The sequence below is a fragment of the Hemitrygon akajei genome, chromosome 18 (genome assembly GCF_048418815.1).
Source record: "Hemitrygon akajei chromosome 18, sHemAka1.3, whole genome shotgun sequence".
Taxonomy (NCBI): domain Eukaryota; kingdom Metazoa; phylum Chordata; class Chondrichthyes; order Myliobatiformes; family Dasyatidae; genus Hemitrygon; species Hemitrygon akajei.
In genome coordinates this window covers 56,155,305-56,227,393 of record NC_133141.1, presented here as the reverse complement: position 1 = coordinate 56,227,393, position 72,089 = coordinate 56,155,305, and the positions used below count along the sequence as shown (strand labels likewise).

The following is a 72,089-nucleotide window of genomic DNA, read 5'->3' as shown; positions in this document are numbered from 1 at the left end:
GTTGTTGCTGCATCACCATTCCACAAGTTGGCATATCTCACTCCTGTACATCCTCTCGTCATCACCTGAGATTCTACCAACAATGGTTGTATCATCAGCAAATTTATAGATGGTATTTGAGCTATGCCTAGCCACACAGTCATGTGTACATAGAGTGTAGAGCAGTGGGCTAAGCACACACCCCTAAGACGCACCAGTGTTGATCGTCAGCAAGGAGGATATGTTATCGCCAATCCACACAGACTGTGGTCTTCTGGTTAGGAAGTCGAGGATCCAATTGCAGAGGGAGGTACAGAGGCCCAGGTTCTGCAACTTCTCAATCAGGATTGTGGGAGTGATGGTATTAAATGCTGAGCTATAGTCAATGAACAGCATCCTGATGTAGGTGATTGTGTTGTCTAGGTGGTCTAAAGCCATATGGAGAGCCATTGAGATTGCGTCTGGTGTTGTCCTATTGTGGTGAAAGGCAAATTACAATGGGTCCAGGTCCTTGCTGAGGCAGGAGTTCAGTCTAGTCATAACCAACTTCTCATAGCATTTTATCACTGTTGATGTGAGTGCTACCGAGCGATAGTTTACATGATTGAACTAAATAACTTAGCCAGCTTCTCTGATTCGAAACAGACCAATATACATAACTCTATTGTCTTACACTGCACTTCTTGAGCAGTCAGCTCAGGCACCGTGGGCCATCATCCTGTGTTCTATAGACAGTGCTGTTTGTTTGCAAAGCTGTTCTTTTAACTTCAGACTGATTATTGCTTTCCATTTGCATTAAGAACTGAAGACTGGCTCCCATTTATGAGAATAAGGTACAGTGCCTCTAAAAAGTATTCAATCCCCCTCCCCTTGGAAGTTTTCATGTTTTATTGTTTTACAACATTGAATCACAGTGGATTTAATGTTTTTTTTACACTGATCAATAGAAAAAGACTCTTTCGTGTCAAAGTGAAAACAGATATCTACAAAGTGATCTAAATTAATTACAAATATAAAACACACAATAATTGATCGCATAAGTATTCACCCCCTTCAAGTCATGTATTTAGTAGATGCACCTTTGGCAGCAATTACAGTCTTGAGTCTGTGTGGACAGGTCTCTATCAGCTTTGCACATCTGGACACTGCAATTTTTCCCCATTCTGCTTTACAAAACTGCTCAAGCTCTGTCAGATTGCATGGGGATCGTGAGTGAACAGCCCTTTTCAAGTCCAGCCACAAATTCTCCCCACTCTAAGGGAAATTAACCCTATTCCAAGTGATACTCAGTAACTTGTAAATTTTCTTATATCCATCTCCTGATTTGTGCTTTTCAGTAACTTTTTTGTAAAGTTGCTTGAGTGTTCTTTTGGCTTCATAAGTGTAGATTTTACCAGGATACTGACTCATCAGCAGTTGGACCTTTCAGATACTGCAATCAATGAAACACCTTGACTGCACACGGTGATCTCCATTTAACTAATTATGTGACTTTTAATATCAGTTGGCTGCACCAGTGATGATTTGGTGCATCATATTAAAGGGGATGACTATCATTTCTCTGTGATTTACCTTCTGTCTTCTACAAAGTGTAATATTGGCGTTCTTTTATTTTTACAATATTTTTATTCAGAAGTAAAAAAAACAAGATTTACAGAGTGCAACACATAGATACATCTCAACATAACTTGTGTACATTCATATATTGTGATAAAATTGATCAAAATGTTATAGCATAACACATAAAGGTATACTACTCTGTAATCAAAAATTTAAAGATAGGTCATACATCATAAAAGAAATGTTTTATATAAAAAAGTCAACCCCCTACCAACTACCAAAGAAAAAAGCTGATGGATGATAATAGATAAATTAGAAAAGAAAACATATTCACTTAAGAAGAGAAGATAAAAATATACATAAAAGTCTGTGCACTGTTAAACTTTATAAATTGGAAAAGTAATTTAGGAAAGGTCCCCAGATATCATAAAAAGATTGTTTCAAATTTAAGACTGAGCAACGGATCTTTTCTAAATTTAAATAAGACATAATATCACGTAGCCATTGAAGATGTGTAGGAGGGGTAAACTCCTTCCATTTAAGCAAGGTTGCTCTCCTTGCTAAAAGAGAGGTAAAAACTAAAACCTGTAGGTTAGAAGTATTTAAAGTTATATCTTCATCTGCAATAATACCAAACAAGGCAGTAAGGGGATTTGGGTCAAATTGGACCCTAAAAAGTTGTGAGAAGGTATGGAATACTTCCCGCCAAAACTTTTCAATTTTAGGGCAAAACCAAACCATATGAATTAAAGAGGCATCAGCAGAGTTGCAATTATTACAAAGTGGAGAAACATTCGGATAAAAACCGGACAGCTTCTGTTTAGAAATGTAAGCTCTATGAACCACTTTAAATTGTAGAAGAGAATGATGAGCACAGAAAGATGATTTATTAACCCGTTTAAGAATTTTATTCCATCTATCATCAGAAATCTGACAATTTAGGTCATCCTCCCAAGCTTTTTTTATTTTATCTAAAAAGTCTTGTCTAGATTCAATCAACAAGTTATAGATACCGGTAATAGAACCATTAACAAAAGGTTTTAAATTTAAAAGATCATCCAGTAAATTTTTATCAGGACCTATAGGAAAAGTAGTTAATTGGAAACGTAAGAAATCTCTAATTTGAAGGTATCTGTAAAAATGTGTTTTTGGGAGTGCAAATTTAGTTGACAATTGGTCAAATGAAGCAAGAGATCCTGAGATAAACAGGTCCCAAAAACACTTAATACCGAGTTCATCCCAATCCTTAAAGACTTTGTCAGTCATGGAAGGGATAAAAAAAAAATTAAGGAGAATGGGAGATGATAATGAAAAATTCGTTAAACCAAAAAAATTTTTAAATTGAGACCAAATCCTTAAAGTTTGCTTAACAATTATGTTATCTGTTATTTTATTTGCTGAAAAAGAAGAATATGATCCAAGAAGAGAGACAATAGAGGAATTCTTTACAGAATTAACTTCTAAGGAGACCCATGATGAGCAATATTTACGATAAATATAATAAGACCAGAAAGTAATATTCCTTATATTGGCAGCCCAATAGTAAAACCTAAAATTGGGTAGGGCTAATCCACCCATCTCGTTATTTCTTTGTAGGTAAACTTTACTTAAATGAGCTTGCTTATTATTCCAAATATAAGATGTTAAAATTGAATCTAAAGAATCAAAGTAGGTCTTAGGAATAAAAATAGGTAAGGCCTGAAAAAGATGTAAAAATTTAGGGAGAATCTTCATTTTAATCGAATTAATTCGGCCAATTAGGGATAAAGAAAGAGGAGACCATTTAGAAGGTGTCTTTTTCACATAATTCAATAAGGGGTTTAATATTGGTGTTCTAAATGGGAAATTATTGCTTTTATGCTACCGCTTTAACTACAACATGAGTCATAGAGAGAGATGTAGCACAGAAAGAGGCCTTTCAGCCCATCAAGCCAGTACTCATCATCAACACTTATTTACATGAATTCTACATTTACTCTCATCACATTCTTATCAACTCTTCCTAGATTCCACCACTTAGTTACACACTGGGGGCAATTAACCCAGCAACCTGCACCTCTATGAGAAACCCGGAACATATTGTGGAAAAGCACATGGTTACAGGGAGAATATCAAACACCACACAGACAGCACCCAAGTTAAGTATTGAACCACCATTAGGTGCTTGACTATTCTCTGGATTGCAACATTATTTATAGAAGCTACCAGAGTTCGCTGGATGTGCTATGGGAATAAAGAAATATGCTTGTTGAAGATCCTGAGACTTTGTATGTTCAACATTTCACACTATATTCAAACAGGGAATCCATGTACAAAATTCCAGAGAACCTAGATTCTAGATATTCAGCACATTTTTCTTGCAGACAGTATTGAATATCTAGAATTCTCTAAACAAAGCATTGTGGATGCTGGACCATTTTTTTTAAAGAGAGGAGACAAGCCTTAGGCAAATCATCCATGATCATATTGAATGGTGAGACAGGTTTGAAGGGCTAAGTGGCCAATTCCTGTTTCCATTTTCTCATTTTTTTTGTTTTGTCACTACATACATAAACATTGAGGTTCAATTTGTCTTCTCCCATTTCCCTGCAGTTGCTTATAGATGGTAATATCTCTAACTTTTTCCAATCTTGATGTAAGCTTCTCTTTGCTGTTCTCTCACCAGATCTGCTGTCCACTCCACAATTTCTGTTTATATTCTAATATTACTATTGGGATGTAGTAAACAGTGAATTTGCATACATACATACATCATCAGGTGATTTATTTTCTTGGTATTGACAAGGGGATAAAGATTGACCAAGACATGAGCATGTTCCTTTGTAGTGTAATCCTTTACATCCAACTGAGAACAGATGAGGTCATGATTTAACAACTCTTTCAAAGGACAGTGCTTTTGACAGTATGGTATTATCCTGGAGTATCAATCCTAGTTTGTGTCTTTGGAACTTTAAACTCATGACTTTCTGACCCACAATGTAACAGTGTGACTAACTAAACATCAGCTGAGGCAGCTCTATATAAAAATATATATTACCTAGTGGTGGTATTAATTGCAGGTGGACAGGTGGATGTGGTGAGCCATGGTTTGTTACAGAGACAGTGAACACATACCAGCACAATACCTGGCCTATTCAACATATAACATCTTGTACTTTATGTGTTTGTTTTAATGAGCAGCAGATTGTTGCATTAAGACATTAATGGCTTTCATTATCAAAATCATTTTGTTTGAGTTATTATTTGATTTATATGGAAAATCTCAGTTCAAATGAATTCTACAAACCTCTACAAAATGCAAATTCTACAATATCATGTGCACCTTGTAAGGCAACCAATAATTACAATAATACATTTTACATCGTCATTAATGAAGTAAAATATTCCAAAATTCTTTACAAGATTATTATTAAATCAAATGTTCACACCTGTACATTAAAAGGGCATAATAAGACTGGTGACTGAAAGCTGAATGAAGGGTGTAGACTTAATAGCACCTTAGACAGACAGAGAGGGGTTTTCAGAACTTCAGGTTGATAGCTTTCGGCACTAACCTGCATGGTGGGTGATGAGAGTAAGATACATGAGACCAGAATTGAAGTAGTGGAATGTTCTTGGAGGTTTATACGTGTAGAGAAAGTTACAAAAAGAATGTAGGGAAAGTCAGAGAGAGCTTTAAAAACCAGGCTGAAAACAAAAAATTCAAGGTACCGATGAGTAAGAAGTGGTATGGAGAATGAGCAAAGAAGTAACAAGCTAAAGGGACAATATATGTGATATGTGGATAACATACTATGTAAGTTAGTATGTGATGCAGAATTTTGTATATATACACACAAGGTGGAAAGGTAGGAAACTAACCAGTAGGTTATTGGAGCAGTCCGTAAGACCATAAAATATAGAAGCTGAATTAGGCCATTCAACCCATCAAATCTGCTCTGTATTCCATTATGGCTGATCCAGAATCCCACTCCACCCCACATACCTGCCTTCTCGCCATATACTTTGATGCCCTGGCCGATCAGGAAACAATCAATCTCCACCACCTTAAATATACCCACAGTCTTGGACTCCACCACAATCTGTGGCAGAGCATTCCACAGATTAACTACTCTCTGGCTAAAAAAATTCCTCCTTGCCTCTATTCTAAATGGTTGCCCCTTAATTTTGAGGCTGTGCCTTCCAGTTCTGGATAGGCCCACCATAGGAAACATCCTCTCCACATCCAGCTTATCTAGTCCTTTCAACATTCAGTAGGTTTCAATGAAATACCCCCCCTGCATTCTTCTAAATTCCAGTGAGTACAGGCCCACAGCTGACAAATGCTCCTCATATTTTAATCCCTTGACAGAAACCATGCTGAATTTGACTTATTTTATCATTAGTCTCCAAGTACCCTGAAACCTCATTGTTAATAATAGACTTCAACTCTTTCCCAACCACCGAGGTCAGGCTAACTAGCCTATAATTTCCTTTATTTTGCCTTCCTCCTTTCTTAAAGACTGGAGTGACATTTGCAATCTTCCAGTCCTCTGGGATCATGCCAGAATCAAGTGAATTTTGACAGATCATGACTAATGCATCCATTATCTCCTCAGCAACCTCTCTCAGGACTCTGGGATGTAGTCCATCTGGTCCAGCTGACTTATCCTCCTTAAGGTCTTTCAGTTTGCCTAGCACTTTTTCCTTTGTAATAACAATAGCACTCACTCCTGCTCCCTGACACTCACAGACTTCTGGCATACTGCTATTGTCTTCCATAGTGAAGACTGATGCAAAGTACCCATTCAGTTCATCTGCTATTTCTTTGTCGTTACCCCCCCCCCCCCCACCACCACATTACTACCTCACCAGTGTTATTTTCCAGTGGTTCAATGTCAACTCTCACCTCCCTTTTGCTCTTTATATAACTGACAAAACTTTTAGTAGCCTGATTTATAATATTGCCCTTATATTTCATCTTTTCCCTTCTTATAGCTTTCTAGTTGCCTTTTTTTTTGGATTTTAAAAGCTTTCCAACTATCCAACTTCCCACTCACTTTTGCTACCTTATATGCCCCTCCCTTGGCTTTTATGCAGTCCTTAACTTCCCCTGTCATTGGAGAACTACTTCTGTGGGGCATATCTATCCAGCGCCTTGTGAATTATTCCCAGAAACTTCAGCCACCTTTGCCGTCATCCCAGCCAGAACATTTTGAATAATACCATGAATGAGACTGTTGACAAGAGATAAGCTGTGGCAGAGCCCGAGTTAGTTAGTGAAATAGATCAAATGGAAAAAAGAAATGGAGTGAATGCAATGAAAAATGGAATGAAATGAAACAAGTTAAAAGGAGATATTTAAGACAAGCTCTTCACACAGAGAGTGGTAGGTGCCTGAAATGGGTTGCTTGGGGTAGGTGGTAGAAGCAGATATGATACTGGCAATTATGAGGCTTTTAGAAAGACATGTGAATATGCATGGAATAGAGAAGTATGAACAGAAGAGATTTAATTTAATTTAGCATAATGTTTACACAGATATCATGGGCCAGAGAACCTGTTCTTATATTGCATTAATCTATTTTAAAAAGGAATTTCAGACTTTTATTCCATTAGCATCCTCCGTTTTTTGATGCTCCTCATTCCTTTCCTCCTGAAGGTACAACATTGTGTTTCCCCTGTTGCCATTTCCTATCCAATACTCTATCCCAGGCTACCACCACTCTTCCTAGGTAAACTAGAGCTGCTCAGTTACCTCAACCCTTGAGACTGAGAATCATTTTATCTCTCCATTCTGTACCCCCATCTCTCTTCCACATTGGGTACGTCTGAATTAATTTCCCCACTGCCAGGATCCATGAGGTTAATTTGTAATAATTTGGGCCTGGTGCCTACTTGGTGTCTGTGGGAGATACATTTTAAGTCAAACTATGGAATATACTGGGTTAAGTCAGTGCTTCTTTATCTTGGAAATGATACTCAACCACAGACAGCTTTAAAGAATTTCTTCTCTCTTGGTGATTATAAAAGCTCTAAGTGAAATAGGTTCAGCTGAATTCCTAGTGGGTATAGGCCCACAGTTCAAAGCTGTCCGCAATGTGGAATTTATTTGGCAGCGTCAGACAGGCTACATACAGGTTATAGCAGATGTGCAAAGTGGAAATGTTACCCAAGTTAAGTGGAGATGTTGTTCTGCAGTCGAGGGTGATGTGCAGTATTGGAAGTACGATACAGTGTATCAGATTTATATTCCATTTGACCTCAAAAACAGCCTATTCTAATACAGTAAAACCTGCTCCCATCACCATATCCCATTTTCATTTAAAAAAAGTATAGTCCTCTTAATTTAAATGCGAAGTAGTCTGCCTCTTCCCTGCTAACATGCTCTTTTGTGTGGAGAACTGTGAAAGTCACTGTTTCTTCTCGTTCTATCCTTTACTCTTGTATAATTACAGATGTCTTTTTCAGGAGTCAGAATCTGCTACTGTCTGGTCCATGTATAGTTCTAAACCTGCCAGTATGGTTGACTCGAAATTGGCTCAGAACCCTATTTGTATTACAACTCCTACATTGAAACTGAGAAAGAATTAGACCACGTGAGACCACCAAATTTTGTCATGCAAGGATGCTTCCACCCACCTCAGTTACCACTGCAAATTCCTCCTCAGAACCTTCTGAGGACTGGTGTTTAAATTGAAAATACTTTCCTACAGACTATCAGGTTACACTTGTATTAGTGCACATAGAATCATGCCTCATGGAAAACATGCTAGATTCCTCCATCACAGTACCTGGGTATGCGCTGACCTAGCAACAGGACAGACTGCACAGAACAGGCAACAGTGGTAGAAAGGCAAGAGGGAGCATCCAAATTTCCAAAATTGTTTGGTGAGAAGTGCAGAAGAGGATGACAGGAGCAGAAACATGTGTATGTAAGAATGAGGTGTCATCTCGTGAATTTGCACGATGCTAAGCAGCATGCAATACATAGCGCTAAGTGATTTCAGATACAAAGGATTGGATTAAGCTCTGTTGTCCTACCACATCTAGGGCTGAATGATGCTGTAATATTAAACAGCTAACAGGAGGATAGGACGCTGTTAGAACATGACAGTGTGGCCCAGCATGCAAAGGCCAAAGGCAAGGCTGCAACATTCACAAACATCTTCACCCAGAAGGGCCATGAGAACAATCCATCTAGGCATCTGCTGGATATTTCTACCTCCAGTCTTCAGTCATTTTGATTCACTCCATGTGATATCAAGAAATGGCTGACAGTACTGGATACAACAAAGGCTATAGGACCAAACAAGATCCCAGATGTAGTACTGAAAACCTGCCCCTAGAAAGAACTGTGCCAGCTGGCAAGCTGTTCCAGTTCAGTTCCAACAATGAATCTACTCCACAATGTGGAAAACTGACCAGCTATAGTATGTCTTGTTAACAAAAAGCAGGACAAACCTAACATAGACAGTTACCATCCAATCAGTCCACTCTCAATTATCTGTAAATAGATAGAAGGCACTATTGATAGTGATATCAAATGGAAATAAACAATGAACTGCTTACTAATACTCAGTATGGGTTTTAACAGGATTACTAGACTTCAGACTACATCATTGTGTCATCACCTATTAACTAACGTCTGAAAACTCACACTCATTCCTCAATTACTCTTTATTTTATTTGTGCACAAGGAGAACTAGCATGGCCCCTGTTACCCACACTGTTCTTAAATCTGAACAGAGAAATGCCATTTTTACATAGAATTGACTAGCAGTTAATGGATATTAACTATTTGATAAACAGTGTACATTTGAATTCATTACTTGCAAGATCAATCACTATTCATAATGCAGGTGTTAAAAGTTAGTAGCAACTACATGCTAACAACTGATAATACTTTGAAGTTAATAAAGCAATTGTCCCTTAGTTGGTGCGTGTGTTTTGCCTTCTTCCTTACATTCTTTTCTTGTCCACAGTAAGCCCAAATTACTTTGGAATCTGCAGTGCAAAGGAAAGCTATGCTCTTCAAAGACCTTTCTTACCTGGGCCTCTGCACTTCTTCTGCAATCTATTCTTGCCTGGGCATCATGTTAACCCTTGCCTTACTGCAACTTCCACAATGGTCTTCAACAGTGGTAGTAGCTGCTTTCTTGACCATCATAATATAACTATTTCTCCTCAGAATCTCTTGCGATGTTCCAACTTCCTTCCATATCTTGATAGGAAAATTTGCAACCCTAAATCCAATATCTTTTGGGGGCAGAAATTCATTCTCCACAATAATTCTGCTTCTGACTTAAAATGAAATGGAGTTCAGGATATCAGTAAAGCATAGATTACTATTTCACACATCTACAGACAGGCAGAGAATTTATTTCTACTGCTAAAATAGAATTATAGAACTATAGAAAGTTTAGAGCACAGATGGGGTCTATTTGGCCCATCATCTCCATGCAGGGAGGCTCTCTTTAAGAACAACTCACTAGTTCCACCTCCAAGTCTTTTCTCCACAAGTCTGGTAATATTTTTTGTCAGCATATATAAGACCATAAGACATAGGAGCAGAATTAGGCCATTCAGCCTATCGAGTCTGATCCGCCATTCACTCATAGCTGAGTTACTTTTCCTCTCAGTCCCATTTCCCTGTCCCATAACCTTTGATACCCTTACTATTCAAGAACCTATCAACCTCTGCTTTAAGTTTACCCAATGACATGGCTGTCTGTGGCAGTGAAGTCCACAGATTCACCACCTTCTGGCTAAAGAAATTCCTCCTCATCTCTGTTCATAGGAACATCCTATTGTCTATTGTCTAATTTGGAGAAAACTTTGTCCACATTTCCTCACATCCTGACAATAACACAATGAGACTGTATCAAAAGGAAAAAGTGGAAAATGATTTTAAAATTTAAGCATGAAATTATTTTAAAGAGTTTGTACTTTTGTTGGATAGTCAAGCTTAATGTTTTTGACCTCTTATTCCCTCTGAATCTAAACCTGTGCAATCCTTTTTAGAAATCAGGCTTATTGGCTAACTAAATTAGGTTAATTCTTTTTGATTAGGATTTCCACCAGTAACCTATACTAAATGTTTTTTCAGCCAATCCCCTGTGAGGATTTTATGATGTAAAATCACTTCTACTGTATTGAGTGGTATGGCACCAGTGTGAAACCAAATGGTATTTTCAGTCCTAAAGATAATCTTGAGATTCAAATAATGACTCTTGACAAGTTGCTATTTAAGAAAAATACCACAGGCTACAACTGAAAATTAAGGTCGAGCCTTTCATCTGGCAGCACAATTATGTATACAAGAAATTCTGCAGATGCTGGAAATTCAAAGCAACACACACAAAATGCTGGAGGAACTCAGCAGGTCAGGCAGGATCTATAGAAAAGAATTAACAGTCAACATCTTGGGCTGAGAACCTCCTTCAGGACTGGAAAGGAAGGGGGAAGACGCCAGAATAAAAAGTTGAGAAGGAAGATATTTAGAAGGTGATAGGTAAAGCCAGGTTAGTGGGAAAGGTAAAGGGCTGGAGAAGAAGGAATCTGATAGGAGAGGAGAGTGGCCCATAGGGTAAAGGGAAGGAGGAGGTGAGAAGAGGTAAGAGGCCAGACTGGGGAATAGAAGAAAAGGAAGGGGGAAGGAAAAATGTTTTACCAGATGGAGAAATTGATGTTCATGCCATCAGGTTGGAGGCTACCCAGGCAGAATATGAGGTATTGCTCCTCCACCCTGAGAGTGGCAGAAGAGAAGGCCATGGGCATGTCAGAACGGGAACAGCAATAGAAATTGAAACGTTTGGCCACCAGGAAATTCTGTTTTTGCCAAAGGTACCTGACAAAACGGTTTTACACTATATCTATCAAGCAGAAAGCAAAGTAGCTCATTTAATCAGAATTCTCTGCTAAAATACAGGAAATAATTGATCAAATTTGGTTTTACAAGAACCATTTCAATTTGAAGGATCGACTTGTAGAGCTAATTATTTATTCTCAAACGATTTTGTTATTTTTAGGAGTTAAATCAGTGTTCATACAGTTTGTATTGTACTCCAAGAACTACAGAATTGTTGCATCCTATAATCCATATTTCTTCATGATGTAGAAGGAGGCTATTTAGCCCATCTTTCATGCATGTTCACAGAGCAATCCATACCTCTATTAATTTTCCCATATACTGTAAGACATAGGAGTAGAATTAAGTCATTCGGCCCGTCAAGTCTGCTCTGCCATTCAATCATGGCTGATTTATTTACCCTCTCAATCCCATTCTCCTCCCTTCTCCCCATAACTTTTGATGCCTTTGCTAATCAAGAACCTATCAACCTCCATGTTAAATATACATAATGGCTCAGCCTCCACAGATTCACCACCCTCTTACTAAAAAAATTCCTCCTCATCTCTGTTCATTCTATTCTGAAGCAGTTTCCTCTGGTCCTAGACTCTCCCACTATTGAAAACATCCTCCTCGCATCTACTCTTCTAGACCTCTCAATATTTGATAGGTTTCAATGAGATTCCCCCTCACTTTTCTAAACTCTAGCAAGTACAGGCCCAGAGCTGTCAAACGCTCAATAGACAATAGACAATAGGTGCAGAAGTAGACCATTCGGCCCTTCGAGCCTGCACCGCCATTTTGAGATCATGGCTGATCATCTACTATCAATACCCAGTTCCTGCCTTATCCCCATATCCCTTGATTCCCCTTCCATAAGATACCTATCTAGCTCCTTCTTGAAAGCATCCAGAGAATTGGCCTCCACTACCTTCCGAGGCAGTGCATTCCAGACCCCCACAACTCTCTGGAAGAAGAAGTTTTTCCTTAACTCTGTCCTAAATGACCTACCCCTTATTCTCAAACCATACCCTCTGGTACTGGACTCTCCCAGCATCTGGAACATATTTCCTGCCTCTATCTTGTCCAATCCCTTAATAATCTTATATGTTTCAATCAGATCCCCTCTCAATCTCCTTAATTCCAACGTGTACAAGCCCAGTCTCTCTAACCTCTCTGTGTAAGACAGTCCAGACATCCCAGGAATTAACCTCGTGAATCTACGCTGCACTTCCTCTACAGCCAGGATGTCCTTCCTTAACCCTGGAGACCAAAACTGTACACAATACTCCAGGTGTGGTCTCACCAGGGCTCTGTACAAATGCAAGAGGATTTCCTTGCTCTTGTACTCAATTCCCTTTGTAATAAAGGCCAACATACCATTAGCCTTCTTCACTGCCTGCTGCACTTGCTCATTCACCTTCAGTGACTGATGAACAAGGACTCCGAGGTCTCTTTGTATTTCTCCCTTACCCAATTCTACACCGTTCAGATAATAATCTGCCTTGCTGTTCTTACTCCCAAAGTGGATAACCTCACACTTATTCACATTAAACGCCATCTGCCAAGTATCTGCCCACTCACCCAGCCTATCCAAGTCACCCTGAATTCTCCTAACATCCTCATCACATGTCACACTGCCACCCAGCTTAGTATCATCAGCAAATTTGCTGATGTTATTTTCTATGCCTTCATCCAAATCGTTAACGTAAATGGTAAACAGCTGTGGTCCCAATACCGAGCCCTGTGGCACCCCACTAGTCACCACCTGCCAATCCGAGAAACACCCATTCACCGCTACCCTTTGCTTTCTATCTGCCAACCAGTTTTCTATCCATGTCAATGCCTTCCCCCCGATGCCCTGAGCTTTGATTTTACCCACCAATCTTCTATGTGGGACCTTATCAAATGCCTTCTGAAAATCGAGGTACACTACATCCACTGGATCTCCCCCATCTAACTTCCTGGTTACATCCTCGAAAAACTCCAACAGATTAGTCAAGCGTGATTTACCCTTGGTAAATCGATGCTGGTTCGGCCCAATCCTATCACTGCTATCTAGATATGCCACTATTTCATCCTTAATAATGGACTCTAGCATTTTCCCCACCACCGATGTCAGGCTGACAGGTCGATAGTTCTCTGTTTTCTCCCTCCCTCCTTTCTTAAAAAGTGGGATAACATTAGCCATTCTCCAATCCTCAGGGACTGATCCTGAATCTAAGGAACATTGGAAAATGATTACCAATGCATCCGCAATTTCCAGGAAACTCCTCATACATTAATCCATTCATTCCCAGGATCATTTTTCATGAACCTCTTTTGGACCCTCTCCAATACCAGTACATCTTTTCTTTGATATGGGGCCCAATGCTGCTCATAATACTCAAAATACACTCTGTCGAATGTTTTATAAAGCCACATCATTGGTTTTATATTCTAATCCTCTGGAAATCAATGCTAACATTTCATTTGCCTTCCTTACTACTGACTCAACCTGCAAGTTAAACTTTAGGGAATCCTGCACTAGGACTCCCAATTTCCTTTGCACTTCTGATTTCTGAATCGGCTCCCCATTTAGAAAATAGTCTACATCTTTATTCCTTTTACCGAAGTGCATGACTTCCCTACACTCTATTCCATTTGCCACTTCTCTGCCCATTCTTCTAATCTGTCCGTCCTCCTACAGACTCCTTGCTTCCTCAACACTACCTGCCCCTCCACCTATCTTTGTATTATCTGCAAATTTGACCATAAAGCCATCAATTCCATCATCCAAATCATTGACAGATAACGTGAAAAGAAGCGGTCCCAATACAGACCCCTATGGAAATCACTAGCCACCAGCAGCCAACCAGAAAAGGCTCCCTTTATTCCCGTTCTTTGGCTCCTGCCAGTCAGCAGGAATTTTCACTAGCATGAATTTTCTGTTCATGCTAGTATTTTTCCTGTAATACCCTGGACTCTTGTTAAGCAGCTCCATGTGCAGCACTTTGTCAAAGGCCTTCTAAAAATCGAAGTACACAACATCCATTGACTCTCCTTTGCCTATCCTGTCTGTTATTTCCTCAAAGAATTCCAACAGATTTGTCAGGCAAGATTTCCCCTTAAGGAAAGTATGTTGACTTCTGCCTATTTTATTGTATACCTCTAAGTACTCACAAATAATGGACTCTAACATCTTTCCAACCACTGAAGTCAGGCTAACTGGTCTATTATTTCTTGTCTTTTGCCTTCCTCCCTTCTTAAAGAGTGGAGTGACATTTGCAATTTTCCAGTTCTCTGGAACCATTCTAGAACTGAGTGATTCCTGAAGGATCACAGCTAATGCCTCCACAATCACTTCAGCTATCTCTTTCAGAACTCTGAGATGTAGTCCATCTGGTCCAGGTGATTTATCTACCTTCAGATCTTTCAGGTTCCCAAGTAATAGTAACTACACTCACTTCTCCCAGATGACACTCTCATATTTCTCTCATACTGCTGGTGTCTTTCATAGTGAAGCAAAATTTATTCAGTTCGTCTACTATTTCTTTGTTCCCCATTACTACTTCTTCAGCATCATTTTCCAGCAGTCAAATATCTACTCTCACCTCTCTTTTATTCTTTATAGAGGATATATCTAAATAAAAATAACAGTTCTACTGTTGACCTACAATTGAGAAGCAATTTACTGTAGCCAATTACCCCAGCAACTTACATGTCCTTAAGATGTGGGGGAAAAACAGAGGATCTTGAGGAGATTCAAACAACACACACAAAATGCTGGTGGAACACAGCAGGCCAGGCAGCATCTATAAGCAGAAGCACTGTCGATGTTTCGGGCTGAGACCCTAGATGCTGCCTGGCCTGCTGTGTTCCACCAGCATTTTGTGTGTGTTGTTTGAATTTCCAGCATCTGCAGATTTCCTCGTGTTTGACCTTGAGGAGATAATATGATTGCAGGAAGAACATGCAAACTCCACACAAACAGCATTAAAGGTCAGAATTGAACCTGGAACTGCAAAGAAGTGACTCTAGCAGCTGAGCCATTGTGCCATCCTATTTTTGTTACTCATACAAAGTTAACCAGAGCATCTTAATCTTGCTGCTGGTTTTGAATTTTCTGTCATTTATATCTGTAACTTGAACATCTTGGAAGTGCTTATACAGAAATTATTTATGATTTACTGTTGGCTAGGCTTACAATCGATACATGAAAAATTTATTGTTGATTTAAGAATCTGCAAAGGAAGTTAGGAGAATGGACTATTGTAGTTTCAATATTTATGAAAGATTATAAAAACTATCACATTTTATATGTTTTATATGCAATTGAAACGAGAATAATTTTTGCTGCTTAAAATGATTCAAATAATATCTTGGTAATACTTTAAAATCTTAGAAAAGATATTATTTATCAAATCAATCAGTATTTTAAAGGCATGTACAAACAATAAGCAGGGCCAGGTTAGTAAATAAAAGATAAAGGTAGGGTAAAATTTTGAAGGAAATCTTAATTAGAATTTTGATGAAAGATTGTACTTAAATTGCTGTTTTGTTTTTAAATCTGGGGTCAAACTTACCTGCCATGCATAATCAGTAATTTTTTGGTTTTCTTTCATTATTGTAAAGCTGTCTTAATACATTAACAGGTGCTTGCCTTGAAAGCAAAGACTCAGTTCCATGCCAGGCTTGGAGAGTTACAGGTGAGCTAGAAAGTTAGCCTCAACACCTTGGTTTAGAAAGCAGGAGCTGATCAAGATCCAGCAGTTATTGGAAACAGGAAGTACCTGAGCTATGATTCTTCAAGTAGCCTCACTGAAAGTGGTTGGAGTTCATGGGACAACATCCTATCCAGGACACGAGGAAATCTGCAGATGCTGGAAATTCAAGCAACACACACAAAATGCTGGTGGAACGCAGGAGGCCAGGCAGCATCTATAGGAAGAAGTACAGTCGACATTTCGGGCCGAGACCCTTCGTCAGGACTAACTGAAAGAAAAGATAGTAAGAGATTTGAAAGTAGGAGGGGGAGGGGAAAATCCAAAATGCTAGGAGAAGACAGGAGGGGGATGGATGAAGTTAAGAGCTGGAAAGGTGATTGGCAAAAGGGATACACAGCTGGAGAAGGGAAAGGATCATGGGACGGGAGGCCGAGGGAGAAAGAAATGGGGAGGGGAGCACCAGAGGGAGATGGAGAACAGGCAAAGAGTGATGGGCAGAGAGAGAAAAAAAAGGGGGGGAAATAAATAAATCAGGGACGGGGTAAGAAGGGGAGGAGGGGCATTAACGGAAGTTAGAGAGGTCAATGTTCATGCCATCAGGTTTCATGCCAGAGAAAGCAGGATCTCCCAGTGTCCACACATTTTAATTCCATGTCCCATTCCCATTCTGATATGTCTATCCATGGCCTCCTCCACTGTCAAAATGAATCCAAACTCAGGTTGGAGGAACAACACCTTATATTCCGTCTGGGTAGCCTCCAACCTGATGGCATGAACATTGACTTCTCTAACTTCTGTTAATGCCCCTCCTCCCCTTCTTACCCCATCCCTTATTTACTTATTTATTCCCCCCTCCTTTTTTTTCTCTCTGCCCATCACTCTTTGCCTGTTCTCCATCTCCCTCTGGTGCTCCCCTCCCCCTTTCTTTCTCCCTAGGCCTCCTGTCCCATGATCCTCACCCTTCTCCAGCATTGTATCCCTTTTGCCAATCAACTTCCCAGCTCTTAGCTTCATCCCTCCCCCTCCTGTCTTTTCCTATCATTTTGGATCTCCCCCTCCCCCTTCCACTTTCAAATCTCTTACTATCTTTTCTTTCAGTTAGTCTTGACGAAGGGTCTTGGCCTGAAGCATTGACTGTACTTCTCCCTATAGATGCTGCCTGGCCTGCTGTGTTCCACCAGCATTTTGTGTGTGACCCTATCCTGGAATTAACATTGTCTCAATAAGAAGGGAGAGGAGGAAATTAGTTCAAAAATGTTTTATTTCACTTCAATTGCCAGTTATGTAACTATATTTGCATTTTGCTCTTCATGGATAATTTTTGGCTTGTTTTCCTCTCCACTTCTCTGTCCCCTTTTCCCTGTCACAATTTTTACTTCTAACAACACTCAAGTATTTTCTCCCAAATTGTGCATTAGTCTCCAGCCAAAAATGGAAATTGGAGCCAATTCCTGGGCATTTGCAGTCTTGAGATACCTGCTTGAAGGGGGAAGGCCGCAAATTATGTTGGCAGCTTTGTAACAGTACTCCAGCAGTCTCATTAAGTTTGGCTAAAGAACTCACTAAGTGGGGAGTCAATACAAGAATCAGTACTTTGTCAATTTACTGAAAACATATTTGCTTATCACTACTCATAGCATAAGCAAAACTGCAGAAGAAAAGAACTTGAATTAATCAACACAAAATAAAGTTTATTTCATTAGAAAGTACACATTTTGCCATTTTGAAACATTTTATTTAAAACAAAGTTCTGTTTATGAATTAATTTTCTCTAGAAGATATGTCTTTTTCTCCTGATCTGATGTGGCATATTGGCAAAGGAGAAAATGAATGAACTTCATGCATAACTTGCATGAAATCAACCTTAAAAAGGAAACAGAGGAAGCTGGCAGTCCGAAGGGAGATAATAGTCCCATCTGTTGAGTTTAGAAGCCAACCTGCAAACAGATGGAACACAAAATACATCTGTCTGAATATGCTTTAATGTGCAAAGTTTGATCTTCTGAGAATTTCAGTGTTGGACTTAAAAGAGCTCATTATAGTAATTAAAATATTCTGTGGCTCTAAGAAGTAAAGGTTTCAGGAGTGAGAAATGTAGAATGCATGAAAAGGAACAAACAACTTAAAATAGTCTTCAAACTGGATAACAGGCTTCAAGCAACTTTAGGTTACGTTTTAGCTTAATATTTTGAAGCATGTTAATCCTCTGTATACAGTATAGACTTTATTTTATGGTGAGCAGTAAATTGCTTTTATTACTCCTTTAAGCTGAGATGGAATATAAAACAGAAGATATACATAATATTCTAATAATGTTGCAATATACTCTGTTTAAATAAAACTTTCCTCTCTGGTGAACATACCAGAACAGGAAATTTAAGAAATGAAAATGGAAATGATGACAACAGCCAATCTAACAGCATTCATAAAAAGGGGCAAAAAAGCTTGTTTTGCGTGGCACCTTTGTCAGAATAAAAATAACATTTATTATGATCATTTGTAAGCTCAAAATTGTGCATTAAGTGATTTCTTACAAAATAATATTTGCACACTAAGAACATTATGCATCATCATTATCAGAAATACTTTGAACAGATTAATCTAAGATGTTATCCAGTGATGCTACTTTAAGATTGTCACAATAAATCTTCACATTGTGAAGGGAGATTTAATGAAGTTTGAGTGTGCAGTAAGTAGACCTTATTTAGTTAACTAGATGATTAATTAAATGGCAGAACGGTTTAATGAAGACATTTTCTTAGAGCATATGAGCACAAGTGTCAGTAAATAATGAGGTCACATTGCTGTGCGCAAGTGTGAATTGAGTTTACATTATGCACCCAACCTGTACTCCACTGCATTTCTAGAAAGTGTTGGATTCAAGACTATTGTCCTGCAAATCATGGATTATACCAGTGAAAGACTTACTATCACAAAAGCCTGCATTCCAGTTAACTGATTAACAATGGTAGCAATTATATATGTTGTTAATTTAATCAAAGGGTTCAATGAAATTGTTTTTATTGTTCACTGCTTACTCAGTGAAGTATGTTTTCTTTTCAATGTGCATTCTTTCTTTTCAAATTTTCTGCTGGTCCACAGATTGCAGACTCTGAACTCAGTTTTTAGACAATTTCTGAAGTGGATTTGTAGACAGAGTTTCTACCACCAGTGGAACTTTACTTCTTAAGCCCATCACCACTACTGGCGCAATGCCACCAATAGCTGTTCACCAGAGTCCTCTGTCCTGCGCCAGTCTTTCAAGGGTCTCTGGTGTAGCTCATCTTCTTGGTATCCTTCCTTACCCAGGGATGAAGTATTTGGATCTTCTGTCGGTGTTTCTGTAGTCTGGGTTTTTATGGGATGGGGTTGTTAGCCCCATGCCCAACCTCCTCCTTTCGCAGCCAAGTTTGGAATCATCCATGGCAGAGATACCAGTGGAACTACTGGACTGCTTTACCCTGGATTTCCAGCATCTGCAGAATCTCTTGTCTTTGTGACTTGCTGCTCCACTCCTCGAGGTATCTTAAATCTTTTCCTTGATAGGCATCCAGTGAGACCCACCCTCACTGCCCCTCCTCTGCAGTTCACCTATCACCTGCCAGTTTATACTCCTTCTTCCACCCTGCCCCTCCCCCCAATTTCATATTCTAAGACCACAAGACATAGGAGCAGTATTAGGCCATTTGGCCCATTGAGTCTGCTCCACCGTTCAATCATGGTTGGTTTATTATCCCTCTCAACCCCATTCTCCTGCATTCTCCCCATGACCTTATCAACCTCCACTTTAAATATATCCAATGACTTGGCCTCCACAGTCATCTATGGCAATGAAATCCACAGCCTCACTCCCTTCTGGCTAAAGAAATTCCTCTTCATCTCTGTTCTAACAGGACATCCTTACTGTATATTCTGAAGCTGTGCTTTCTGGGCCTATACTCTGCCACTATAGGGAACATCCTCTTTACATCCATTCTATCTAGGCCTTTCAATACTCAGTGGGTTTCAATGAGATCTCCCCTCATTCTTCTAAAATCCAGTGTGTACAGGCCCAGAGCCATTGAATGCTCCTCAATCCCTTCCTTTCCAGCCCTGATGACAAGTCTTGGCCTGAAATGTTGTCTGTTTATTGCTTTCCACAGATGCAGCCTGGCCTGCTGAGTTCCTTCAGCATTTTGTGTGTGTTGCTCTGGATTTCCAGCATCTGCAGAATCTCTTTTGTTTATGTTTTGCCTTTATTTATTAGCCAGGTTTGCAGTGTTGCGGTTGGCTTTTAATCCCTGTGACTTGGCATGACTCCAAGCATTCCTTCTGCCTTAGTGCCAGTTCTTCATTTGTATTTTGATTTCTCATATAAATATGTTTTGGTCTCCCTTAGTTTATCCATGCACAAAAGATGCATTTAGGCAGTAGGAACCTATACAATTGTACTCTCCACAAACAGCTGTTTTCACATCATAGGGATGGATGTTAGGTTTTACTTCACTGAAAAAGTGCTCCGTTTTGTGAAGTGTAGAAGATTGGTGATGATTTTTGAATCCTGTGTAGCAGACTGAGAATGTGTAATTCTATCACCTGAAGGATGTGGCTTGGTTTAGGTCTATAATCAAAGCAGTTTCTGAGTTATTCAGCCTCAGAAATTTGGAGGTTGGGATGTGTGGTTTTTATACCCAGTACTGTCGTAGTTAGTGCGACTCCATTGCAGCTTGGGGCGTTGGAGTTCAGAGTTCAATTTCGATGTAATCTCTAAGGAGTCTGTACATCCTCCGCGTGGAATGCATGGGTTTTCTCTGGGTGTTTCCTCCCACAGTCCACAGACATACCAGTTAGGTTCATTGCTCATTGTAAATTGTCCCATGATTAGATTCAGGTTAAATTGAGGTTGTCAGGCTCTGCTGGGGCATCGCGGCTTGAAGGGCCTGCTCCACGTTGTATTTCAAAATAAATAATGTCTGAGGGTAACATGGATAAGATCCATTTTTTATTCATTCAAACGATGTGCACTTAACAGGCTGAGCAAACGCTTAATTTCCCATCCCTAATTCCCCTTGAGAAGTGATGGTGAACTGCCTTCTTCAGCCACTGCTGTCCTTGAGGCGTGGGTATATCCACATTGCTATTAGTGAGTGTATTCCCGGATTTTGACCCAGTGACACTGAACGACTGGTGTGTGATGAGAGTCCTTGATGAGGATGACTTGGACCCAAATGCTGGAGTACCTGAGGCTGAGATCATGTCTTGGTCTCAAACGGGACTGAGAAGTTGAGCACCAAAAAAACGCTAGATGAAATAACTCTAGTTAATGCTGGTCAATAACTCTACTGGTTGTTTTTTATAGACCACCCAACAGTAACAGGGACATCGAGGAGCAGATAGGTAGACAGATTCAGGAAAGGTGTAATAACAACAGGTTGTTGTGGTGGGAGATTTTATTTCCCAAATGTTGATTGGCATCTCCCTAGAGCGAGGGGTTTAGATGGGGTAGAGTTTGTCATATGTGTTCAGGAAGGATTCTTGACACAATATGTAGATAAGCCTACAAGAGGAGAGGCTGTACTTGATCTGGTATTGGGAAATGAACCTGGTCAGGTGTCAGGTCTCTCAGTGGGAGAGCATTTTGGAGATAGTGATCACAATTCTATCTCCTTTACATAGAAACATAGAAAACCTACAGCACAATACAGGCCCTTCAGCCCACAAAGTTGTGCCGATCATGTCCCTACCTTAGAAATTACTAGGCTTACCTATAGCTCTCTATTTTACTAAGCTCCATGTAACTCTAAAAGTCTCTTAAAAGACCCTATCGTATCCGCCTCCACCACCATTGCTGGCAGCCCATTCCACGCACTCACCACTCTCTGAGTGAAAAACTTATCCCTGACATCTCCTCTGTACCTACTCCCCAGCACCTTAAACCTGTGTCATCTTGTGGCAACTATTTCAGCCCTGGGAAAAAACCTCTGACTATCCACATGATCAATGCCTCTCATCATCTTGTACAACTCTATCAGGTCACCTCTCATCCTCCTTCGCTCCAAGGAGAAAAGACTGAGTTCACTCAACCTATTCTCATAAGGCATGCTCCCCAATCCAGGCACATTCTTGTAAATCTCCTCTGCACCCTTTCTATTGTTTCCGCATCCTTCCTGTAGTGAGGCAACCAGAACTGAGCACAGTACTCCAAGTGGGGTCTGACTAGGGTCCTATATAGCTGCAACATTACCTCTCGGCTCCTAAATTCATTTCCACGATTGATGAAGGCCAATACACCATACGCCTTCTTAAGCACAGAGTCAACCTGTGCAGCTGCTTTGAGTGTCCTATGGACTTGGACCCCAAGATCCTTCTGATCCTCCACACCGCCAAGAGTCTTACCATTAATACTATATTCTGCCATCATATTTGACCTACCAAAATGAACCACTTCACACTTATCTGGGTTGAACTCTATCTGCCACTTCTCAGCCCAGTTTTGCATCCTATCAATGTCCCGCTGTAACCTCTGTCAGCCCTCCACACTATCCACAACACCTCCAACCTTTGTGTCATCAGCAAACTTACTAACCCATCCCTCCACTTCGTCATCCAGGTCATTTACAAAAATCACAAAGAGTAGGGGTCCCAAAACAGATCCCTGAGGCACTCCACTGGTCACCGGCCTCCATGCAGATTATGACCCATCTACAACCACTCTTTACCTTCTGTGGGCAAGCCAGTTCTGGATTCGCAGAGCAATGTCCCCTTGGATCCCATGCCTCTTTACTTTCTCAATAAGCCTTGTACGGGGTATCTTATCAAATCCCTTGCTGAAATCCATATACACTACATCTACTGCTCTAAATATCTACATGCTCAAGCTTTTCAGTCCGCTGCAAGTCATCACTACAATCAGTAAGATCCTTTTCCGTAGTGAATACTGAAGTAAAGTATCAATTAAGTACCTCTGCTATTTTCTCCGGTTCCATACTATAGCATTGGAGAGGAATAGGAACCGACAAGTTAGGGAAGCGTTTAATTGGAGTAAGGGGATATATGAGGCTATCAGGCAGGAACTTGGAAGCATAAATTGGAAACAGATGTTCTCAGGGAAATGTACGGAAGAAATGTGGCAAAAGTCCAGGGGATATTTGTGTGGGGTTCTGAGTAGCTACGTTCCAATGAGACAGGGAAAGGATGGTAGGATACAAGATCGGTAGTGTACAAAGGCTGTTGTAAATCTAGTCAAGAAGAAAAGAAGAGCTTATAAAAGGTTCAAAAAAACTAGGTAATGATAGGAATCTAGAAGATTATAAGGCTAGCAGGAAGGAGTTTAAGAATGAAATTAGGAGAGCCAGAAGGGGCCATGAGAAGGCCTTGGAGGACAGGATTAAGGAAAACCCTAAGACATTCTACAAGTATGTAAAGAGCAAGAGGATAAAACGTGAGAAAATAGGACCAATCAAGTGTGACAGTGGAAAAGTGTGTATGGAACTGGAGGAAATAGCAGAGGTACTTAATGAATACTTTGCTTCAGTATTCACTACGGAAAAGGATCTTGGCAATTGTAGAGATGACTTGAAGTGGACTGAAAAGCTTGAGCATGTAGATATTAAGGAAGAGGATGTGCTGGAGCTTTTGGAAAGCTCTGTTAACCTATGAGCTCTGAACCTATGCTCAGGTGTTCCTTAAATACTCAATTCTTGGCATACAAAACATAATTATCAATTAACAGGAATGTCCTAAACCCTTAAAGAGGCTGTGCCAGCTATCGGTACTCAGGATAGATTGAGTGTTTAAATCTCAGAAGCTGGCCTGGTTGGGAGTGTCTCGTAACATGGTGATATATTTCCAAAATGGGATAGTGCATAGCTTGGAGGGCAACTTCTAGGTGTCCCCATGCTTTTGCTCTAGCTGGTAGAGGTTGTAGATTTGCAAGATGCTGTGTAAGGACCCCTGGTGAGTTACTACAGTTCATCCTGTAGCTCTGACTATTCTGTGTCGGTGGTGGAGTGAGTCGATGAACAAGTAGACAACATCTTATCAATAATATTTTTGCTCTAATTCAGTTTCAAACCTCGCCAACTACAAATATAACTAAATTATCACCAATAACATAGTAAATATTGTAATACAAAGATATCTGAAGCAAATCCTAGTGACAAATTCAATCATAACTTTCAAATGAAGAAGTTAGTGAAGTGAGAATGTATTGGTGCTCCAGTGGTAAAAGGGCAACACTGATATTCAAATACATTAAATTTGCTTTACATTCACTCATCAACTGAAATGTCATTGGCTTCAAGGGGTTCAATTTATAACTGTTATCTATACTGCCAGAAATCAAAATTTAATTCAGATTCTCATCTGCGGTCTCTTGTGTCTCTAAAATGTAATCATGTTTCTCATAGAAGACTAGAGGGTTGTGAATTACACTGAAGGAAATAATTTCGTACTCATTTGAAATCCTGCTAAAGTAGCTGAAAGAAATACCTGCTTTAAATGTAGTTCTTCTGCATGATTATTGATATGTGTGGAAAAAACAGATGGGTTCATGTTTAATCCAAGCATCCCAAATGAGAAGTCCCTTTAACACCCTACAGCTTTTTTAATTAGGCTTGAATGGTTATTATTGTATACGATCCTGATTGTTCTGAGCTCACAACACATCACTTCTTTGACATCTCCCCCAAAGCATCTGTGCATCGGTTTCCTCTTGACAGCTTCCATTTAAGTTCTCATCACAACCACTAATGGAAAATGTCTCCTTTAATAAATTGAGGGAGGTGGGGGGGAAGTCATTAGGTATTTATTGAATAAAAGCTGTTGTCTTTACAGGGGACTTCAGGTAGCTTATTGATGCAGAGCTGGAGGCTGCTAACCTATTGTTGTCAGTCATCTATTAGATTAACTTGCCAGGATCAATTCATCCTCACCTAAAATCAAACACAAGACAATGAGAATAAGATGAAACCAGAAGTAAAGGTAGCTTTGCCTTTATAGATATGGCAATCTTCTTTCTTTATGTACTAATGGAAGAAGGATATATTCTTCTTTGCCTGTCAAATTCTTCATTTACCTTAATAATACAGTTTCAGTTATAATAATCTATATATAGTCTTTTGATTTCATAATTCAGGTAATAAATTATAAAGGAACATTATAGTAGAATCAGTAATTTTATACACTGAAACTGCAACAGATAGTTCAATGAAATTCATGACTCTGAATCAGTGAAGTAAAAGATTATTGCAGTTCAACAGACAGGCTGTAAATCAGACTGCTGTTTAACTAGATTATAATTTTACATTTACCTTGTCAGTTAAAGGATTCTTTCAAATGTAGGTTACCCAGTCCTAATTCTGGAGTTGTGCCACACCTTGAAGTGTACAAACTAAACCCAACAGTTTTGTCATTTTATTGTAAAGTGATACACAATATATTAAAAAATTGCAGTAACTGCTCCCCAGATATGCTCAACAAGTAGATGAACACTCCTGATTGAAGAAAAATAATTAAAGATTAACTCTGAGGACACTGTCATGATGGCATTTTTTTAGCTGGCTTTCTTATTTTTGTGAGGTCAAGTTGATAGCTTGATGCTCAACCTAGCACGGATGGAAAGCATGCAAAGGAGTCAGCTGGATTTGAACTTGAGAGCTTTCACTCCAAAGTCCAGCACTGATGCCACTACACCACCAGTCAGCCACTCCTATTTGCTATCTCAAGAATCTTCTTAGAAACCATGTCTGACAACAGTGGTTGACAACAGGATCAGATTTAGTTGTAATACCCACTCTTCTACACCCGCTGAAAGGAGAAAATATCTGGGTAGCTATTAACAAAATGGTATGTTTTACTATATAAAAAAATCTGTAAACATATTCAGCTCATGCATGGAGATGCTCATGCATCCAGTACATTTCATTTATACATGATACACTCCATTAAAAATACACTACAAATGCACTGCCTCTTCTACATTGCATACTAAGGAATTTTAGACTGGGTGTCTTACAAAATGGCCTTCTTCCATACACACTATATAGTTCACACCATGCTAGATTGTTATCAACCTTAGACTGAGTTATTCGATTATCAGTGGTTCCTTCTGCTAAGGGAATACCAAGTCTTGAAAAGACTAAAGGGTTAAACTGGTGATCTTCCTGCAGCAACTGATGTCTATCTTTCTAGCTCTCCTAGAAGATCCTAGTTATTAGGCTTCAACAAGGACAGTTACAAATGAGTCTCTCATCCCTTTTTACTTCAAAACATTGCATGGGTCCTGGTATTGTTGTTGTTGTATCATCTGGGACAAGAGGCAATTGTGCCATATGAAGGAAGGATGACAGAGGGAGGGTCAGTTTCACAACCACAAAGGCCATGTACTGGTACCACTTGAATGGTTAGCTGTGTGGTGAGATTAATGGCTAGTTAATGCATTCCCCTCTCTCCCCTCTATACATATTATGGTTGACCAGTGCCTGGCAATCTTGTAGTCAAAAGGATTCCCCCTCAGGACCTGAGAACGATAAGAATATGTGACACATTTTGTTTGAAGATCCTTTATCTGCTCAATCAATGTAGTCAGGCCCAGGCTTCTCAATGTGGAGAAGCAAGCCCTCACTTACACATCACCTGAAACAGATCCATGAAGAGTTAGCCATCAGAATTAGCACAGAATTGGGGTCATTTCTCTTCCTGGACCAAGGACATAGATTCTGCAAATGGATTCTTGTTTGAATTTCCAAAGTGGAAGATTGTGACATTAGTGTTATTGGGAAAAATGAACAGATTTGAGCTACGTTTATCAAAATCATAGCTAACTCACATCTTATTACAAGGTCAGACAATAACATATTCCCATCATCCTTCTCAGTCCTGAAGAAGGGTCTTGGCCTGAAACGTCAACTGTACAGATGAGATGTCAAGGGTACGTTTTTTACGCAGAGAGTGGTGAGTGCGTGGAATGGGCTGCCAGCGGCAGCGGTGGAGGCGGAAACAATAGGGTGTTTTAAGAGACTGCTGGATGGATACATGGAGCTTAGAAAAACAGAGGGCTACGGGTAAGGTAAGGACATGTTCAGCATAGCATTGTGGGCTGAAGGACCTGTATTGTGCTGTAGGTTTTCTATGTTTATTCATTTCCATAGATGCTGACTATCCTGCTGAGTTCCTTCAGCATTTTGCGTGTGTTGCTTCCCATCAGCCTGCTGGCTGGAGCAATAGTTGATGACTTTATCCATACATAGAGAAACCTTAACCTGAATGCCTTTGTTCCTGAATCACCACACTCTTTGATACCTGTGTCTTTACCGATGGACGGGCCAAAGGGCTCAATATAGGAATCAAATATAATTGAAAAGAAAGGACAGCACTTCCTGACTCCAGATCTAATTGGAAAAATCTCTGACTTTCTACTCATTGATTAATTAGCTTGTTCTGAAGACATCTGTGCACAGCAGTCAGATGCAATTTATAATCTGGTGACAGATTACTAGACTTGCATGCAAAGAAGGGCATTTGTGTGACATACTACAGTAGTATCAACTTTCCATAAATTAGGATAGCACATAAGAGAAGAATGTAAACTGGGTATCCTTTAAAATATTTTACTGGTGACTCTCATTGAAAAGGACAGGAACAATATATGGCAAATAAATTACTCCACACAAATCTTAGACATCAGCTGGCTGCCAGTTGAAGTGTCACTACAGATCCCGTGATTACCTATACCACTTATTCGTAGGACTGCAGTGTGTCAGACATGAAGAAAGTCTAGGGAGAGGAAAATAGTTTGAAAGAAACAATTATTTCAAATATACCATGAAATACCAGTCAATTTCATGACTTAAGCACTGACAATAAACCTGATTCTGATTCAAAGGGTTCCATAAGGAAGACACTGTATTCAGGGCTCATGTTTAACATGAAACATTTAAATCCACATGGAATTAGGCATAGCTGGTTATTTACCATTATAACTCCTTACCCTAGAGTACTGTTGGTGTCCTTTCAGACCAAACAGGAGAGGTTCACAAAGTTGACTCACCACTACCCTCTCATGGGCAATGGAGATGAACAATAAATGCTGGCCTGCCCATATCCCATAAACTAATAAATAAGTATTTGACTCAGGCTCTTTACTATATTAGATTTGTATTGACAGCTGGTTTGGCACAAAGCCTGGTCTTGTGCTGGTATTTATTTGTTCATAGTTGCACACCGGTTGCGGGAGAAGGATTCACGATTTACAGGGTATACCATACTGCAGACTCGGGTAAGGCAAAGGGAGGAGGTGTATGTTTTATGGTTAATTCTCATTGGTGCTCCAACGTGGTGGTTCTGTCAAATCCATACTCCCTGACTTGGAACACCTAATGGCCAAATGGTATCCATTCTACTTCCCTCAGGAGTTCTCATGTGTAATCCTGACTGCAGTGTACTTATCACCATTGGCCATCTATAATCAAGCACTCATGACACTGCATGATGCCGTCTCCAAACAAGAAACAGCCCATTCTGACACATTTCAAATTATAATGAGAGACTTGTTTGAAGAAAACCCTGCCCAATTATCATCAGCATTTAACCTGTAGCACCGGAAGTCCCAACATAATGGATCACTGCTACACTATTTATAAGGAATGCCTACCACTCTTAGCCAGACTGCACTTTGCTGTCCTCCTCCTACCTGCAGAGCCTAAAAAGCAAGGATTTAGAGAATAGGACAATAAAGAGGTGGTCGCAGGAGACAGAAGAGTGATTACGGGATTGCTTTGAGTCAGTGGACTGGGCCGTGTTCAAGCACTCATCTAGATTGAATATACCATGGTTGTAATGGACTTCATTAAAACAGCTGTAGATAAGTGTGTCCCCACTAAATCATTCAAGAGTCTTTCCCAATCAGAATCCCTGGATGAAATCTGCTGAGGGCCAGATCAGAGACATTCAAGTCTGGAGAACAAGAAAGCTACAAGAGATGCAGGTATGATCTCCGGAAAGCCATCCCATGGGCAAAGTGGCAATTCTGGACCAAACTTGCATTAACAAAGGATGCTTGACAGTTGTGGTAGAACTTGAATAATATCAACTCTTAAAAAGTTAAAGCAAGCGACATGGGAGACAGCAGGGCTTCACTTCCAGGTGAGCTCAATACCTTATATTCTCACTTTGTCTGTCCAGACATGGAGGAACCATCGCGAACACCCACATCCCCTAATGATCCTATGATCCCAGTCCCTGAAGCTGATGTGTGGGCTGCTTTCAGGAGGGTGAATCCATGGAAAGCATCTGGACTGAACAGGGTACCTGGCCATGTACTAAAGGTCTGTGCTGACCAACTGGCTGGAGCGTTCACTGAAATCTTTAACCTCTCACTTTGACAGTGTGTGGTACCCACCTGCTTCAAGCAGGCTTCAATTATTCTGGCGTCCAAGAAGAGCGTGGTGATCTGTCTCAATGATTATCACCCAGTTGCACTTACATCATAGTAATTAAGGGTTTTGAGAGATCGGTGATGAAACATATCAGTTTCTGCCTGAAAGGTGACTTGGATCTGCTCCAATTTGCCTTCCAGAGCAACAGGTCCATAGCAGATGCCATCTCATTGACTCTTCACTCAATCCTGGAACATCTGTACAGCAAAGATGCATACAACAGGATTCCCTTTGACTACAGCTCAGCATTCAATACCATCATCCCATCAAAACTAATCAATAAGCTCCAAGATCTTGGGTTCAATACCTCCTTATGCAATTAGATCCTGGATTTCCTCACTTGCAGACCCCAGTCAGTTAGAATTGCCAACAATATCTCCTCCATGATCTCCATTAGCACAAGTGCACCACAAGGCTGTATGCTTAGCCCCCACTCTACTCACTTTACACTTATAACTATATGGCTAAATACAGCTCCAATGTCATATTTAAGTTTGCTAATGACACCACTGTTGTTGGCCGAATCAAAGGTGGTAATGAATCAGCATACCACAGAGATTGAAAATTTAGCTGAATGGTCTCATAACAACAACTTCTTACTCAATGCCAGCGAGACCAAGGAACTGATTGTAGACTTCAGGAGAGGGAAACCAGAGGTCCATGAGCCAGTCCTCATCAGAGGATCAGAGGTGGAGAGGGTCAGTAACTTTAAATTCCTGGGTATTACTCTTTCAGAGGACCTGTCGTGCACGTAAGAGCAATTGCAAAAAAAGCACAGCAGCACCTCTACTTCCTTAGGAGTCTGCGGAGATTTGGCATGACATCTACAACTCTGACAAACTTCTATACAGTAGATGTATAATGGAAATTAGATTGACTGGCTGCATCACAGCTTGGTATAGAAACACCAATGCCTTTGAATGGAAAATCCTACAAAAGGTAGTGGATTCAGTCCAGTACATTACGGGTACACCCTCCCAATCATTAGTAACATTGACATGAAACGCTGTCATAGAAAAGCAGCATCAATCATCAGAGATCCTCACCACCCAGCTCATGCTCTCTTCTTGCTGCTGCCATCAGGTAAAAGGTACAGGAATCTCACGACTCACACCACCAGGTTCAAGAACCCTTACTACCCCTCAAAAATCAGGCTATTGAATAAAAAGTGATGACTACACTCACTTGTCCCTTCATTTAACTGTTCCTATAACCAATGATCTCACTTTAATTAGTTCTTTACCTCATTATCTCATGTTCTCATTATTTATTGCAATTTATTTATATTTGCATTTGCACAGTTTGTTGTCTTCTGCACTTTGGCTGATCTTTCATCGATCCTGTTATAGTTACTATTCTATACTATAGATTTGCTGAGTATTCCCATAAGAAAATTAATGTCAGGGTTGTATATGGTGACATATATGTACTTTGATAATAAAATTTACTTTGAACTTTGAATTCCACCATGCCGAATTGTGTTTATCTATAGTGGAGATTCCTGTTCCAACAGTGGATGCCAATCAAAATTTACTGGTTATACAACCTCTGTAATGATTAATAAAGGGCCATTTCATGCTAGATTTAGTTAACTTCACAGGATTTATCAATATATGCATGTTTTCAACTAGAATTTCATTCATTACTAGAGCAGACTGAATCGAGGCACCTTGCATATCCTGTGTTCATATTGGGTAAAGTACAGGAGTACAGTCTATGATTTTCTATTAATTTATTTTAATAGTCTGCAGATCACGGGTAAGTGCATTCTTAATTTGACTCATTGGGCTCCCATTGAGTTTTACTCCCAGATGAGACCATAGAATTAGCCCTTAAAATCAACAGGAGCAAGAACATCAGATTTATTTAGAATTCCGATTAGGATAATGTTCTCAAACTTATCCTTCAATCAAAACAATTAAAATAGATTACTTCATCATTATCACATTGCTATTTGTGTAAGATTACTGTTTCCAAATTACAGACACACTCTTGGGCCTGTGACGTAAGCTTGGCAAATGGATAGAACTGGGAAATATGCATACTTCAAATGTTAACAGCTAAAATTTAAAAAGCTCTTTCAAAACTAAAGATATAATCTTGCATCTTTTCAAAAGCTGTATGTAAAATATCATCCAAGTATCACATGAATCAAAATAAGAGTTGGCAAAATCGAGATTAGAAAGCAGAAATCGATGGACCGAGTTAATACAAAAATCTATGCCAGCTGGTGAAACAAAGGTACTTCTCCAATAGTTTGAGACCCCAGGGCATGCAACCTGAGTGAACAGGTTCAACATGCAAGGCAGGTGATGTAAGCCATTGCCAGTTATTTGAAAAATACTTGCAAGCCCTGAGACCTAAAACAGTAAAATCTAGCCAAGCAATAGATCTTCATGTTCTTCAATGTACTGCCATTAGTTGTTGCATGAAGCATTTTGAAGATATGATTGTGACCAATCACAAACAAGAGAAAATTTACAGATGCTGGAAATCTGAGCAACACACACAAACTGCTGGAGGAACTCAGCAGGCCAGGCAGCATTTTGTGTGTGTTGATTGTGACAAGTTCTTTGATTGCAAACTCTAGGAAGTGTCCAGTGTAAAACTATCTACCATAGCACCCATCAGATAGATAACTGTAGATATATAACAGTAGATCATGGTCTGCTAACCTTTTACTCATTTACTGTCACCTCTTGCCAATCCTTCGCATTGGATATTTGATCTCCAGTCAAAAAGATGGTCACAATCACATCTTCAAAAGGCTTTAACTTATTACACCACATTGATGAATACAATGCACTGTCACTTATTGATGTTCAGGATGGGCAGCTAGATAGCTACACGGATGTCATCAGGGCCTTCTAAAGCACAAATATCATGGTCAGACCATGTCTTGCCATTGTTATTATTTGGCTGTAAAAATATCAGAAGTGTAGCATATCTAGTCTGTAAAGTAAGCACTTATTTGCTCTATGTATCCAGAGATTGCTAAATGGTAAATAAACACTATGCAGCATTGGAGGCAATTATGTTAGTAAGGTGACTCTGATTGTCAGGATAATGTTCAGATCTGTAACTAACTCCTAAGTCCCTGCAACTCCTGCAGTTGAGACTTGGAACATAAGGGCTAATGTTGGAAGAGCATCACTGTTGCTGATCTTCTTATACATTGAACAACCACACAACAATTACATAACCAGATATTGTATTTTCTTTAAAACAATCCTATTCCTATCTTTAACTTTTCTCACCATTATGGTATACTTCAACACTTTTATTCTGTTTGAATGCATCAAAGGAATATATGTCAACAGATTTTTTTAAATGGTAGGATAGGTTAATGAGATGATTATAATAGCATTAGGGCACTTTCCTTTTCTTAGCCAAGAAATGAATGTAAGAGTAGGTGGTTAATGCTAGTATATAACAATAGTTCTTCAGTGGTTTAAGCCCCTTCTACATTGCAGGATAGATGTGATAGCAGTAGAAACTGCGCAGAAGAAATTTACAAGTATAAAGCCTTAAGATTTCTACTGCTATGCCATATTTTTAAAGACAAGTTATATGCAACTGAAGGTGAAGACTTTAATAACAAGTTGTTTTCATTTTCTGCGAAGTGAGAGAAAGGAGTTGTCTTATGTGAAAGGTCTAATGAGTCCTTCAGTGGGTGATTTAAATTCTGAGCTTGTTTTGGCTATTACATCACTGGTTGATAAATGCCAAGTGTACCTACAGAGAGCCAAAGTTATCATAGGCTGAGAATGTTCTCTGGAGTTAAGCCCACACCTGATGGGGACGAAGAATATGAGCCTTGGACTGAGCAGACATCTCAGTTACTGGATGAATTGCAGTGCTCAGATAAAATGAAAAAACAGAGACTGTTTTAAAGGGTCCGGCGGCTGATGTAGTGAAGATTCCTAAAGGCAGAAAACCCATTAGCCACGTCAGCTAGTTACAGTACTTGCAAGCTCTGGAAGATGCTTTGGCACTGCTGGAAAGTACAGCCCATCTTATGGTGAAATTTAGGCACACATTCCTGGAGGAAGGAGAGAGCTGTCTGATTACCTTTTCAGATTGGAGAAACTACTGCACTTTTTGTATCACAAAGAGAGCATTCAACTGTCTGAGAGAAATTGCTGGAGGGTGGAGCAAGTTGTGAGGGTGCACTGTAACATGATATGACTGTTCTACATATTCGAATGACCCACAAGATGCACCTTTTACCCAGTTACTCAGAGTAGAAAGGGGGAAAACATGATTGAGAAGTGGAACATTTCCAGAAGCTGAGTAGTGTCTTCAATGATTGCCTCTGTTGCTAAAATGGCTCCTGATGCCACGGAAACAGAGCTTTTGAGGAATGAGGTGGAAAACCTTTGAGCTGAGCTGACTCGATGGATGTCTACTAATGTTTCAGCTAAACGTGACATGACTATTGGTACATGCTAAACAGAGGATTGCTGCTGAAAAGGATCTTTTGACTAAAGAGGTGACAGGTATTTTCTGTTACAACTGCAGAGAAGATGGATAGTTCAATCGAGACTGTGAAGGACAGGAAAATCTTCGGAAAGTAAACAGTAAATCAAACAGAGAAAAAAAGAAGCAAACCTACGGAGTGACTCAGTAAAGGAATGGCCTGGTATCTCAGAGAGAACACGTTCCAATCAGTATATCAAGGGAAATACTGCAGTACAAAACACTATTCCTGAAGGTTCAGTGGGACCAAGCTTTGATATATCCATACAGATTAAAGATACTTCTGCTAGAGCCATACTTAACACAGGTCAAGTTACTTTACTTTATAAATCCTTTTACAATCAGTATTTGACACATTTACCACTGACTCCACTCAGTGCCCTTAAGATTTGGGGCCTTAACACTAATGAGTACCTGTACGATGGTTGCTTCTCATTGAAACTGGAATTTTCAGAAACAGATGTTGGAATGGCTGAGACTATTGACACACTGGTGTTGGTCTGCCTGGATCCGGTTGAAAAAGCTGAAGCTGTGGCAACCCAATTACTAGCACACTCGAACCGGCTGACAATTAGCCAGAGTGCAGGGACAAAGGAAGAAAGCCTGAGGGGGTTTCAGTAGGGCCTCTCAAGTTATCTGGTGGGTCAATTATGGAAAACTCTGAACATCCTCTACATAGCACCATCCAGAGACAGAGAAGCAGTTTCAGCGACAGGTTACTATCGATGCAATGCTCCTCAGACAGGAAGAAGAGGTCAATACTCCCCAATGCCATTAGGCTTTACAATTCAACCGCCAGGACTTAAGAACTTTTTAAAAGCTATTATTAATGCTTTTTGAGATAGTGATTTAGATGCATATCATATTTTTTACTGAGTTAAGTATTGTATGTAATTAGTTTTGCTACAACAAGTGTATGGGACATTGGAAAAAAAGTTGAATTTCCCCATGGGGATGAATAAAGTATCTATCTATCTATCTATCTATCTATCTAAAGCAAGACTGTGGAGTTGAAATAAACTTAGTCTTTGGCTGCAGTTTACCAACTCCGTGTCGTTATTTTAGCGCTGCGTGTAGCACACCGCTACAATTGGTGACCCCGACGGTCCAAACGTTTTTGGACCGGAGATGGCAGACACTGCATTTGTTAATGCGGTTTCCTTGAAGCTGCCAAGCTTCTGGTCGCTACAACCTCACCTATGGTTTCAGCAAGCAGAAGCCCAATTCCACGTTCGGCAGATAACCTCAGAGGACACCCGTTACTACTACGTGGTGAGCTCCCTCGACCAGGACACAGCGGCCCAGGTCGCAGAGTTCGTACAGTCTCCCCCGGCGGACGGCAAGTACACTGCATTCAAAGCCCTGCTCGTAGGGACTTTCGGGCTCTCCCGCCACGAGCAAGCTGCCCGTTTACTGCACCTGGATGGCTTGGGAGACAGGCCCCCATCAGCTTTAATGAATGAGATGTTGTCTTTGGCCGACAGACACACACCCTGCCTCATGTTTGAGCAGGCATTCCTGGAGCAGCTGCCCGAGGACATACGCCTGCTGCTGTCCGACGCGGATTTCAGCGACCCCCGGAAGGTGGCAGCCCAGGCGGACTTGCTGTGGAACGCCAAGAAGGTGAGTGGGGCGTCCATCGCACAGATCACCCGGCCACGCTCCCAGCAGCAAACCAGTCCAGGCCCGGCCGCAGAGCCCGCTAAACCCAGAGGCCGGGGTGTGGAGCCCAACGAGCAATGGTGTTTCTACCACCAGCGGTGGGGCGCAGAAGCCCGCCGCTGTCGCCCACCCTGCCAGTTCCTTGGAAACGCCAGGGCCAGCTGTCGCTGATGGCTATGGTGGCTGGCCATCGGGATAGCCTCCAGTATGTCTGGGACAAGCAGTCGGGACGCCGGTTTTTGGTCGACACCGGTGCCGAGATCAGCGTCTTACCTCCGACGAGTTACGACACCCGCAGCAGGGCGCCGGGTCCCCCCCCTGCGGGCTGCAAACGGCAGCACTATAAGGACTTATGGCACCCGTCTGGTGCAGCTACGGTTCGACTCCAGCCAGTTCACGTGGGACTTCACACTGGCCGCCGTAGCCCAACCGCTTCTGGGTGCGGATTTTTTGTGAGCTCACAGCCTACTGGTCGACCTGCCCTGGAAGAGACTGGTTCACGCCGAGACCTTTCAGACGTTCTCCCTGGGTGCAGCCCAGTTGCCAGCCCCTCACCTCGGCTCCATCACGCTGTCCGACAACGACTTCACCAGGGTCCTGGCGGATTTCCCATCGGTTCTGGCACCGCAGTTTACGGCAGCCATGCCCCGACACGGCGTACAGCACCACATCCTGACCCTTGGGACCACCCCTCCATGCCCGCGCTCGGCGGCTTTCCCTGGACAAGCTCCGACTGGCGAAGGAGGAGTTCAAGAGGATGGAGGAATTGGGGATCATTCGGCGGTCCGACAGCCCATGGGCCTCCCCCCTGCACATGGTGCCCAAAGCGACAGGGGGCTGGAGACGGTGCGGCGACTACCGCAGGCTGAACGAGGCTACAACACCGGACCGCTACCCTGTGCCGCACATTCAGGACTTTGCAGCAAACCTGCACGGTGCGCGGATCTTCTCCAAGGTAGACCTCATCCGCGGATACCATCAAATCCCGATGCATCCGGACGACGTCCCCAAAACGGCTCTCATCACCCCTTTTGGCCTTTTTGAGTTCCTCCGCATGCCGTTCGGCCTGAAGAATGCCGCACAGACGTTCCAGCGGTTGATGGACGCGGTGGGACGTGACCTGGACTTCGCATTCATCTATTTGGACGACATCCTCATAGCCAGCAGCAGTCGTCAGGAGCATCTGTCCCACCTCCGACAACTCTATGCCCGGCTGAGTGACTACGGTCTAACGATCAACCTGGCCAAATGCCAGTTCGGGCTCGACACCATTGACTTCCTGGGCCACAGGATTACCACAGACGGGGCAACCCCTCTGCCCGCTAAGGTAGATGCAGTCCGCCATTTCCCCCGACCCACCACGATCAAAGGCCTCCAGGAATTCGTAGGTATGGTCAATTTCTACCACCGCTTCCTCCCTTCAGCTGCCCGGATCATGCGCCCCCTGTTCGCTTTGCTGTCCGGTCCGGGCAAGGACATTACCTGGGACGAGGTGTCCAACGCCACGATGCTAGTGCACCCCAGAATGGACGTCCCTACCGCCCTCACAGTGGACGCATCAATTACGGCAGTTGGTGGGGTACTGGAGCAGCTCATCGCGGGCCGCTGGCAACCCCTGGCATTTTTCAGCAAACACCTGCAGCCACCCGAGCTCAAATACAGTGCTTTCGACCGGGAGCTGTTGGCGCTATACCTGGCAATCCGGCATTTCAGGTACTTCTTAGAAGGTAGGCCCTTCACCGCGTTCACGGACCACAAACCGCTTACCTTTACATTCACAAAGGTGTCCGATCCCTGGTCGTCCCGCCAGCAGTGCCATCTGTCCTACATCTCTGAATACACGACTGACGTCCGGCACGTCTCGGGTAAGGAAAATGTCGTGGCGGATGCGCTCTCTCGCCCTAACATTCACGCCCTTTCCCAAGGGGTAGACTTTGCGGCGTTGGCAGAGGTGCAGCAGGCAGATGAGGAGATCCCTAGTTACAGAACCACAGTCTCCGGTTTGCAGCTCCAGGACCTCCCCGTAGGCCCAGGTGAGAGGACCCTACTCTGTGATGTCACCACCGGCCAGCCCCGCCCCGTCGTCCCGGCAACCTGGCGGCAGCGCGTTTTCAACTCCATTCATAACTTAGCGCACCACTCCATCCGGACAACCGTCCGGATGGTCTCCAGCAGGTTCGTTTGGCACGGACTCCGCAAGCAGGTCAGTGAATGGGCCAGAACGTGCATGCACTGCCAGACGGCCAAGGTGCAGCGACACACCAAGGCCCCGCCGCAGCAGTTCCACCCCACCCGCCGGCGTTTCAACCACATTCATGTGGATATCGTGGGCCCCCTGCCAGTGTCGCGTGGGGCGCGGCACCTCCTGACTATCGTGGACCGGTTCACAAGATGGCCAGAGGCGGTCCCACTCACCGACGCCACCTCTGAATCTTGCGCCCGGGCACTGATCGCCACCTGGGTGTCCCGCTTTGGTGTACCGGCCCACATTACCTCCGACAGAGGCGCCCAGTTCACCTCCAGCCTGTGGTCAGCGATGGCCAGCCTGTTGGGGACACAGTTGCACCACACCACTGCCTACCACCCACAGTCGAATGGACTGGTGGAGCGTTTCCACCGTCACCTGAAGTCGGCTCTCATGGCCCATCTCAAAGGGCCTAACTGGGCGGACGAGCTTCCCTGGGTCCTACTCGGCATCCGCACGGCACCCAAGGACGATTTGCATGCTTCGTCGGCCGAGTTAGTGTACAGCGCACCCCTGGCCGTCCCAGGAGAGTTCATACCAGCCCCAAGGGGGCGAGAGGACGAACCCGCAGCAGTCCTGGGCGGACTACGCGAGAGGCTCGGTGCCCTGGCCCCCGTACCCACTTTGCAGCATGGGCAGCACCCGACCTGCGTACCCAAAGACCTGCAGAACTGTAAGTTTGTGTTTGTACGACGGGGCGGGCATCGGCCACCGCTACAACGGCCCTACGAGGGGCCATTTACGGTGCTCAGGAACAACGGGTCCACATTCGTGCTGGATGTTGGGGGGAGAGAGGAGGTTTTCACAGTGGACCGACTCAAACCAGCCCATGTGGACTTGGCGCAACCGGTCGAGTTCCCGGCACTGCGGCGCAGAGGCCGACCTCCCAAACAGGGTCCGGCCCAGACTGTGGACATTGGGGGGTGTATCGCCGGTTCTGGGGGGGGGGGGGGTTATGTGGCAACCCAATTACTAGCACACTTGAACCGGCTGACAATTAGCCAGAGTGCAGAGACAAAGGAAGAAAGCCTGAGGGGGTTTCAGTAGGGCCTCTCAAGTTATCTGGTGGGAGAGACAGGCTTTAAAGCAAGACTGTGGAGTTGAAATAAACCTAGTCTTTGGCTGCAGTTTACCGACTCCGTGTCGTTATTTTAGCGCTGCGTGTAGCACACCGCTACAAAGCTTCCATTCTTGTGGGAACAAATACTCCCATTGTGGGAGCATGCAAGGAGAGAAATGGAGAGAATTTTTTGAAAACCTTGTCTATTTGCCCAGTGTTCAGAGCTGCTTTAGAAAAGTGCAAGTTCCTCCAAAGCAGGATGATGAGTGTAAATGAGGAACTGCGTGGCACACCCAGTCTAAACCTGACATGTTAAGTTCTGGAGGAGTAGCTAAAGTGATGGAGGACACCCCTTTACAAGAAAGATCTCACCAGCAGAGGTTGAAGATGTTCAGCAGCACCTGATTAAACTGAAGGAAGCTGAGTCAGTCAGAGGGTAGGGGGAACTGAGTCGCTGGAAGGTATGAGTGATAGACGGGGGGGGGGGGGGGGGGGAGCATCCTCTAGTAGACAGGAAAGATCACAAGAAGTGCCTGAGGCTGAAGAAGCTAAAGATGAGATGAAAAGGTCTCAGCCAGTTTGGAAACCCCCAAATAGGCTGGCACATGATGCACCAGGCAAACAGAGTGTTGTGTCCATCCCCATGGTGAGCTATGTTACTTCCATTTACAAATGGATTGGGGGGTTCTGAAATCACAAAATTCGTCTGAGTACTGTGTTATTAATAATGGTTTAATAAGCTTCAAAGTCATGAGGGCATGACTATTTTTGGTGGGGATGAATGTAATCCCCTGGGTAAGATTTCTACTGTTATGCTGTGAAGTATTTTTATTTTAGCAGTTTTCTATAAAAGCAGTGTGTCCTGTTAGTATGAGTGTTTTGGCTTCGGCTAAAGAAAAGGAACCACGTTATCCAACTTAGGAATGTGGTGTCAGCCAATCAGGGTTGTCTTGGTACATGTCGAACTTTCTGCCCAATGGAACATTTGAGAAGGCTGGGAAGGATGAGATTTCTGACGGACAGTAGTCTGGTTTGGGGTCTTTTGGCATGAGCTGCAGAGCGTGGCACAAGGGAAGATGCAAAATGCTACTCGAAGGAGAGTCCCCATTGTAAGATGTGCTTTGTGCAAATAAATGGTTCAAAGGAGGAGGTGGCAATACACCTGAGAGAGCCAGTTCATTCGAAATGGTCTTCGAGGGAGGTTCGAACTGTGGCTGGTGTCTTTCACACAGAATGTGGGTTCAGCGTGAGTAATCAAAGCGAAACATCCCGACTACTTCAGAAATCAGCTCCAACATTTATGTGCACATTTAGTTTAATTGTAATTGGACCTTTTAATTTTCTTTTCTTTTTCTGTTTAACTGTTTGTTAAAGTTGAAATATTGGTAATTCTCTTTGTAATTTTATGCCGGTATGCGATCTGTTAATTTTCTGGTAAACAATAATTTTGCATGGAGCAGTATTTACACAGCATTCACTACAATCACTGTTCCTTAATTGAAACATCCCACCTTTCCTGTTTGGTTGAACCCCCAAATCATACCGACCCGAGTTGTATACTGCTTATGAAAGGTGGCTTTCTCATTGTTGAGTCGTGTTGCTGTTGGCAGAGTTAGCTAACACGCCAAGTTGGTGTATATATCCTGTCTATATCCTTTACAGATTCTTTGTGTCCACACAACCTTGCCAGCCTATTTATTATTTTATCATTAGTAAATGTCACTACAGAAGACAAGGGTCTCTTCATCAAGTAAGTCATCAGTATACATTATGAATAGCTGAGATCCCTGCACAATTTTCATTGCAGAATGAAAACATGTGAGGGCATAGATTACAGTATTTAATGGAATGATTAGCGGGAAGATGAGAAAAAGATTCACCACCCAGATGGTGTGGTGACAGGAAAGAATGGAAAAGGCAGGTGCAATCATCACATTTAAAAATTACTTGGACGTGCACTTGAAGAACTGCAACCTTCAGAGTAATCGATGGTATTGAGATTCTTTTACGCGATTGGAACTGCACTCATCCAAGCATGTGAATACTATTTCTGATTTTTGCCTTGTGAAAGGCTTTTGGGATGTCAGGTGCTGAGTCATTGTCCACAGGATACTCAGTTTCTGATCTGTTCTTGAATCCACAATATTTATGAGATTGTTCCAGCTGAATTTGTGATCAACAGTGACTCCTTGGATGTCAATGGTGGGTCCTCTATGATAGTAATGCCATTGAATGTCAAAGACAGCTGGTTGGACTAGTTTTTGTTGGTGATGACCTTTGCTTGTGATATGAATGAAATTTGCCTCTTAGCAATCCATGGCAGACCAGTCTTCAGCATAGTTCCATTTACCTGTACCTGGACCATAGCCCTCCATACATCCCTCATCCACGTACCTATCTGGACTTCTCTTAAATGTTACAACTGAACCTGCATTGACCACTTCAGCTGGCAGGTGATTGGTTAAGCCCAGACACTTGCCTGACAAACTCCTGCAGTCATGTCCTGTGGTTTGGATGACCGACATTCAACTACTGCAAGTATTTCCCCTTTATGTGTGGTATTACTCAACCCATTAGCGTGATTTTCTCTTCATGTCTGTTGACTACAGTTTACCAATGGTTATGTGGGAACACCAAATATGGATACAAAATTCTGGGTATGGTCTATGCAGGAGGGGGAGGGGGAAATGCGAAATGATAGAAGACCGGAGGGGGTGGGAGCTTCTCCTATCATTTTGCATTTCCCCCTCCTACTTTCAAATCTCTTACAATCTTTCCTTTCAGTTAGTCCTGACGAAGAGTCTCGGCCCGAAACGACGACAGCGCTTCTCCCTATAGATACTGCCTGGCCTGCTGCGTCCCACCAGCATTTTGTGTGTTGCTTGAATTGCCAGCATCTGCAGATTTCCTCGTGTTCCCTTGTTGGTTTCCCAATATACCAATCTGGAAAACCATCCACAATAAAGGTAGTGAACTCATTCTACTGTAATATTATTCAATACCTTTTCTATGCCTCACCATTTGAAAAAAAAATGCCCAGGCGGGAAAGTATATAACCTCACATTTTTCCACAGCTGCACATACTTGCAGATATCCCTTGGAATCTGTCCGTATTTCCCTTATTACAGCCCATTTGATTGGTATCCTACTGCAAGTCATTTCACCATCAGTTAATAGCAACTGTTCTGTATCCCATCTGCATTGACTAGTTTCTTCATCTCTCAAGCCTCGTTTGTACTACCAAGGAGGTCATTAGCATCAAATCCGTGGAAGCACCCAGATCCTGAAAAATACATTTAAGAAAACTAAATATTCTCCCCAGCAAAGGCAGGGGAGGCTCACATGCAACATAAACACTGCATAGTGTGTTTTTATGTACTTTTTGTGCTTATTTATGCAAATTCACTTGTATGTTAGAAGATATTACTCCAGTCACTCGCATCAACCTTATAAGTACTTTATTAATCCTGAGTGGGAAATTATTCTGTTACAGCAGCATTTAAAAACACCCTTAGCAATAATAATGAATAATAAATATAATAATACAAACTAATATGTGGTACTTTACAGGAAGTAGCTGTGCACCTGTAAATATTAAATAATATGCAATAGAACATATCAGTGCTAAACATGATGCCAACTTAATCATGAAATGGGGGATTCATGCTTGCTTATCTAACTGCCTCTTGAATGTCACTATTATGTCTGTTTGGCCCAGCAACACGTTACAGGCATCTGCAAACCTCTGTGCAAAAAAAAACCTATCCTGCACATCTCCTTTAAACTTTTCCCTTCACCTTAAAGCTATGTATAGAAAATGTTCTCAAGCAAGGAACAATAAAAATCAAAGTACTTTCAGGAATTTTATTTCCAAATTAATGTTTCAAACATAACACTTAATTATGCACCACAGATTTCATATATAAATTTAAACACAAAGTACACTGCAGATGCTGTGGTCAAATCAACACAGACAACACACTGGAGGAACTCAGCAGGTCAGGCAGCATCCGTGGAAACGTTGACTGCTCGTTTCCACGGATGCTGCCTGACCTGCTGAGTTCTTCCAGCACGTTGTCCGTGTTTGTATATATATTTACTGCTCTAGTAAGATAAGACACAAAACATTTGATGCAAAATTGCAATAAATGAAGAAAACCTTTTCACTGTTCCCTTTCCTGTCAGATTTTAATACTGTAGAACACGCAGATTACATTAAGCAGATTGACATTGAAATAATTTTGAATTAAAAATATCAAAACTGAATTATTTTAAAATCCACTACACAAGAAATGATAGGGTCACTGAATGATACAGTTTTAAGTAGCTATAGGGGAAATTCTAGTTGACTGAATGTTTTCATAATTACACAAAACCAAAAATATATTTTTGGCCTATGGCAATGGTGGATTTAGTGCACATTCTAGGAAAGGTTACAACTTCAGGGCACTAGTAACCTACCAGTACCTCATTGAATGACCAACATTGTGCATATGCATACATTGATTGCCCAAAACATTTTCAACAATGAATGCATCACAGCTGAGCCCAATTTTCCACTTCATAATAATTGGATATTCATGTTCCAACAGAAGCAAAAAACAGCTGATTACTTTGCATCTCTCTAATCAAGGCGCAGTGAGACCACTTTCAACAGCTGCCCTATCTAATAAGAGTCAACTTGGAGGTCACTTTTCAAAAGAGTATTGTTCCAGGCATATTCACATCTGCTAATTATGATTGGTTCATTCTTTAGCCAATTCCATTGCTACATAGTAAAATGTACATTGTGATTCTCAAACTGCTGGAGTGGAGCATTAGATTAAATACAGACTTAGGTTTAGCGATCAGCGCAGTAACAGGCCCTTCCAGCCTAACAAGGCTGCATCACCCAATTACACCCATGTGACCAATGAAATTATTAACCTCAATGTGTTTAGAATGTGGGAGGAAACTCACATGGTCACAGGGAGAAAATACAAAGTCCTTACAGAAAATGGCAGAATTGAACCCGGCCTCTGGCACTGTAATAGCATTATGCTACTGTGCTGCGTCCACATCTTTACATACAAGTCAATGAAAGCTAACATTGCAAGTGAAGCGGATAATTAGGAAGGCTAACAGTCTTTCATTCTCACCGCAATTACTCAGGGCCTTGGTGAGACCACATCTTAAGGATCATATTGATGATGTTCTAACCTAAAAAAAGACATCCTTGCTACAGAGGAGATGCAGGGAGGACTGGTTCCTAGGATGACAAGTTTGTCACATGTTAAGAGATCAAGTGGATGAGTCCTCTATTTCCTATTAGAGCTACCAAGGATGAACTTCTGAAATGTACAAAATTCTCAGAGGACTCAACTGGATAAATACAGGGAGAACATTTTTCCAGAGTGTTTAGAGCTAGGGGCATTGAATTAAAGCAAATGGTGCAAAACCGTTTAGGACTATAATGAGAAATTACTATCATCAAATTTGCTTAGTAGCAGCAATACAAGACAAAGTTACTATAAGTAACATTAATAACAAACAGTGCAAAAGTATAGTGAGGTGTTCATGGAATCTGATGGCAAAACAGTTCCTAAATGTTCAGTACAGGTCCTCAGGCTCCTATACTTCCTCCATGCCAGTAGTAATGTGAACAGAGCACGTCCCAAATGGCAGGATGACTTGTGCCATGATGGAACAGACTGAGCCAACAATTCTCTGCACCTTCTTTCGAATCTGTGCTTTATAACCTCAAAGCCAAGCAGTGTCGCAACCATGGTAACCTGCCAAATCCCCTCAAACGCCTAATGAAGTACAGCCACTGGCATACTTTATTCATGATTGGACAGTAGATTAGCAATTGGTGGTGGTTTGGGGGAAAAAAAGCAATTCATGCATATGCAATACTCCAGCTACCAAACAGCATTGCTTGAGCCTCACTGATCTCTTTGCACTCCAATGGGTCCCAATTCTTTACATATGACAGTGAAGAACAAATACTGAGACCCAGTGTAGTAACCCAGCCAGAGGAAGGTAAAGTGGAGGGAGATTTTATTGGCCTGTGATACAATGCATAAAGGTTTTTAATCTTGAATTGATTATTGTCTTAAAGGCTTGAGATTTAAAAAAAATATATTGTTATCAAGGGACATGGCAAGAGTAGATCAGAGTAGACAAGTCAGCCTAGCTCTTAGAAACAGAACTTTCTCAAGGATTGCAGCCTCTACTTGGTCCCATCTAGTCTGGATGTTTGGCAGTTTAGGTTCTTCCAGCCTCATATCCTTATAGCTGGAATTCATAAGTGTGGGGGTTTTTACAAAAAATTGCAAGTCATAAAAAAAACAATTTGATACTATGAGTAACATGTTTCTTATTGTACTAAATAAAGCATTGAGTGTTATATCTGCAACCACCTCATGATAGTTATATAAGCTACTACAACCAACATGTTAACATTAATAGATGTTATACCACAAATTAGAGTCATTTTCCATATTGCATCCATTAATTACATTCTATCAATGTTTCTTGATTTGGCCGTGAGAATATTTCAAGAGAAAAAAAATGGTTCTCTTCAGGTAACGTGTCATATTAAATTGCACTCAGTCCAAAGACAAATTATAAATAATGTCAGAAACTAACATTTGAGTTGTGAATTTTTAAAAACTATTCACATCCTAATTATATAAGCGATAATTCAATAGCAAATACTATTCTAAATTCCAAGTATAAACTTGATTGTGGAGTTTTCAATAATGAATGTAGGTATTCCAAATCTCAAGGATATCATTTGAATTCCAGATAGCTTAACAGCCAGATGTTACGTATGTGAATGTTGTCAGGATATTAGATACTGCAATAAGATTAGACAGTAATGATCATCACACTAAACATTATTGTGACAGGCTGCATAATCATCAGCATGCTTCATCAGAATTTGATGAGCTACTGATTTCACAATTATAGCTGGGACCTGTGGATCCTAGTGATGACTGGTGTCCTTGTGTAAAGAGAATAAAGGACATTCTCTACTGAGGTCTGTTATCTCAAAGTTTATTTGTCAGGCTTGAGGCCAAAACACATGAAATGCAAATGCATTTTGATTTTTAACATGCTGTATCATTCACACTTCCAAAGGAAAAATATACATGGACAAAATACAGCTACGTCATTAAAAAAAATCAATGCAAATGCATCGCTAGCTACACCTACACTACAGTGGTTAAAAAGAACACTAAAAGGATGACATTAATGAGTTCCTTTAATCATTTTGCTTCTAGGAATTCAAAAACTGTTGAATATTACTTCAGAAGGTACTTGAAGAACCACAAATTACTGTTGTAAATCCTGACAACTCAATAAAACACTTCAAAACAAAAACAATGATCCAGAGCTTCTTATAATAAAGCTAGAATTCTACCTGAGATCAAGTAGAGTGACCTTGAATCCAGATTCAATGCAGACTTGCATGCAGTTCCCAGTTTGATTTCAATACATTGGATTAGAGCTGCTGCCCACAAAGGAGACCAAAGTGGACTCAGCCCCAATGTGATGGGGTACCAGTGGAGAGAAAGCATATAAAACCATCGAGCAGCAATTTTGTTTCCATTCTAGAAGCTATATCGCCAAATGTGATGCAAGCATTTATCCAACATAAACTCATTATGTCACAGAGACCTGAGAAAAGGCATTTAATAAATTCCTATAAATTGTCCATGTGACTACAGAAGCTTGCAAGTCAACTGTAATCAAAATATATATGAACACAAAATTAAGCTGCTTTTTACTTGGATCTAAACTTAATATTTAACACCTTTTAAAATTAACAAATGTGCGTTACTCCATCCAATTTCTCACAAGGCCAGACCAAAGAAAAAAGAAATGCACATCATGTGAGCGGCACCAGTATAATCCAATGTATAAACTGTTCCTATCATTTCCTTATTTACCTATCTAACCTACCGGGTACTCATAAATATTCATTGTAGCGAGAAGACCACTACTTTACTCCAGTGGTGCATTTTACATTTTCCAAAGTCACAATTATAATGTTCATCCTGCTCCCAACTTAGACATCTTGTATTTTATCATCTATATTCCTTTTAAATGGAATTCATGACCACCAAGAATACTTTGTTTCTCTTTATTCAGTCCTATCCATCCATAGTTTTGAATGACCATCAAATCAGTAGTCAATATCCTGTAACAAGTTAATTATATCTCATTATTTATATACCTCCTGTGATACAATGACACCCCATCTACACAGACTGCAATAAATACACTGTAAGCTTTTATTTTGAGATTAAATTATTTGATTTAAGAACTTCTGTATATCAGGTGGGACATTGGGCAAACAGATGGCTCATGGACATGGGTTGTCCCAAAAATTATTTTTCAATATCCAATGTGCCCACTCTTCTTCTAATCACCACCACAGCTAATCACCGAAGATCATTTTGCATACAGTGCATTTAAATGTAGATAAACATGAATAATCTGTGCCCATATTTACACAAACAGGAATATGAAGACTGACAAATGTATATCAAGTTTCAAAATACTTTAAAAATGTAATGTAAAACACTTTTTTGGGACTGGAGCTGTTAAAAACTTGAGTATTATACTAGAACAAACATCAAGGCAGTTCAAACTGAAAAAGGCTTTTTAGTGTTTCAATTATGATTACAGTACATCACACAAATATTGTACAGAACCACTTAAAAATTATATTCAATGCAGTTTTGTAACACAAGGCTTCTGACTTTTTAATAAATGTACAATTAAAATATGGATTACAGAGGACTATATTTGCAGACTATATAAAAACAAGAATAAAAATAGAAAATGCTGAGAATGTAGCAGATCCAATAGCATCCATGAAAAGAGAGAAGTAATGTTTCAGGTCATTGATCTTTTATAAAGTTATCAACCTAACAAGTACCCATTTCTCTTTCATCTATTGACTATTTCCAGCATTTTCTGTTTAACTTCAGATTTCCAGCATCTGCAGATTTCTTTTGCACTTCAAAAATTAACAATCAGTATTTTCAAATAATTTCCAGATAACTAGCCCCAAGGACTGCAATAGAGTATCACATTAAATTTTGCTTTGCATGAAGTGCAGCTTTTTGAAAGACACATATGGACACAAAGGCTTGGAGAAAACTTTTTTTTATATATAAGTAAAGCAATCTAAACATTTAAACTTATGTAGGTGAAGCATGAAATAAAAAGAAAATCAAAGTTCAGGCAGCATTATTGGAGATGAAAAGCTTCAAGTGAATCTTCAATATTTATTGATTTTTTTTGGGTGCCTTTCCATATCTGGCATCCAAACCAAGGCCTAAATAGAGAATAATAAATGAAAATTAGGAACAGTCTCATAAAGCATGTCTTTAATATTGTTTTTATGTATTGCTGGTTTACTAAGAGGCATCTAAAATAGGACTCCCTTAACCTCAAATTAATTTGCTTGTAATATAGCAGAGATTATTTTCCAAGCATGTTTCCAAGTTAAATGTGTGCAAACTTGCAGAAACTTACAAAACTTGCATTCGTAAACACAACATATGGTTATGGACTTGGGTCCACAACTAGCATTAGTATTAAATAAAAACAGTTAACAAGGTAGGTCAGTCAGCATGATACTAGCAAAAATTAAATCAAAGTCTAAACCTTTCCGGATTCATAACAAACTGCAATTCAATTATTTTCAGGGGAACAGGCCTCAAGGTAGTCATACTCATTAACAAATTACACTTTTCTGTTGGAATCAAACTTTTGTTCAGTACTTTTAAATTACAATGAAGACTAAGGAACATTATTGGTACTGCCACCTCTGAAAAAGTATACTTTAATACTCCACTTAGAGCATTGCCTAATAAAAGCAGCCAGGGGACGGAGAGGGCATCGGTGTGGGATTGGTTTTGCTGCCTATCTTCTGGCAAGAAAATTTTGCATCACTTACCTAGGAATACAAAAACTGTGCCCACCCATTGCAAGGAGCTAATGGGATTACCAAAAATAAGCACAGAACCAAGGATGGTAAAGAACTTTCTGGTTGTAGTAATGATTGAACAAGTCAGAGGTCCAAAGTAAACAACAGTCATAAATATGAAACTCTGGAGGGGGAAAGAAACGGAATAAAATATTTTTTATACCCATACCATACAACACTTCTACAAACAATGTTTTCTTTAATTTAATATGTATAATTTGAAAAGCGTAGCTGGAATTAATCTTTTTAAAAAGATACTTGTATTCTCACACTAGTGCAATACACATGTAAAATGGATAGCCCCAGCAGTATACTATTAATTAGCAAAATGATGCACATCTCAGTTAACACTACTGTCAAGGGGCACATGATCACTAACAATTTGACCATTAACAGCTTTGGTCCATTTTAAAGCGAAGGCAAGAATCTCCACACTATTGACAGTGAATATCAACTGGGAATACACACTTTACATTAAATTATTCTGACTGAAGAAAGCTGAACATCTCAGCCCCAGAATATCACTACAGAAGCTCCACAGGGAATCTAATATAATGACCATCTTTAGAAATGGGAGGTCTTTGTTTAGAAACTGCAGTGTTTCATTCCATTTAGATTTTCTAGAAAATGAGGTTGTTTGAGCCAGATGGCAAAAAATTCAGATTGACCCCAGTGGTAAGTCAACACAGCACAGATGTTATCTCTGACAAAAGAAAGTGGACAAATTCCCTTCTACGGCCAATGACTACCATCTCAGCATCCCCCACTATCAACACTTTTGGGTTAACACGTCACAATTAACCACAATAGCTATTATTAATGCTTTTTGAGATAGTGATTTAGATGTATATCATATTTTTTTTACTGAGTTAAGTATTGTATGTAATTAGTTTTGCTACAACAAGTGTATGGGACATTGGAAAAAAGTTGAATTTCCCCATGGGGATGAATAAAGTATCTATCTATCTATCTATCTATCAATAAACTAGCTACAAAAGTGTTAAGAGCACTTCACCAAGTGACTCACCTAATGGGTTCTTTCTTTTTCCCTCTCACTTTTTTCTTGCTTTAGTAGGGTTTGTTTTTTACTTTTTTTGAGTTACCATACTTTTCAATCCTTAAACATTGTTTTTTTTTCCCCTTTGAGACAAGTAAGTGTTACTTACTTCAATGTACTCTTGTTATTTTGGATAATAATAAAAAGATTTGAAAAGAAAGTGACTCAATTTGGTGATATTACTTCCACCTCTTCAAGACATATTAGGAGTGCAATGGACAAGTGTAGCATGTTTTGATTAATGTGGCTCCAACAATGTACAAGCAGCTCAACAACACCCAGAACAAAAAAAAACTTTTATGAGCAGTGTATTCATCTTGAGCATTTACAAGGTAGCACCCAGTAAACTGGCAGGTTTCTTTAACAGAAGTTTTAATTTTTTCAAATATATAGCCATTATCACAAGGGCAGAGGGCAGCTATTAAAACAATCACATGGAAATTCCCCTCTAACACATTATCCTCTTTGACACATACTTTCAATAGGAATGTGTCAGATATTCAACATTCCAGAACAAAAGTTCTTCTCCACATGGCCTCCAATAGCTAGGGCACATGATTCACTGCCAGCTCCTTGATAGTAAATCAAGGGTACACAAATAATTGCACTCTTGCCAGCTATGTCCACATTTCAGAAATTAAAATGTTGAGGTTTTAAACCCCCTAAGTGCTTACATTGCAGTTATGGAATATGAAAAGTAACTTTACACATTACAAATTAGAAGGTTCGTTCCCTTCTAATTTTGGAAGTACTAGATATAATGCAAATAATACTAACCTGGCCCAAAGCACTAGTTAAACCAAACAAAAGTATCTTGTACAGAATACTGGGGTGGCGCTCAGTGAAATTCATAAATTCCCATATTTCTCCAGTACAAAAAACTCCTAAAATAAAGCCAAAAAAGTTATTTGAATGAGGATCAATTTGCATCTTCAAGTCAGGTACAGAAGTGAAACTTAAAATGCAATATTGCATAAGCTGATAAATAGTACACTGTATTGGCTTATCTGAATCGACTTTGATAAAAAAAATTGGAGATTTAAAATTTGTGGGGATCTACACAAAACTAATGAACAGAAAGTTGCATTTGATTTTTAACATTTAATTTCTAACGTGACAAATACTCAACATTACAATTAATAAGTTTTCAAAGATAGATTGTAAACAAATCGTCATGTTACTCAACTTTTAATGTTAATGCAAGTTCTAAGAAATTAAATAAAATACTTTACTGTATAAATGAAGTAACACTGCCTCTATGGCAATGAGCAATGCATGCAACTAATCCTTCTCTGCAGCATTTATTTGAATTTTTAATCACTCTGCATCAATCTTCAAGTTGAAACTCAAGTTAACCAGCTCCAGTTTCTCTACATGCTAAAAAGCCTTCAATTCTTTAAATTTTTATTAAAACTATTTTTTAAACTTTCATATAAAAATCCATGTGCAAAGAGAAGCACGCAAAGCAGCAGGAACATGAACCTTCCCAGTTACAGATTTAGTGTGGATGTAATTTTTTTTCTATACAATTTAACTGTTAACACAACTCTTATGCCAAAAACATCATCCCAATCTCTTTTTCCAAGAGTCAAGATATCAGTTAAACTAATATTTAATAATAAAGCTAAATTACTACACATCAAATGCAAACTGACAAGCATCAGGAAGCAGGAAAGTTATTCTTTTTTTGGGAAGAAGTAAAAGCATTGGCATCAATTCTAAGGGCATGCTCCAAGGGGAGCTTACTGACAAATCCTACTGAACAGGAGATACATTTCAGCAAACTTATATTAGAAGCTAGCTAATTATTCCAAATTTGTTTATGTAACAGCTTTCAGATTTTACAGCAAACTTTTCACCTTCAAAGTGCCTGTTGAAATAGTCTTTCTTTTCAAATGAAAGATACACTCAAAGGCATCAAATTAATGTGATCAATGCATTCACCAGCCTATATGCTTAGATTATATAACAAAAGCCATGAATAATTGCAGCAATGATTTAGCACGCCATTGTGAGTTTTTAAACTCTTCCTTTCCTCCCAAATTACATATTAAAACATCACTATGATAACCAGCATCTGGTTGAAGTTTGGGGTCGCCAAACTACTGGCATCCTACTGTTTGGCACATTTAATAGGCAAAACATAAGGCACTCCCATGCTATGTTAAAATGACAAAGCCATCTCATTAACAGCTGACCTCATCACAAACAAGAGAAAATCTGGTGATGCTGGAACTCCAAGCAACACACACAAAATGCTGGAGGAATTCAGCAGGCCAGGCGGCATCTATGGAAAAGAGTAAATAGTCAATGTTTCAGGCTGAGACCCTTCAGCAGGACTGGAGGAAAAAAAGATGAGAAGAGTAACAAGGTAGGGGAGGGAAGGAAGTTGACAAATGAAACCAGGAAAGAGGGGAGAGGGTGGTGAAGTAAAGGGCTGGGAAGTCAATTACTGGAAGAAATAAAGGGCTGGAGAAGGGAGGAGTCTGATAGGAGAGGATAGAAGGCCATGGAAGAAAGGGAAGGGAGAGGAGCACCTACCCAGAAATGGGATAGGGCATATATGTTAAACTCAAGGCCCGCGGTGGAATTATCTTTGGCCCGGGAGATAATATCTAATTACTATTAAAGCTGGCCCCAGTAATCGAAGCGCCTATGGCATATGATATGGCTAATGCTGAGTTTATTCAGGTACCAGGTTTTCAGGGTTTTTAGTGTTTATTCGGCAGTCTTCTTCATAAGAAATGGAATTTGTAAAGTGAAACACTTTGTAGTTATAGCAGAGACTGAGACACATGAGAGCAGGCTGAAAAAACGGAGGCAACGAAAGCTGCGTTCGCACGCGTCCGACTAATCCGGCCCGCATGAAGCTGCACTTTGCTCAATCCGGCCCGTGACCTAAAATGAGTTTGACACCTCTGGGATAGGGGAATGGTGAAGGGAGGTTGCGGGCCATTACTTGAAGTTTGAGATATCGATGTTCATGCCACCAGGTTGGAGGTTACCCCAGACAGAATATAAAGTGTTCCTCCTCCAACTGGAATGTGGCCTCATTGCTGCAGTACAGGAGGCTGTGGACTGACATGTAGGAATGGGAGGAAAGTAGAATTAACACAGGGGCCACTGGGAGATCGCTTTTTTTTGGCAGACAGAGCATAGGTGCTCTGTGAAGCTGTTTCCCAATCTACATTGGTCTCGCCAATATACAGGAACAAGAGCCACACCTGCCCCTACATCTCTTCTCTCACTACTATTCAGGGCCCCAAACAGTCCTTCCAGGTGAAGCGACACTTCACCCATACGTCTTTAAGGGTCATTTACTGTATCCGGTGTGGTCTCCTTAACAGGCGAGGGACCAGCATTCTGGCAGGCAAGTTTGCCACTGCTTCATGGGTGTGCTTAAACTAAGTAGTGGCGGGGGGGGGGGGGGGGGAGAGGAGGAGACAATCTGGAAATATAAGGATGGAGTTAAAGGGAAAGAGAGAATAAGTTAAGAAAGACAACAGAATAAACAGGGCAGAAAGCTCTGGAAGGGATCGAAGAGTATGGCCAAGTGCAATAGGAATTGATGTGAAAGGCGAGGGGAGTAATGGATTAAAAGTATTATATATGAATGCACGAAGTATAAGAAATAAAGCGGATGAGCTTGAGGCTCAGTTGGAAAATGGCAAATATGATGTTGTAGGAATATCAGAGACATGGCTGCAAGAGGACCAGGGCTGGGAAATGAATATTCAAGGGTATACGTCCTATCGAAAGGACAGGCAGGTGGGCAGGGGGGTGGGTGGCTCTGTTGGTGAGGAATGAAATTCAGTCCCTTGCGAGGGGCGACATAGAATCAGGAGATGTACGTCAGTATGGATAGAACTGAGAAATTGTAAGGGCAAAAAGACCCTAATGGGAGTTATCTACAGGCCTCCAAACAGTCGCCTGGATGTAGGGTGCAAGTTGAATCAAAAGTTAAAGTTGGCATGTCGCAAAGGTAATGCTACGGTTGTTATGGGGGATTTCAACATGCAGGTAGACTGAGAAAATCAGGTTGGTACTGGACCCCAAGAAAGGGAGTTTGTGGAGTGCCTCCGACATGGATTCTTAGAGCAGCCTGTATCAGGGAGAAGGCAACTCTGGATCTAATGTTGTGTAATGAACAGGATTTGATAAGGGAACTCGAGGTAAAGAAGCCATTAGGAGGTAGTGACTATAATATGATAAGTTTTAATCTCCAATTTGAGAGGGAGAAGGGAAAATCGGAAGTGTCAGTATTACAGTTGAATAAAGGGGACTATGAAGCCATGAGGGAGAAGCTGGCCAAAGTTGACTGGAAGGATACCCTAGCAGGGATGACAGTGGAACAATGGCAGGTATTTCTGGGAATAATACAGAAGGTGCAGGATCAGTTCATTCCAAAGAGGAAGATTCTAAGGGGAGTAAGGGGTGACCGTGACTGACAAGGGAAGTCAAGGATAGTATAAAAATAAAAGTATGACATAGCAAAGATGAGTGGGATGGCAGAGGATTGGGAAACTTTTAAAGAGCAACAGAAGATAACTAAAAAGGAAATACAGGGAGAAAAGATGAGCTACGAAGGTAAGCTGGCCAAGAATATAAAGGAGGATAGTAAAAGCTTCTTTAGGCTTGTGAAGAGGGAAAAATTAGTTAAGACCAAAGTTGGGCCCTTGAAGATGGAAACGGGTGTATTTATTATGGGGAACAAGGAAATGGCAGATGAGTTGAACAGGTGCTTTGAATCTGTCTTCACTAGGGAAGACAAACAATCTCCCAGATGTAAAAGTGGCCAGAGGACGTAGGGTAATGGAGGAACTCAAGGAAATTCACATTAGGCAGAAAATGTGTTGGGTAGACTGATGGTACTGAAGGCTAATAATTCCCCAGGGCCTGATGGTCTGCATCCCAGGGTACTTAAGGAGGGTGGCTCTACAAACCGTGGACGCATTGGTAATCATTTTCCAATGTTCTATAGATTCAGGATCAGTTCCTGTGGATTAGAGGGTAGCTAATGTTATCCCACTTTTTAAGAAAGGAGGGAGAGAGAAAACAGGGAATTATAGACCAGAGGAAACACGAGTGAATCTGCAGATGCTGGAAATAAATAAAAACACAAAATGCTGGCAGAACTCAGCAGGCCAGACAGCATCTACGGAAGGAGGTAGAGACGACGTTTTGGGCCGAAACCCTTCATCAGGAGTGAAGTAACATGGGATGGTCAAGGGGGGATAAGAAGTGGGGGGGGGGGGATGAAGTAGAGAGCTGGGAAGTGATAGGCTGAAGGGAAATGGGCTAGGGGGAAGGTGGAGAATTATGGGAAATAAGAGAGAAAGAAAAGTAGGGCTGGGGGGAGATTATAGTGAGGGGGGAAAGAGAAAGAGAACCAGACTAAAATTATAGAGATGGGGTAAGGGGGGAGGGGGGGCGGGATATCAACAGAGGTCTGTGAGTTGAATGTTCATGCCGGCAGGTAGGAGGCTACCTAGGCGGGAGATAAGGTGTTGCTCCATCGACCTGCGTGTGGCCTCATCTTGATGGTAGAGGAGGCCATGGACAGACATATCGGAGTGGGAGTGGTCTGTGGAATTGAAGTGTGTGGCCACGGAGATCCCACCACTGCTGGAGGACTGAACGCTGCTGTTTGGCAAAACGGTCTCCCAGTCTGCAGCGGGTCTCTCCAATGTATAAATGGCCACATCGGGAGCACCGGATACAGTATATCACCCCAGTTGACTCGCAGGTGAAGTGGTGCCTCACCTGAAAGGACTGTCTGGGGCCTAGGATGGTGGTGAGGGAAGTAGTGTGGGGCAGGTGTAGCACTTCTTCCGTTTGCAGGGATAAGTGCCTGGAGGGAGGTCGGTGGGGAGGGATGAATGGACAAGGGAGTCGCATAGGGAGCGATCCCTGCAGAAAGCCGAGAGTGGCGGGGGGGGGGGGATGTGTCTGGTGGTGGGATCCCGTAGGAGGTGGCGGAAGTTACGGAGAATTATACATTGGATCTGTAGACTGGTAGGGTGATAGGTGAGGACCAGGGGGACTCTATCCCTGCTTCCCAGCTCTGTACTTCATCCCTCCCCCCACTTCTTATCCCCCCTCGACCATCCCATGTTACTTCACTCCTGATGAAGGGTTTCGGCCTGAAACATCATCACTACCTCCTCCCATAGATCTGTCTGGCCTGCTGAGTTCTCCAGCATTTTGTGTTTTTATTTTTGAATTATAGACCAGTTAGCCTGACATCAGTGGTGGGGAAGATGCTGGAATCAATTATAAAAGATGAAATTGCGGCACATTTGGATAGCAGTAACAGGATCAGTCTGAGTCAGCATGGATTTACAAAGGGTAAATCATGCTTGACTAATCTTCTGGAATTTTTTGAGGATGGACAAGGGAGAGCCAGTAGATGTAGTGTACTTGGACTTTCAGAAAGCCTTTGATAACGTCCCACATAGGAGATTAGTGGGCAAAATTAGAGTACATGGTATTGGGGGTAAGGTACTGACCTGGATAGAAAATTGGTTGCAAGACAGGAAACAAAGTAGGGATTAACGGGTCCCTTTCAGAATGGCAGGCAGTGACTAGTGGGGTACCACAAGGCTCGGTGCTGGGACCGCAGCTATTTACAATATACATTAATGATTTAGATGAAGGGATTAAAAGTAACATTAGCAAATTTGCAGATGACACAAAGCTGGGTGGCAGTGTGAAATGTGAGGAGGATGTTATGAGAATGCAGGGTGACTTGGACAGGTTGGGTGAGTGGGCAGATGCAGTTTACTGTGGATAAATGTGAGGTTATCCACTTTGGAAGCAAGAACAGGAAGGCAGATTACTATCTGAACGGTGTCAAGTTAGGAAAAGGGGAAGTACAACGAGATCTAGGTGTCTTTGTTCATCAGTCACTGAAAGTAAGCATGCAGGTACAGCAGGCAGTGAAGAAAGCTAATGGCATGCTTGGCGTTCATAACAAGGGGAGTTGAGTATCGGAGCAAAGAGGTCCTTCTGCAGTTGTACAGGGCCCTGGTGAGACCACACCTGGAGTATTGTGTGCAGTTTTGGTCTCCAAATTTGAGGAATGACATTCTTGCTATTGAGGGAGTGCAGCGTAGGTTCATGAGGTTGATTCCCGGGATGGCGGGACTGTCATATGTTGAAAGATTGGAGTGACTGGGCTTGTATACACTGGAATTTAGAAGGATGAGAGGGGATCTGATTGAAACAGAAGATTATTAAGGGATTGGACACACTAGAGGCAGGAAACATGTTCCTGATGTTGGGGGAGTCCAGAACCAGAGGGCACGGTTTAAGAATAAGGGGTAGGCCATTTAGAACAGAGTTGAGGAAAAACTTTCACCCAGAGAGTTGTGGATTGTGGAATGCTCTGCCTCAGAAGGCAGTGGAGGCCAATTCTCTGGATGCTTTCAAGAAGGAGCTAGATAGAGCTCTTGAAGATACTATTTCGGCACGGACTAGAAGAGCCGAGATGGCCTGTTTCCATGTTGTAATTGTTATATGTTGTAGCTGAGTCAAGGGATATGGGGAGAAGGCAGTAACGGGGTACTGATTGTGGATGATCAGCCGTGATCACAGTGAATGGCAGTGCTGGCTCGAAGAGCCGAATGGTCTACTCCTGCACCTGTTGTCTACTGTCTCCTGTAAATCTGTGAAACATGATGTGCATTGGGAGACTGCCTCGCCACAATTCCTTGCAGTAGAACTAAAACCTATGATTGAAATCAGAAGAGTGAAAGCATCAAGACTAAGTAAACAGTGCATTATGTATCAGACAGAGCAAGAATTTAAATTTCACTTAGGAAACTTTGAATTTAGAGACCATACTTGAGCACCCTCTTGTGGATTAAAGGAGAATGTATCATATTAATCAAGTCAGGTTTCAATCTTTTTCTAAAGAGGCACATTTTGCAAACAAAATTAAACTGGTTCTGTTAATCTGTAAACTTTCAAATTACAACTGAATTATGGCACAATTCATCACTCTACAAGCTATAAAAGTATACCAGGTATAATTTCCCCATCACTAAACAAAGCTTTTTTCAGAAAAGGTGATTAATGAACAAAGTGCAAAAAGTGTATTTATTTTAACACAAAGTGCAAGTCAGAACATCAACGGCAACTCCCTAGAATCTCCATAATATATTGAATGGTGTAAGACCAGAGTGTAATAAAGCAACATCTCTATAGAAGACTACATTTTCTATTTCTCTTAACGTTGAATGGAATGATAGGAAGGACAGGTGAGATGAGTACACATTAACTCAAAGAAAATAATGTGGATGGATATCTAAACTCACATATACAACAAACCCAAAAAAATCAATAGCAATAGAATAGTGACAAATTACACCCCATGCTAAAGTTTTTTTATTACAAGCTGAAAAATATCAGACATTTAAGATTTCACCAATTTTAGACAAGTTAACAAAACTTGAAGTGCTCAGACTGCATGCATGTATCTATAAGAGTGGCTCCCTGTTTTGTTCCCCCCCCCACCCGGCCCAACCGCCTAGAGCATCCAGCAAGAGGTATTACAGGATATAAGATGAAGCATTATCAGCTGATGGAGACGTGGAGAGAGACTATCACATGGTTCACAGAAGAACTTTAATATGGCCTCATAACATTGTAGACCTGATCTATTTATGCAGAGGGTCAACAATGAAATAAATTGCAATGGTGCTTGTGAAGACATCTGAAAATATTCATCAGAAGTTAATGCAAAGTACAGAGAACCTTCAAGCATCGTCTATGAGCTGCTAAACACATGCTAGCCTATACTTAGAAATAAACATGACCAGACCATTTGAAAGTGGTTACCATATATATCTCTGAAACAGGTAAATGCATTGAAGGGGTCAATAGGATTTTTACACTCTCACTTTGTTGTTTATTCAACCGGGGAAGAATCTGTGTGTCTGGAGGGATCCTTGGAACACTGAATGGATGAACAGCAAACTTCAGAAGCTTATTCAAGGTGATGGAGGGGAAAAATATGAAAGAATTGCCTAAGGAATTGACAGGAGGATCCGTTTCATTTGTCAATTTAGTCCTCTTCACATGCCCTCAGTTTACAATTTCTATGCTTTATATTTTCGGGTTGTTTGGTTTAAAGATGCACTTCTAATTTAATATGCTCTTAACTAAAATAAAACAATTTTTACCTATTCCCAGGAACAAACTAGACCAAACATTAATATTCAGCATCATCTGATTTGAACCAGTCTGGAAATTAGCTCTCATGTGTTCTTGTGCTACTCCAGTCAATCCGTCCAAGGTTAAGGAGGCCAACTAAAGGAGAAAAATAATTAACATTTAAGTAAATCAAGACAAAGATGAAAAAGTGAATTCCCAGAAGTGACGTTCTTAATAACCATATAACAATTACAGCACGGAAACAGGCCATCTCAGCCCTTCTAGTCCGTGCCGACGCTTACTCTCACCTAGTCCCAGTGGTCTGCACTCAGCCCATAACCCTCCATTCCTTTCCTGTCCATATACCCATCCAATTTTACTTTAAATGACAATACCGAACCTGCCTCTACCACTTCTACTGGAAGCTTAATGTTGTAAAATTTTTACTTAGAAAACATACACATAATATCTGATCATGAATAATATTACTCATAGAATACTTATGACAAACAAGGAAGAATTCCTCATTAGACGGTTAAATGGATAGAAATGGCAACATTGGCCCACACAAGTACCGGTACATTCCAGGTAACAATTAAGCAAGAGTTTATATAAAGACTGCAACAATTTAAACAAAACAAAAAGATTAAAGTAATCAAAAAAGTCCTCAAAAAAAGAGAACAAAATCCTATTTAGTAGTCTTCAGTTTACTACAAAATTGCTCACTGAAAGGAACATAATTTAAAAAAAATACAAATTAACAAATCTGAGTATTTAAACAAGCAGCTAAGATGTAGCACGCAGACTTGCCTACATCTAAACCAAGTGTGGCATGCCTTCTATATGCCAGCCTTCCAGAAGGACTTGAAGTTGTCAGTGCCATTCACAGATGCTCTTTTCATTGAGTCAGGAATTTCCAAGTATGTAGCATTGGCACTAAGGAAGCTTTGAGACAATAAATAATTTCCCCCATTCAACTGATAGTTTCTCACTATGACAGCTCAGAGCAGAGAGCCTGTCTCAGGAGTCTGATGTCAAAGAGGTGACTTACTCATTAAAATTGTCCAAATCTAATCCCCAATGTCAACGATAATAGCCTGGGAATGGATACCAGGTGTGCTTCACCTGTTTTGGATTTGAAAGATTTTTTTGACAACAACGCTTAGTGGTAACTGCAAAAAATACCAGTACTTTATAGACAAACAGAAGGGGTAGTGTTATTGCTACCTGATGGACCAAAAGCTTAGCACTTTTGCTGAGAAAAGCCTCCTGAGATTGTGTTTTGCATCAAATAAAGTTTCTGTAGTAAATAATTTCACTTGTATTAACTTCAAGTACAGAAATCAACTGCTTAAATCTCTGCTGCTTCCTTCAGTTTGTTCAGATTTTTAAAAAACAAGTTGCATGTATGAATTTAAAATCCTATAATTGGAAATCTATCACAATTCAGTATGTCTTCTAAGATCTCTAGAATGCAGTTTCATTGTTTGCTTTCATGTATACTGGTGTCCCCCGTTTTTCGAATGTTCGCTTTTCAACACCTCGCTGCTACAAAAGACTTACATTAGTTAACTGTTTTCACTGTTACGAAAAAAGGCAGTGCGCAAAAAAACGTGCCCTGAGCAGCCAAGCTCCTCCCCCGGAACTGTATTCTAACTGGCATTGCTTAAACACATGCCTGTGAGCATCTGTGCTTTATGTCGATTTATTTTGTGTATCTGTTAGCAAGGTGAGTTCTAAGATATCGGGAAAGCCTAAAAGAGCTTGTAAGGGTGTTACACTTAGAGTAAAACTAGACATAACTAAGCGTTTCGATCGTGGTGAACGAAGGACGGACAAAGTGAGTTTGGCTTGTGGAAGTTGACGACGATGTTGTTGATGAGGTTTTGGCATCCCATGACCAAGAACTGATAGATGAAGAGCTGATGCAATTGGAAGAGGAAAGGCTAACAATCGAAACCGAATACAGTAGCAAATGGACCAAAAGTGAAGTCGTCCAGGAACTGAACGCGAAGCAACTGCATGAGATTTGTACTGCGATTGACAATGCTGCAATGATTGCAGAAAAGTACGACTTTAATTTTGAAAAGGGTATGTAGGTTTAGGGCATATTTGCAGGATGGTTTGAGTGCTTACAAAGAACTGCATGATAGAAAAATACGCGAGGCTAAGCAGTCAAGCACACTGTCATTTTTCAAGCCTTTCAAGCAGACGATGAACCTCGACCTTTGACATCGAGGCAGGCAGACATAGAAGATGATCTGCCTGCCCTGATGGAAACAGACGATGGATAAGACCCCAGTGTCCCACCAACCCAACCTCCAACCACTCAGCCTAACACACCATCATCAGTGTGCTCGCTTTCTTCCCGATTCCGGTAAGTGAAACTACACTGTACACACATTATTTCTACTTTATATCGCCTGTGTATTTTTGTGTTATTTGGTATGATTTGTTATTTAGTTTGATTTGGCAGCTTCATAGCTTAAAGGTTACTGGAGAGAGCACTTCTGCCGAGAGCGATTGCGCCGAGAGCACTTCCGCCGAGAGCGACTGCGCCGAGAGCACTTCCGCCGAGAGCGACTGCGCCGAGAGCACTTCCGCCGAGAGCGATTGCGCCTAGAGCGATTGCGCCTAGAGCGATTGCGCCGAGAGCACTTCCGCCGAGAGCGATTGCGCCGAGAGCACTTCCGCCGAGAGCGATTGCGCCGAGATTTTTGCTGTGGTGGACAGTGCTGCAATGATTGCAGAAAAGTATTTCTACTTTATATAGACTGTGTATTTATCATATCATTCCTGCTTTTACTATATGTTACTATTATTTTAGGTTTTATGTGTTATTTGGTAGGTTATTTTTTGGGTCTGCAAACGCTCACAATTTTTTCCCCATATAAATAAATGGTAATTGCTTCTTCATTTTATGACATTCCGGCTTACGAACCATTTCATAGGAACACTCTACCTTCGGATGGCGGGGGAAACCTGTATTTTAAGTCTGGATATTGGATAAATCTACTAGTTGCAGAATGATCAGTTGGAAGATCCATAATATGGTTGTGCGTACTTAACTTCTTTAAGAATTCAATAGAAGCAAAGGAGATCAGGAAATTTACCCAGGTATTCAAAGCCTTGATGATTAACAACCAACAGCAAGCAATTTATTTTAGTTGAATGTTTATCTATGTAGATGTAGAATATCACAAATCATCCTTATTTTGTATAACCGATTGAACATTTGGGCTTACGTTTGCTTTACAACAATTATTTTGGACCAGTGCTTCTCAAACCTGCTCCTGCCCCTAAAATAGCCAGGGGAATAGTCAAAGTCATTTTAACATTTTCCTTGTTACAAAAATAATTAAAATAAATAGTTGAGACAATAAGAGAAAGGGGAGAAAAAATGTTAGAAATAGTAAAACAGTAGAGTTCAAATGTTCAAGTTTCATTAAAATTTAAAGCATTTTAAACACTTCAGTAATAGCAGATTATCCTTTCAGAACTCTTTATATCACTGTTATAAGCTTTCCAAGGCCAGCTGACTTGTTAGACAGATATTTTTCTACCAAGTCTAAAAGTTAATGCACAACAAAACAAGTTTTAAAAAATGTAATAAAAGCAAAAATCTATATACTTACTAATAACATTTCCCCAAATCCAAAGATGTGGTCATTTGCACTGTCCTTTCCTTTGTTGGGTTTATACATAAATAATGCCACTCCCAGAACAATGAGCAACACGCAAAGATACTTGGCCAATGGGTATCTTTTCCTTCCAAGAATGACTCCTAAAACCATCACTATAATACAAATTAAGGCAAGAAAGTTTTAAAGCAAAGGAAAATCCACCTTGGAATATTGAATTTAATTGAGCAATATGCCAATTAAGTAGTCAAAAGCAAAGGAGAGAAAAACAGTTAATATTTTATGATAATGAATTCTCATCAGAAATAATGAAAAGTTGAAAATGTTCAGAGTCTGACCTGAGTTTCACTCACCACAGATGACATCAACATTTCAATTTTTTACTTTTAATTAGTAAATAGATGAGATATATTTGAAAGGTACTGATTTTGTTTTTTGGATTATTTGACAGGGGAGGAGAAAAGCATGTACATACAGCTAGAGTTGAATAATCATACAGATTGGGCAAAAGCAACCAAAGGCTAATTTCTTATCCATTATGCTTAAAACATTTTCAGTGTGCAGACATGTTTCATTACCATGGTCATTACTTTGATGAGCAAAGCAAATGGCTTTAGCTGCTTCTAACACACTACTTCTTGTGTGCTGAACAACATTACTTGCAAAACTAACATCAGGCTAATCTTACTGACTCATTTAACCATAAAAAAATTGCTGCTGCAAAGCTAACTTCAAAGAATAATCTGTAGGATGTACAAATATTCTGGGATGCACCGATGGACTGGAATCCTCCCATGTTTATCAAGAAAACTCCTTACCCTGCACACATTTTCTGACTTTGACCAGCATATTACACTCAGCCAGAATGACTGGAAACAGTACTGAACATAGGGACACAGTATGTACATTCAGAGAGGCACTTCACTGTACATCCACCAGCAAGATTGGCTGGTTGAGCCAGTTGTACCCTCAAGGATACATCATGGAGGACTTGGTCTATAGCAGGCAAAAAGCCAACATAATTGTCCTTGCCAATCTGCCTCTAGTAAATCAATCTGTCTATCATAGCACCGAAAGAAGTGACCGCCATGGTCTGAGGGCGAGGGTAACACATCTCCACAACTGAGGTTTCCCTCTCGCATGCTGGGCAATAGCACAATTATGCTGAAAGATGGACTCAGATTACTCAGTTCAAAACTACCTATCTACGAAGCCTTATGCACATTTTTGTGCAATCAATGGCCCACATCATCCGTCCATCAATTGCAGCAAAAATATGCACCATTTTTTTGATGGCCCAGCATCTCTTTCGCACTACATCCATGATCAAGTTGGGGCTCAACTATTTCAATATGAGCATGTCTCAAATCTCTCTTAAACTTGCTCCCTGACACACCAGAGAAAACAATTCAAGTTTGTCTAACCTTAGAGCTAACATTCTAATCTAATCAACATCCTGATGAACCTCTACATCCTCCCTGTAATGTGGTAACCAGAACAGCACACAAAACCTCAAAATAGCCTAACCCAGTTTGATACAGATGCAACCTGACCTGCCAGCTTCCTGACTGATTCAAGTTAGACAGATCATTAAATAGGCAAATGGAGACACAAGAGATTGCAGATGCTGGAATCTGGAGCAACAAACTAAATGACGGAGGAGCTCAGTGAGTCAGGCAGCATCTACAGTACGAAATGGACCCTTTATTAGATCAGATGAAGAGGCTTGACCCAAAACATCAACTATCAATTTCTCTCCACAGATACCATCTGACCCATTGAATTCCTCCAGCATCTAGGAAAGGTAAGCAAGTGGATTGGCATGGATATAGTGGGCCAAAGTGCTTCTTTCTGTGCCATACAGCTCAAGACTATGAAAATGGCAAGCTATCACACTAAACTGCTGCAATCTTTATGATTAAGGTACTTCTATGCAGCGGTTGGCTAGAATATTCTGACAATGACAAAGAATGAATAATAAATTCTCCAACCCAGGATGCGTGCACAATTTGGAGGACACTTCCAAAATTCCTATTCGCATGTATCCACTCCCCTTATCCATCTAATTGATTTGATTAATTTTAAGTTAATACAAAGGCCTTGGCAACTTGCTGAAGAGCAGAGATGGTGCAGGAATAACAAATGCCAGGTACATCAAGCAAATTGCCATTGTCAAGGAATGCTTATCTTTTTAATATTCTATAATCACATTAAATTACCTGGAATGGGCTTGCATGATTTTCCTAGAACCTGAAATGAAAAAAACATCAGCTGATGACAAATAGGGAAAAAAAATCACTTTGGGTGATATCATATTTTTTAAAGAAACAAAATGAAACATACATACATTAAACATTTGTAAACATTAACATCACAATTTGTACTTCAGTGAATAGCATAATGACAAAATGTTTCCAATCTGTCTCATAAGCAGTAATAAAAAATTAAATCAGAGCAATATGCTCAACCAAAGAACAAAATTACCAGCAATCAATCATCATAACTGAAGCAACTCAGAGGCTTCAATGAATACTAGTTGTGTCAGGAAGGATGATCTGTCAGTTTGCTTAGCTGTTGGGCTCAATTAGATTCTCCTGTTATGTAGGACAGATGACAATACACTGCCTCTCAAATCTAGCATTACCCGAGAACCAGCACCTTCAAAGCAGTTTATATGCCTATGATATAAACTAAGAGGGAATTGAAATTTTTTTAAAAAAAAGTTTAGTTTAATTGAATGTTTTTATTTTATACATTTGTTAATCTTATTCACTGCAATTTAATAGATTAAATATTCCTGAATGTGAAAAACATTTTGAAAGCAGTGGCAATCTTTATAGCTTTTGAGATGTTAAGAGGTTAACAAAGAACAGGCAAAACTCCACAGACAAGATAGAGCAGAGTGAACAGAGGTTGCTGCAACTGTGAAGCAGCAGCACGATATGCTGCACCAGTGTTCATGACTGGAGGCAAAAAATGAACAGCAAGGTGATTTTTCTATATTACACAGGAAAATGGAATGTTTTCAAACATTCTTGTTTGAATGTTATTTGCTTCAAAAAGGCCTGGTAGGAATTCCCATGTTAACTGCACATTTGTCTCAAAATTGTCTTAGTGAATGTGTGTGGTTGGAACACAAGCTGTTTGGATAATTTAATAAGCAAGATAATTATTTCACAAGGTATAACTGACTTGCTAATCCATAAACAATACTCCATGACAGTAAGAATTCAAATCCAGGTTGATGGTTTTCTTAGAATGCATTTTATGCCCTAACAAACCATGTTATGTTTTCCAGAAATCATTTAAAAGTTAATAAATTAAACTAGGAAAATGTTATTCAGAGAAATCTAAATATTTAAGAGATCAGTGAACTGCAAGTTGGGGGCTGCATGGAGATATGAATCAATTATTGCTTCATTTTTTATACTTAACATACCTATCTCAAATGTTTTTAGGGTCAATGTGCTTCATAAAACATCCAAAATTTCATACATCAAATATCCTTAAATCAAGCAATCTTCATTCATTTCATAATAGAAAGCTGCTATTGGAAAATTCTGTGGATTCTGGTTAAGCAGGCCATCAGTTAACTGGGGCAGCTGCTTATTTGAGACAACTCTTATAAGAACAAAAACTGATCCAGGAAATAGCCAGGATTCTCTTTGTTATTTGGGACACTACAGCACTTCACTGGGACAAGAGACTGCTGCCGAACAGTTTCTAACTAGCATCAGTCTCGTGCATGTGTGCTTGTGTTCAAAAAGCAGGGATTCTTGTCACTAATATTTGGCGAGTAATAAGCAGTAAGACAATTCAGAACTGTATTGCTCACTACAGTTCAAGCACTCAGGCCTGGAGATAACAGAAAGGGTCGGGAGTGAAAAGGAAACAAGGATATAATTGTCAAAAGCATTGTATGAAAACAGTCCCTGATTTGCACTAAGTGTCTATGCTGATTTTGTTCATTTACAGTAAATCAAAAGAACACAGCAGCAAACACAGGATGAATTCCTCCACTGATAACTATAAAGAATTAATATACTGTTTTATAGTACTGTAGTATTGGGAGTGTTCAATTTGTTATGTATTTAAGTGAAATACAGAATTTGTTACTCAGTTAAAGAATAGCTTCTTTTTTTATACCTTTAACTATTTTCATGAAACTTCTGTTAATTGGGGGGGGGAAGCCCCATAACTGGGCCAAAATGTGCTGGTCCCGATGAGTCTCAATTTACCAGAATCCACTGTACTTCAGTATTATCTTCTCAAATAAGCTAGATATGGAGGTTAAGAATGTATTCTCCTTGAAGTTACACTTCATATGCAATACAAACCTGTGTTGGATAGTTGACATACTGGAGGGCAGAATTACTGGAGACCATGGCCCCCAAGTAAGACATTGAACAAACTGCATACAGCCAGTGAGGCGTTCGTTCAACTGATGCCTTTTCAAATAATTGTAGCACTGGAACAAGATGCAAAAATATTTTACCAATAAACAATTCAGAGAATAGGTCAAACATAAGAGTCTTTCAAAATATTTAATACTGTCACTCAAACATTGTGCAAGCATGTTTATATTTAGAAATTACAAATGGCTAGAGATAACACACTGGACAGTCAAAAAGTTAAAGTTTATTTTTACATCTTGACATATTTTATCAATTACAATATTTTAATTGATTTAAATTATACCTGCAAATTGTCCAGTAATATCTATTGTTTTCTGATACAATCTATAATATCACAGCTTTGTAAATTTGACCTAGTATTAAACTGTCTGCAAATATGCCTATTAATAAAAGCTAAATTTTCACTTCAAATAATGGCTATTTGTTTGTCAGCATGTATACAAAGTCTTAAAGCCTCAGATTGCTCTTATTGCTCTTCTAGAATATTTTATATAATTTTAATTTTTCTCGTGGTCACCAGGCAATATCTCAGTAGCTCAAGAGATTTCATTATCCACTACGGAAAACTACTCTATTGACTTTTTTCCCTTAAAACTTGTAGTTACTTACTTAGTTTGGCAAAAATAGCATTAATAATACACTGGACAAACACAAGTGATTTTGCATATACAAATGTTTCTTGCTGCTCTCCATATTTACTTCTGGTTCTGCAAACAAAGAAAAAGATGTTTAAGTACTGAATGAGAACAAACTTCACAGTGAAAACAAAGTGCTGGAAGGATGTACTCAGAAGATTAAGCAACAATCTTAGAAATAAATACTTAAAATGAAATGCAGAATACCACCATATACATTTGGTTTTGTACAAATGCTGGAATGAAACTAATTAAACCGGAGAAAATTAAATCAGAATTGCTCCCAAAGAATGAGAACAATTCGTGTTTACTGAGTTTAGATGAAGTACCACAGCTATATTATTTATATACAAATAGTCAAACTCCAAACTCTTCAGCTCCAGTTCATTATAGCTACCATCTTCAGACAATATTAGGAGGTAAATACCAGAAAATATTATTTATATCACCTTATGAAGACAGCCCTTTTTATCAAATCAAACTGCAACTAAGCCATACAGCTAAATCCCGTATCTCCTTTGGGATCAATAAAGTATTATCTTGTAAAGGTACACAAACTGCTCACTGAAACATCATTTAAATCTGAAGATGGTTTTTGCCTACACTATCCAGCAAGTTTGCTGACCCCTACCACTCAAGCAAAAAATGTCTTTTATCATCTCACTAATCTTCTACCAATTTCTCTAAATATATGGTGCGCACATACAGCCTGAGTTTCTAATATGGCTGAGTAATTGGCACATTTCTGTACGAGTTGGATGAGATTCCAAAATTTATGCAAGAGCACAACCAATTAGCTATCAACTTAAAGACCACCTCTCAGAAACCTAATCACTCAGCTGGCAAGTTTATTTTGTGGTGTTATTTGACCCATACACGATATTGGAGCAAAAAGACTGCCTACTGTTGGAACAATAGTTAACATCCATCAACAAGCAATTAATGGAAAAATTCACTGGTTATACCACAGGTTATGAGGAAATTGTTAAGGCCAAAGGTCTTGGTAGCATCATTTTCCAAGTGTTTTGTAGTTGGACATGGGATGAAGGTACATGGAGGGAGTGGGGTAGGATTTACGGTAAGAAGTCCACTAACTTTCTTTCATCAAAACTGAATTCGCAAATGTAATCCCTAAAAGACCCCAGCCATTAAAATGCTTCCAGCCCACCATTCTTTGTTGCTTTGCTGGTACCGGCATAAAGTACAAGAAAATTTCAGCTCTAATCTACTGAACCAAAACACTGAGGCTGCCAATGTCCACAATCCCCCCGAACAAACCAAGGTATGAAAGTGGGCAGTTGATGGTGAAAGGGGCCAAGAAAATTAAAAGACCTAGCCAGGTGCCCATGTCACACTGACACATACCACATTGCAAGCAGCACCTTTCACTTTATTTGATCTTTTAGGGAGGGAGTGAAACAAATTTCAATACAATCCGAAAATATTTTGGTTTGTATTTTTACAATACAAATTTGTAAACTTGAATAATTAAAACAATAGAAATTTTGTTTAAGTAGTGAATATTTTTATAAGAAATGCGATAGATCGAGAATAGACCATAAGGAGTCTTCAGCACTGATGAAGCTTTTAAAATTGGTTTCAAGTAAATTATGCTGAAATGCACATTACACCTGCTGCAGTTTCCTGCATTTTAAATAAGGAAACTATTATTAGGTTGTTTATTTGCCAGTATTCTCAACATAAACTAGATATTAATACATTTTAGGGCGTGTCTTTGTATACATGGCTAAAAATAAATAGAATCTAGTTTAACAAAACAGTCAGTGCCCCCCCCCAACCAATTTGACCCTCAATACAAGGATCATGACTCATTTATTTAAATCTACAGCCCTAGCTATTAACTGTGCCAAGGGAAATACTAATTCCTACTCAACCTAGCTAGGCTGCTCACAATTTTTTTTAAATACAAACCTTAACTCGTCCATCAGCCCACTATGTTCCATAGAAAACAATTCTAATCTATCCAAATTTAGCTCAGAATAAAAATCCTCCAACTCAGAACCCTCAAAATTCCTCCCCAACCCATTCAAATCCTTGCAAATCTTTTAGCTATTTGCTTCTTGCTTCTAAATACTTAAACATGAACAACAAAGGGAGGCATTTCACACAACAATCAATCTGCTGGAGGAATTCAGCAGGTCAAGCAGCATCAATGGGGGGCAGTGAGAACTTGTTGACGTTTCAGATTGAAACCCTGCAGATGGAAGTTGGCCTTCCTGCAGATGCTACTTGACTCAGTTCTTCCAGCAGATTATTTCTTCCTCCAGATTCCAGCATCTTCAATTTCTTACACCTTTGAATTATCTCATGTTTTATTAAATGCCATCTACACTCTGAATATACACTTCTAAATCCCTTTCTCTGTACTTTCAGAGTATTCTTTTCCCTTATTTGCCCTACATTAATATACTTCTCATTTGTTGTCACCAAATCAATGCATCAATGTCATCCAGCAGCCTAGTTTTCTTCTCCATCCAAACATTTTCAAAATCACAAACCAACATGTGCAAATTGTAATATAATGTACATTTCCTTCTACAACTATTCCAAGGTTCAGTAGAAATTTCACAAGATAGAGCCTTCCCCGCCACTGAGAATGGTCATTATCACACTACAACCATTAGTCACAATAAACACAGTACCAAAATGTAAATAACTGCCAATGAGCTTTGCCATTTCTCCATACTATTTTACTAGACATCCGTGCATAATGCATTTATTTGCAATTATTGACCATATTTCTAGTGTTTTGAACATCCATCCTTGTGCATTTTCCATCTTTCTGCTTCTTAACATAGAGCACTGAGCATGAATAATAATAGATCTTTCAGCAAACCACAAACATCTAACAATGGTTTCTAAAACAAGCTTGAGACCCAGCTTCTTACCCACATCATCATATTCAAGTCTTCCAGTGTCTCTGACAATTAGAAATTTTGACAGCCAGTATTAAATGAGCAATATTTACTCCATAGGATGTAGCTATCATCATGACAAACCAAGTATGCGTACTTCAGACAACACGGGAATTAAAAATGTGAAAAGAGGGGCAACAATGTTAATGTTGATTAGAGCATCAAAGAATGTGCACACAGATCAGTAGTAATTATAGAAATATTATAGGAAATACAAGGCCAAAAGCCAATTTAGACTTCGAACATGCTGATAGTCAACTGGGAGAAATCTTTTCTCCGGGAGTTGCAATTTGCTATAATTTTTGAACGTCTCTTCTTATCAGATACTTTAACAATAAAACCAAATTTAACATTTGTATATTTTTGCAGATTTTGGACCTTTTTTCTCTGCCAGGTCGCTTGTCCAAAACTGAAAATACGACAGGCCTTGATCCACTAGTTTTAAACTCAAAAGAAATACCAATTTATTTCAATACTAGGATTAGGTTTCCAATGTATTCTTACAAAAGGCCATTATCATACCCTTCAATTACTCAAATTACCAGGAATTGCAACATACAATTTCATGTGCAGAAACATTCTTAGGTTAAGCTGTAAGAGAAGACTCTCCACCCTTACAGTCCTTTCTGTCACAACATTTGCCCCAAGTTAGCACAGCAACGGTGCCGCCATTTGGATGAGGGATGTTCTCCTGGCCCTCCAGCACTTACATGGCCTCCTGCAAGATCCCATAGTAAAAGTAACAAACGAAAACAGCCACGAAACAGAGCAACAACCGCAGTCGGTCGCTCTGGATCCTCTCCATGGAGTTCCTGACAGCACTCCGCTCTATCTCACCAGCAACCACAAAAGCCACGCTCTGTTTTCCCAGTGGCGGCGGCGGCGGCTCCGGCTCCACGGCAACATATTGAGCAGGCCCCATCAGCCCCCGCGCCGTCAGTCAGGACCCAACAAAGGCGAGGAGTCAAAGCTACCGCCTGAGAATGCAACAAAATTGCGGAGCTCAAATAGCTTCCATAATATATTTATATTCAACACAGGAAAAGCATTTAAAAAGTAGAGTCTCATAAGTGAATTAATGAAATAGATTTGAGTTGCTAAATGAGAGAACTACACCGGCGCTGTCGGGGGGACTACAACATATAGGGTCCTCTGCCGGCCTTAAAACCGCTCCATCTGTCGTATGGTTTCATTGATAAGGCACGCGCGCTAGACTGTCGTGTTGATTGGTGATAGGCGCGCGTGCGCGCTGAGAGGTGTTATACCATTGGTGACGGGGGCGCGCGAGCTCGCCTCGGTGAGCTGGCGGAGCAGTATTGGTGGACT

The 72,089-nt window shown here is 40.4% G+C and overlaps 1 protein-coding gene across 2 annotated transcripts; it reads right to left on the bottom strand.

Annotated features, from left to right (window-relative positions):
* Positions 1-42,785: 42,785 nt before the first annotated feature.
* slc35b1 (solute carrier family 35 member B1) lies at positions 42,786-71,717 on the bottom strand. 2 transcript variants are annotated; one of them, XM_073071702.1, is made up of 9 exons: positions 71,474-71,717; positions 67,802-67,899; positions 67,115-67,245; positions 64,997-65,027; positions 62,772-62,932; positions 59,166-59,292; positions 50,758-50,864; positions 48,894-49,047; positions 42,786-48,269 (listed from the first exon to the last, which is right to left on the bottom strand). In XM_073071702.1, exons 1-9 carry the CDS (start codon positions 71,683-71,685, stop codon positions 48,220-48,222), a joined length of 1,071 nt encoding a protein of 356 aa, XP_072927803.1. In that variant the 5' UTR covers positions 71,686-71,717; the 3' UTR covers positions 42,786-48,219. The 2 variants fall into 2 exon arrangements, with proteins under 2 accessions (XP_072927803.1, XP_072927804.1); XM_073071703.1 differs by having other exon boundaries at positions 45,960-48,269; positions 71,601-71,698.
* Positions 71,718-72,089: the final 372 nt, after the last annotated feature.

Coding starts and splice junctions, on each gene's coding strand:
- slc35b1 (XM_073071702.1), bottom strand. CDS start 71,685: ATGGGGCCTGCTCAATATGTTGCCGTGGAGCCGGAGCCGCCGCCGCCG. Junction 50,865..59,165: donor TAGTTTGTTCCTGGGAATAG/GTAAAAATTGTT, acceptor GCTTTATTTTAG/GAGTTTTTTGTACTGGAGAA. Junction 48,270..48,893: donor CACAGTTTTTGTATTCCTAG/GTAAGTGATGCA, acceptor TTCTCTATTTAG/GCCTTGGTTTGGATGCCAGA.